Genomic DNA, 70,828 nt, shown 5'->3' on the forward strand with positions numbered 1-70,828 from the left:
CCTGCATCTCTTTAAGTTCTGGTTTTTCAGTTTTTATTAAAGACATTCTGTTGCCTGCTCCAGCCCGTTCCCTCCCTTGCTACTATACATGACAAAATCTGATTATAGCCAGGGACTTGTGGTGCAAAAACCATCCGTCGCCCAAACAAAGACGTGGCTTGGGGTTGATTGTCTGTCCAGGTTGTCATGAGTGGCTGCATCGCAAAAGTCAAAATTAGAGTCGTGTTAAATCCGGTTTTGCCCAAGCCTTACAACAACACTCGACATCACTTGAAAAAGACTGGACCAGTGTTGCCAGATTAGATCCAATTAGGAGGTTTTGGTTTGGTAAAAAAGTTTTGTAGTAGCTAGATGTCAGCAGTTGTGGTGGTTGGTTTTTTACCGTTTGTTGCTGGATGACTTCTGTGCTTAGACTACAATGGTTTTTATGACAGGCTGCACTAACATAAACAAACCGGGTGGTTAAGTGCTAAACAAAATATCGACCTAATGTTTCGGGCAGTTTTGTCTGCATTTTGGCGGTTTTAAACAGCTCTCGGACTGGAAACCATCAACTGAATTTGGCAACGTTTGGGCCGAACTGATGGTATAAACTTTCTTCTTGGGTGTTAAATCACATTTCTGCTGACATACCATGTCAACACCTTAGGGCCATAACACACACAGCCAATAGTCAGATGTCGGTCAGTGTGGAGCCGCCTGTGGCCTTAGTCTCAACAGAAAAGGAAGAGAAGAAAGCAAATGATGAAGTGAAGAGGGCATCATTTTTTTCTCATGCAGCTAAAGAACGTATGTGCTCATTGGCCTTTGGCTGTAGTCTCTGTGGTGTGTTCAAGTGCGACTTTCTGACCCTGATGGTCCATGTATGTTTTAGTCATTGGATTTTCGGTTCACAAAAGGATGAGTGGTTACTTGATTTTCATTTTAAAATTCAAAAAATTAAAATTGAACTTCAAGGCATTTTTCTTTCTCGGGGTCGAGAATGGACAAAACAAAACTTTAAAAACTGGTCAATTTTATTTTCATATTTTGCAACCGTTACGTATGAGGACGGTACCAGATAAAAGACTTCTGTCTGTGGTTTCCATGGCCTAGGTTAAAATGTCTTTGTAACCTTACTCTGATGTTATTTTTGACATGGCAAAACAAATTACTACCATCTGCAGAAATCTCTGCACGTACGTTAGCATACGTTAGCTAGTAGCTATTCCCTGATAATATGTAGTTATTTTTGGTTTTTACCTGAAATATGCAGCCTAGTTTTTCTGCACACATTCTTTTATTGTTTACAAAAAAACAATGTATTGATCCATGTCCACCAACTTCTGTTGCATAGCACCCTCCTCATACGTGCCCTTACTTTGAAAACGACAACTTGCGGTCGCACAATATGAAAAAACAGACGCTGTTTTTGATTCCGTCTTCTAAAGATTTTTTTTGTTTGTATTAGAAACTTAATTAAAAGCGAGCAGTTTTTAAAGTTTTGCTTATCCATTTTCAAGAAAAATGCCTTGAATTTAATTTTTAATATTTTAATTTTTAAAAAATTGTGTATTTTATAAATTGTTTTTTAATGAAAATTCAATAACCAAAACATGCACGGCCCCTGACGCTGGCAGTGCCACAGTCTGCCTTCATTGTCGCTGGTTCTCTGATGCCAGTTTGGTGCATCTGGGATGATGCGGCGGCTTGTTTCCAACTTCTCTTATGGCCTAATCTGTTCAACATTTCTTTAAAAATGCCACTATCGCACTTTATCACGCTGTTGCACCTGCGCGCTGTGTTGCTTCATGTAAATCTGTATGGGATGGTCATGACTTTCTTATGCACACGCACACCTGAAAAGGCTCTTAAGAAACCTGGTTGCACATATAAATGGGAACCAGGTGTGATTTAAATCTGCGTTACAAATGATGCCAGCAACGTACAGCAAAAAAAAAAAAAAAAAAGATTTATCTGAGTTCTTTTTTCGTTTGATTTGCCCAATTTACAATCTCAAAAAACAAAGACTTAAGGAGAGAGGGCTGCAGCATCTCTCCCTCTCTCTCTTTTTTTTTTTTTTTAAGTCGCTGGGAGATCAAAGTTGCCTCTGCGTCTCCTCTCATTGCTGATGGGTGTAAGAGATCAGAGGCCAGGCTGTGCAGTCACACTGTGGTGCTACACACATACGTGCGCGAGCCAAATCTCGGCATACTGTTATGCAGGCGACGCATACACATGGATGCCTGTACGTGCAGACAGACGCACACACACAGACGCAGACATGGGCGCTGGCTTTAAGATCAAACAAAGGCGGGTAACATCAATACGTCCTACCTGTCTGCAGAATCTCAGTGCGGCAGAGAGGATGCCAGCGAACGCCACAAAACTCCCCACCCACCTGATCTTCTTACTCCAGCACCACCGAGGAATACTCTTCTCAAAAATGGTTTGTGCTGTGCATTGTTCTATGGGACACAGTGTGTAAGTGTACCATTAAACTGTTAGTACCATCTTAATTTTTTAATAGGAGCAAGCCAAACTACAGGGTCACTCCTATACGCAGCACTTACATGCGTACATAGTACTTAGACTCTGCACCACCAAATGGACAATTTTCTCTCCAGCTATTCATCCCCAGCACAGCGAACCTACGGGGTCACATCCCACGCTGAATAATTAAAAATGTTTGGATTGGTTTCACACTTTTATTGAGCAAAATAGTCCCGGGTAGAATATCATTCTTGCTCGTGAAAGGAAAACACCGGCGTATTGAAGGGTTTGCCAATCCATTATTTCTCTGCTGCCTCGGGCTCAAGTATGGGGAAAAAAAAAAAAAAAAAAAGTTCTCATGAGATAAATAATTCAAATTTACATTACAGTTCCCAGTTTTTTTCCCATCAAAAGTCTAAACTGAATGTAATGCGTGGATCCAGAACACGTCCTTTAAATGCAGACTCTGCAGTGGGGTCTGATATCATTATTTTAATTGATCTTCAAGTTGCAACAGTCAGTTGATCAAATTCAAACTCTACCATTCGCCCGGTCTGATTCTCTTATCTCAGCCCCAAAATCACAAAACTAAAGGTTGTTGTGCCTTTGCTGCGTTGCCCGTAATTTTGCCTAATCAACGTCCTAATGCTGGGATTGTTGACTGACTGGACTGTTATATATTTAAAGACGGTTATGTAAACCAAGCTTTTCCTTAGCTCATATTGTACCTTGGTCATTGTGTTGGCCCGCTGATAGATTTGCTTGAGCTGTGGATTTGTGATGCATTTTATCACCTTGTTTTTTAACTGTCTTTTATGATTTCCGTGTACTTTCTTAGTTTTCTTTTCATTTTATGTAAAGCTCTTTGTAATTTCTTGTTTTATATAAATAATATGTAATAATAAATAAAGTAAATGGCGTTGGGAAATGTGAATGTTAACGGATGAACCCCGATATAATCATCACTAAACTTTCTCTCGGCTACAAAGAATTTTTGTGTCTTTCAGCTTTTTGTTTTGGTACAAAAACACAATTTTTGTTTCCTGCACAACGTTCCCTTGAAACCAATTTCCAGCTGCAGCAGTGTTCAGAGCTGTACACAGAACTAAAAAAAGAAGACATTCAAATTTAGCCAAGAAAACTAAAGCGAAATTGAAAAGTGGTGGAGACCAAAACAAAATTAAAAGAAGAGTGACTAGTACCTACTGTATGTTACGTTTGGACAAACTCTGGGACGTCACTCACAGAAGTCAAGAAGCTTACGCGAAAGGTAAATACGAAAGATTGTCTCCCCTTGAATTCTTCGTCTCTTCTATTTTCCCATGCTGTCTGTCCTCAATTTGCATACGTCACTGCTTTCATCCAGTTAACTTTTAACTTTTTTGCTTGCCATGTCCCAGCCAATCATTCTCTTATCCTGACGCTTTAAAATCATCATTGTCTGTTGAACAACCGTCCTCCTCCCCATCTCAACGGTCATCCGATGAGTGGTTTCTTTCAGCCACTTGAGAACTTTATTTCCTTCTCCACCACCAGACTTAATTGCCTTCATCACCTGAGATCCAGTTCTATGACGCCGTCACTCTAGAGCCCCATTGACCCGGCATTTCGATCCTGGATTCAGTGTGAACAGGCATCCCGTGTCAACCCGCCAATTGACACCATGACGCTGATGTACCTGCAAGAGCAAAGTTTTGGTCTATAACATGAGTCTTCCTGTTGGTCCCCCCGATCTTTGAAGGGCAGAAATTTATGTAAATTTTTTTAATGAAACAAAGTGCATAGGTGAAAATTGCACAGATCGGGGAATGCATGTGTGACTGTGTTTATATCCAGCTTGTATTGTGATATGGCACACTTTTTATTGAGCGATCATGGCGGGCAAGACGGGCAAGACCGTGAGGGACCCGGGAACTGTGCAGGACACAGTGATCTATTCAAATATCAGCAGCCTTTTGAAACTTCATTCTTCAGGTCATCAACGACCGTTTAAAAAAAAAAAAAAACAAACTTCTGATAAACGCATGTTCATGTTTCCTCAATAAATGCTCATTCTTCCTTTACTTTATCTCTCCTTATTTAACTGTAGGGCTATTAGTAAAAATTCACCTTGCTCTGTATAGTCGTCATGAATGTTGTAAATTAGCTATGGAGAATAAAACAGTTTAAACATGTTAACATGGAGGTCTACTGGGGCTGCCTTGCTTAATGACTTCTTCAGCATTTCACTTAATCCGGGATGTTATAGATTAACTGTAAGGGTCACTCACAGTGCATGCTGGTATCAGTCTGAATGAAGGATATAGCTTAGGATGCTCTGGGGCCATATGATGTTAAGCCTGAATCCAGATGTGTAACTTGTAGTCTTGGACGCTAACTGCAGAGCAAAACATAAACACCTCCTCTCTTATGAAATCCAGCATTTGGGGTCAGTTATTTTTCAGGGGTCACACAGACTGCAAGCCGGCGTGTTATGTCTCTTTCGCACACGGCACAAATTTCCAATTTCCCCTCCTTAACCCCGGGCAAGCATCTACCCCAGCTGCCCCTCTGTCTTCCATCTGATGCTTTCACTTCCCCGCCAAAGTCTGCAATTCATGAAGCATCCTGGAGCAGGAGAGCTGGTGTCACTTCTCCCACTGAGGCTTCCTGCGCCTCAATTGCAGTTCCCTGAAAAGAGTAGCTAACCAAATAACTTCTATATCTGAGTTTCAGTTGGATCTGCCCTGCCCCAGTTTCCAATTTGCCTGCTAATTGATGCAGTTTGAAAGTCCATCTTGGCAAAAGGAAGGCAAACCCAACCGCATCAGAGAGGGCAGCAAGTTTAGGGAGTGCCTGACATCAGAGGCGGTGCAGACCACTGACAGACAACAAAAGCACATGGTGCCACATCTGGCTTCCAGTTTAGCATGCAGCTTTCTTCAGTGTACCTCCGCACTGTGATTATCGCTGTCCCACTGCCTTACAATGGAACAATGAAGGTTGTTGTCTAAGGATAGCTTTGGGAAACAGTCGCTTTGAGATTTAACCACTGATGAATGAGGAGGAGGAGAATCTGAGCCACGGTTTGATGCCAGGGAACAGAGGAGCTAGAATAAAAAGCATTTCTTAATGGCAGAGATTAGGGCGCTATCAGCTTGCGACCTTTTCTTGCTCCGCGCGATACACTACACTTTCTCGGTAAACCCCTCAGTGTCCTCACGCTCACCCCAGCTATACAGCTGGACCATGTGCTTCACAGCTGAGGTTTACTGGCAGAAGAAAAACCATCACAAAGTCATGAGAACGGAGCGGGGTGCCCCTCCGACCGCGGTGCGTTCGTGCATGTGCCGACACACAAACACATGGCGATGCACGTTTTTGCGGAATCCGACCAGGGATTCACTACACTGCACGGAAAGGGAAGCTGCCTCCTGGAATAAACAATACTCTAATTTCACAGCAGGCAAGCCCAGTGGTTAGAGGAGCTGTCCTAGAAGGGTCACAAGTTCAAACTGCCGAAAATCAAACGCATTTTAGATGCAAAATATCTATTATATTTAATATTTTTATTTTGTAACTGTTGCAAACATAGGTTGCTCACAGTCAAATGCAAAATCTTTTATAATTCCACTTGGCAGATTAAAATATTATTTTATATGCATAATTTCAACTGCAGTAACATGCTGCTTTGATATAGACCCTTTCATAGCCTACATCCCTGTGACGTCACTGTTAACTGGAGGCAAAAGGGAGGGAAGCTTGAGGCGAACACTGTCACACAACCATGAAAATGTCGTCTTGCTGTATTTTTGGTGCCAAAACCAAAAAATAAAAAAACACTAACTTGAAGTTTTATCACACACCAGCCAGTGCCAGTCGTAGACAATTTTGGTTTGCTGTTTAAAGAAAGGACTGGAGTGAGACAATAAACAACGGGCACACTTCGTATCAGGTCAGATTAATATGTAATGCATCAGTTTCAGTTTCCTGGATATAATTAGGGGTTAGACTAAATAGTGATTGAAACTATGTTTAGTAAATCATTATGTAGGGGATACATTCTTGTTGTTAATGCTAATGATAATGCTAACCGCTAGGTAATGCATCCTTAGTTGTGTCATTCAGGGGTGTCCAAGCAGAAGTTGCATGCATACAAGCTATGGTGATAGAGATCTTTTGCTTCCAGTTAAGCTCCGCCCCTCAAAATACATCACATTGTTTACAAACCGTTAAGGGGTCTATACAGTTTGATCTGATTTGATCGATTGTGTACACAGTTGACAGTGACAAGAGTTGATCTGTATACACCAAATGGACATGAGATTAAGGAGTGGTGAGTCTCTCTTGTCATGTCCAAGTTTGGTGTTACTTGGATGTTATTTTCTTTCTTCTAATATTGATCTTAAATTAGTGTATTAGTGATATTAGTGATGGCTTTTGCTTTTTTTTGATCAAAAAACAAACGAAAAACAGTTGACTGCGTATCTCAAGTTTAAAGAGGCTATCTCTTGCAGTACACTACTAGCATTAATGTCTGTGGAAACACTCCTTGTGGAAAATCTGCTTGAACCAATCAGAGACCAGCCTCTGGTCACCTGCTTCCCCAAATGTTCAAGAAACCACATACACTGGCATCCCTCCCTCACCACGTCTACTGTTTATATATATATGTGTGTGTGTGTGTGTGTGTGTGTGTGTGTGTGTGTATGTTTAAATTTAAAACTACAGTTTAATATATTTCAGTAGATTTTCTTCGGTAGATAAGTTAAAGGCGGAAGTGTCCTTCAATAACCCTCGATGTTGGGTCAAGCTAGCTAGCTTTACAGATGCTATCACTGATGCAGAGTGTCATAAACCACAGCAAAGCACGTATAGTGCGTCAAGTAGCAGCAATTTCATGGATCTTTAGTTAAGAATATATATTATACAAGTCCTGCAGAAAGGGGCAAAATAAGTTTGTCAGCAAAGGCAACATTACGCTACCCATAAATTGGGTTGTATTTACGCACAGCCCCACAACCTTATTAGTGGATTTTTTTTAAATGTTGATAAATTGTGCCACATCTACTGACATTTTCAGCCTAAGTGACTTATTTCCAGACTAAGTTACACAGTTGTTAGCTTGGTGAACTGTTAGCCTCAGAGGCTACTAGATGCTAACAGTTACCTAGCAGGCGCTATTCTCACAATTTACTATTGAGCACATTTTGTGAAAATAACTTCCCATGCTATAACCATACTTGAAGGCAACGCTATCCCCTGATAGCTTTACATACATTGTTTAAAACTATTTTGTTGTTGCTAAAATACAAGATAAAAAAAATTAGCTTCCAGAATTGGATGCCGCAGACTGATGCCATTTAATTAGAACCATTTAATTATAAAGTTTATCTCAGAGTAAAGTAACAATAACAAATGTTCAACTGTTATTACTGATATCAACTTCACTTCCAAAAAATAAAATTCTCTTCGAGACTTGGTGGCTAAAGCAAAGTTGAAAACAGTCAGAAGTTTTCCTTTCTGTTTTGTTGCATCACTTCAATTTTGAGGGCCAAGAAATTCAAATATGCTCGACTCCAGCAGACCAAACAGCGAATGTGCATCTTAGATAATTGAAATGAAACCATCTTTTCCAGCCCCACTTTGTGTGTCGCGCAGATAAGACCGGCGCCGTAAATGAGCTTTCTCTAGACGGGAATCACAAAAATCTGCCGCTGCACTGCCTGGATGCGCTGCAGATAAAGAAAAGCTCTGTGAGTCACAAAAAGTCAGGTGAATCTATAGCAATTACTCATGGTACCCAGTGGCTCGGCATCAGCTTGCAGCAAACATGATCCCTGAACCTTTCTGCCTGAGCCGTTGAGCCAGTGAAGCTGTTGAAGTGGAAAGTATTTTGTTTCCAAGGGATGATGCATCAAAACAGTTATATATCATACACATCTAATACAGGCTAAATTTACTTAGATGGGTGTTGTAGCATCCATAGTAGGTACACTGACTCATGGATTAGTCAGTGTGCTGACTCATTCAGATGCTCTCTCTTGCATTCCCTGATTTGGGCCTAGGGAACAACATATTTTGCAATAAGCTACTGATGAAGAAAGAGATGAATTATATAATTATGATTCATAATACTATGGAGTTCCATATCGAACCTTACTTAAAAAAAATTAAAGACTACCCCTTTAAGATGTCTTCATTAGCACAATTATTGCAAAATAGCCTTTGCTGTGCTCCCCGATAAACCCTCCCCACCTAGTGGATTTATAACATCCGTGGGTGAAAAGTGTAAGGGTGGGTTTGTGTCTGTGTGTTTGTGTCGGTCCGTGATTGCATTTGCCTTACTGCCAGTTCAGACAGGTCTCAACTGGCTGTTCCCTCCATGTTAGTGGGCCTGTCGAATCAAAACAGCTGACATCATCCCACAGGAAGCCTTATTGCAAGGTGAGAGCTGGGTTAGAAAAATATGCTTTGATCCAAACAGGGCCAGAGGAAGGGCTTTCCAATCCTTAAACTGGTGCATCGTAAGGGAATTGTAAGAGAATATAGGAAGATATAGGCAAAAACCAGCCTGTGTGTGGACATAATCTAGAAGGTTGAATGTGAAACCATGAAGACAACCAAAATCTGGTTAGGATTCACACTACATGTGAGGGAGGGAGATGAGTAAAAAGCACCATCTATTCCTTTCCAGATCAATGCAGAGAACACTCACAGCTCAAGAGTGCTGCGTGTCCTTATTTCATGAGGCTGTAGTGTCACCCAGTGGTCATATATGATCACTGCAACTCACTCTCCACTTTATCGTTTGCTCAATAATAAAAAAAAATGACAAGAAAAAATATCCACATTTGAATGACATGGCTTTCTGTTAAATTCAACATAATCAACCTTTATTGAAACACTTTTCATTTTTAAAACCATACGACAAATAAAGACGACAAGTGGTGGGTTGGGCATACCAGAGAAAAGCAGCAACAATGACAACAGGTGTACTGAGGGCATAAAATGTCTCTGTTTATGTCCTTCCAGCCACGTTCCACCGGGGAAAAGCCAAGTGTCGGCAGCTTTTGTTGGTTCTAAGTGCATCTGGCATGTGAAGTGCATGTAGTCGAATATTTTAAAATGAAAGGGGGTTAAGGATGTGCAGAAAATTCGACTCCCGCCGGTCCCGGTTTTGACATCAAAGTTCGCTGTGTGGATTTGTCTCTGATTCTTTTGACTCCTCTGCTTCATCTGAGGACAAATAAAGCACTTGTTATTAACTAATATTAATAACATTTATTGGACGTTGCCAAACACAGTCTTTCTAAAAGTTTCCAAATTTTGACGCTAAGCAAAAAAAAAAAAAAAAAAAAAAAAAAAAAAATTACAATGTAAATGAAACCGGTTTTGAAACCTCACCTTGCTGTGGTGCTTGGACACACTCGCCATCTTGCTCCTCATAGCCACTGGCGCAGATACAGAAGTAGCTGCCTTGATTATTGATACACTCCTGGTGCTCCTTCGTGCACACTGGCTCTGACTGAATACACTCATCGATATCTGGAAAACAGAAAACACAACCCGGGTGAGCAAAGCAGGTCGAATTTGTATGCCTGGTGACACAGAGCCACATAATTGTCAGACATTGTATTTGTCTCCCCCTTCTGGCAGTGAGGGTAATTACACCGTGGACACATGCCTATTAGATAATCCTAAAATAAAGTAGGATCATCAACAAAATCTGACTGTGACATCACCAAAAAGTTGTTCTTGAACACATCACAAAGACCAATAAACCAATGGTTGCCTGGTTACTGTAATCTTATTTGTCATTCAAAAAGGGAGCCGGAGCCTTAATCCTAGAAAGAATATGTCTGCAGCATATTCAGTCTAGATGATATTTTTGTGTATTTGAATGTTCAGATGAGATGAAAAAAAAGAGCCTCCTGACGTGGTTGTGGTTTTCTTACTTGTGTCGAAGTGGCAAGCATGCGAGACACACCTCTTAAACCAAGACCACAGAAACTGACCGACTGCCTTACCTCAGCAAACATCTAAACCCTCAGCTTGGCGTGTCACCATCACAACAAACTACAGACCCTGATCCTTTCTCTTCTCACCGCACTCTCCAACAAGAGACCAGTGATGAACTTTTATTTGTGAGACCGTGTGATGGTTTCTGTTGTACCTGTGCAGGTGCCCTCTGTGTATTGGTATCCGTCAGCACACGCTTGGCACTTATCAGGGCCGGACCCAGTGCAGCCAGAGCAAACTTTGTCGCAGTCTTTGAAGAACAGACGCACAAAACAAACAATCATGACCCAAAGATTAGAGACTGAAAAGTAGTGCAAACTCTCCTGGGCGGCATTATTTGACCTCTCACCTTTGCAGGAGTAGGAGCCTTCTGAGTTAAGGCAGTATTGATCTTCTTTACACGTAGATGTTTCTTTGGCGCACTCATTCACATCTACAACATATCCAAATAATAATAATAAAAAAAAATCATCAGCTTCAAAACATTATTTTCTCATAGACTTTCTTTTATACTTAAATGTGCATGAAAAACACATTGAGCCTCTATTAATTTGCACTAGACTGTATTATATAAGAGTTGTGTTTAGATTTATAGATTTACATGAAATCCTCCATGTTTATTATGAAGTATTAGCTATTAAGTGATTGATTGGTCTCTGCTGTCCGAATACAGCTGCGTGCGACTGGGTATTCAGACAAGCAACCTGCAAATTAACATATCTTTCAACTGAATGGTCAACAAAATGTTCTGAAATTGTGTCTTCTTTGCACAATTTCGGAGCTGCTCTTTATTGCTGCTTGAAAAATTACATCCAAAATGACTTGGTTTTCACACACGAGAGTGATTCCTGTCCAAAACAACTGAACCAAGGTGCCAAACGCACAACAGGTCTATTTGTGTGAACTCAAACTGGCAGATTATCGAAATAGTTGATTTTCTGCTGATTAACGTAGTTGTTTCTCAGCTTTAAATGTATACAATATAAAATAAGAGGCTTTTTTTTTGTTTTTTTTTTGCCTTCAAACTACATGCAGTGATGAGCAGTCCTCTTACCAACACAGGCTTCTTGATCATCCTCCTCCCAGCCTTCCTTGCACTCATCACAGTCCTGATGTGTCGCCCCAGTGCAGGTCTTGCAAGAAGAGTGGCATTCTGTTGGAGGATGTGAAGCCCAACACAACAACAGATTTATTAAACGTCTCTCTGTAGCTACTAAATGAAGGTTGGTGACATGTTAGTGGTTCGGCTGGATTTTTTTACCTGTGCACAGAGAGAAGGTGTCGTTCCTCACTTCGTTGAAGTAGCCATCGATGCAGTCTAGGCAGAACTCCCCTTGATAACCGTGGTCACAGCTGCACTTCCCGTTTCCTCCGCGGGTTCCGTCGCCGTCGCACCTTCCATTTCCATGACAGGGCGTCTCAGAGCCTCCCACGCAGGCTTAACACAACGAACAGAGAAACATTTAAACAGCCTCCACATATTCCTGTTACTTTATTTGTGCAAACAAACACAGCGTAAACATGCCGCCTCCTGGTTTATCAAAGAATTTTCCTCACAGTTGCAGTCGGGTCCGAACGTCCCCTTTGGACAGCACACTTTGATGGTCTCGATGCAGAACCATTTATGCAGATCGGGGTGTTTTGTTTTCCTGCAGTGCAAGAGGAAACGAAACAGGAAGCAATGAGGTTTGCCACATTATACCAAGAGAAACAACAACAAAAAAAATCTTTCAAAAGCACAAATAGCTGAGTGGCATCTGACATCTGCCTTCTAGGCTGTGCACAGGTCGTGTTGCATCCTGAAAACCGAGCGCTGGGATTCAACCTGCCTCTGTTGCTGACGGCACGACCGTCTAAACGCGAGAATTAGAGTGGCAATCAAAAAGAGTTGCATTAAAATAAATTTAGTAGCATGAGATCGCCCCTCTAAGAAGAACTGAGATGTCTGCACACTTATATTACTCTGGAATAACTATTTTAAGTTATTGCTATGTGGTCTCTATAAGCAGATATCTGGATGTGAATGCAGGATGATACTCAACATCTTCTTCATCATAGCTGGTAGCTGATAGGTTCAGAGACTGGTGCTAATGTTTAACATTTCCTATTGCTGCAGCTTCACCTTAAAAGCACCGGATTGATTTTTATCATGAACCTGCAGTCACAAGAAGTGGGTTTTGTTCTGCAAATGAGCTCAGCACTCGTCAATACTGTTAATCAGAAATGAGTAATTTGAAACATGTCAGGGTCTGACAGACCCGGGAAGGAGCAGCCACAGTGAGCTGTTACATGAAGAGCTTCATTCCTCCACCTCCTTTAACTCCACCCCGCTGTTTACACCCCCGTGCTGTAAGCTGCATAAAACAGATCAGGGTTTCTCACAGAATTGGGGACGAAGTCCACTCTCCGTCTGTCAGTCTGACGTCTTTATTAAAACAACAATGACTTGTCTTGCTCCCCTTCCCTTAAACTCTTTTATTGCAACCATCCAGTGACTCCAGGTGTCTCTGAAACCTTCCACGCTGCCTCTCGTTAGAGCAACACCCACCTCTTGAACCACCAGGTCTCAAAATGTTCCTCGTGTTCTTCTACCATGCGGTTGCACTCGAAGCTGCTGCTCTCGCACAGCCCCTCCACGATCTCCATGAGACGGATCTCGCTGGAAAACAAGGAGACAAAGAATGGTCACCTCAGTGTCTGCGCGATGAAGACGCGCGCACAGAGACTGTTTTGAGAATGCACATGTGTGTGTGGAGAAAAACAAACAAACAAAAACATTAAAAGTCTCTGCTACTTTTAGGTGGATCCGCTTATCTCTAAAGTCGTACAGGTGTTTTGTGCCAAGTACAACAGTCTGCAGCTCTGGCGCAAAGCAAACAGGTCTCTGATGCTCAGGGTGACCTGCAGTTTGGACAGGGCAGGACTCACCTTGTCTCATATTTGGACAGTTTCCTCTCCTCCCAGGCGGTGTTGCCTCCTCCAAAGTTCTGATTTGCGGTCCTCTCAATGCCCTAAAACCCAAACCCAGAGTCATTTTTGGCACATGAAGAAATAGGTTAATGGCATTCAAGGTAGCAGGTTACACGCTTTAAGTAAGGCAACACCTTTTATGTCAATAAAAAGGGAAACGTCACAAAGGACAGGTTTAGAAATGTTCTCTGACCTTATTGAAGTTATCGATAATTTGCTCGCAGGTGGTGCAGGCGCTTTTTAAGTCCCTCTTGGCTTCGCCGACTTGGAAAAGTAAAACAAGAGTTAAACAAGACAATAGCCGCAGCAGCCGCAGCTCTGGACCGGTGGACAGCATCTCAGCCTCTCAATTCACACACTCTCTCGCACCAGGTGGCACGCTCCTCAAGCAAGCTTTCTACTGCTATTAAAGTGCTGCGCGGCTCGGACGCGTCTGAATGAGCCGTTTTTGACATTAAATCGACGATAGCGTTATCTATGCAAAGCTCAACAATGTAGTATTTACATGCCGGGAGTAGAAAAAAAACGATGCAGTTCTAGTTTTCCGCGTCAGCCTCCTGGTCGAATTGTGGCTTGTGGTGATTTGCTGAATGTGCCTGTCAAACAAATGAGAAACCAATCACACGCCGCCACGCGCGGGACAAAGAATTCTACCCCCACGTGGAAACTTCAAGAAACCTTGCAGTTTCATTTTAAATAATTTGTTTTTTGCTTTTAGATCGTGTATTTCAGCGTAATTCCACAAAAAAATCGTAACACTGAAGCTAGAAAAAGAGCAATAGTAATTTATCGATTAAAAAAAGCGATTGCGTAGTTCACTTCCGGTGTTGACCGGAAGTGAAATGAGCCTTCAGCTGTCATGGCTGAAAAGAGGAATGTTTTGGGGCTGCCACTGCTGTTTCTATTAATTTCTGTGGCTGTTTTGCATTTAATAATTTGTCCGTTTACGAAAGTGGAAGAGAGCTTTAATTTACAAGCGACACACGACATTCTGTATCTTAGAAATGACTTTGACAAGGTAAGCAGGTGTTGGATGCAGCTTTTGGATGTGCTGCTAAGCTAACTGCTCACTGAATGCAAATCACACACAACCCTGTGTTTCACAGTTTTCATAAATCTGTCATTTGTAGAGGAGGGGATTATTTGAGCATTAACATTTACTTATTTCTGGTAACAAATTACTAAATGTAGTGAGAAAGCATCACATTTATTAATTTGATACTAAATATAATACAATTATTGGCTTAAAATGTGTATTTAATACAGACTACAAAGCTGTAGTTTATTTGTTTAGGCCAACTCATAAGAACATAAGCTAGATTTGAACAACCATTAACATTTCTTTGTGTAAATTGTACTATATTCATGTATGCACTGTTACACATGGAATTCCAGGGAATTATTATGTGATATGATTGAATGTAACTAATTGAAAGACATGAGACTTTTTAATCAACTGTCGTTGTTGTCGAGGTTAAAACTGATCGTTGAAAATCAGGGGGAGAATAATTTTCTGTCTCTTTTCAGTATGACCATCATGAATTCCCCGGTGTGGTGCCTCGCTCTTTCCTCGGGCCCCTGTTTCTCTCCATCCTCTCCTCACCTTTAGTTTTTCTGTCCTCACTGCTGGATGCGCCAAAATTCTACACGCAGCTTATAGGTATAAGATTGTTAGTACACCGACATGTTAAAATCATCTTTGTTTTGATTCCTGAACTTTATTGTGTTGTGTGTTTTGTGCAGTGCGAGCTTCTCTGGGAGCGTGCGTGATCGGCGCGCTATGGCACATGCAGCGAGAGGTGAGGAGGCAGTTCGGCTCCACGGTTGCGAGCCTCTTCTGCCTGACCTGCGCCTCTCAGTTTCACCTCATGTTCTACAGCACGCGGACGCTCCCTAACGTATTCGCACTGCCATTAGGTAAGACGTGCTCGAAAACCCTCATCGCGACCCAGAGACTCTGGATAAAACTTTCTCTCTCTCTTTTTTGGGAGAGTTCATTTAAACGGCGACGTAATGTCAATCCTCTTCCCAGTTCTCGTAGCGTTCACGTCTTGGATGGCTCAGAAACACGGCCGCTTCATCGGCCTCTCTGCTCTGGTCATCATCGTGTTCCGGTCGGAGCTGTGCATCTTCATGGGCCTCATGCTGCTGATGTCACTGCTGAGCAGGAAGCTGGGGCTGCTGAAGACGCTTTACTACGCTGCTCCTGCTGGGATCTTGTCACTGGGTTAGTTAGACAGCATACGCTCTAATACAATGCTGGTCTGATATGACTGACTGATTTTTTTTTAATGCATATCCTTTGTCTGCTGCAGCTCTGACAGTGGCTGTTGATTCCTTCTTCTGGAGGAAGCCTCTGTGGCCTGAAGGCCAGGTTTTGTGGTACAACACTATTCTCAACAAAAGCTCCAACTGGGGAATATCCTTTTATTTGCTCAAGTCCCTCTCGTGTTTAGCTTTCAAAACTGAAATCACGACTGATCTACTCCTAAATGTCCCTTGACTCTTCTCCCCAGTAAACCTCTCCCTTTCTTTGGTACTTTTACTCCGCTGTTCCTCGCGCTCTGGGCTGCACGCTGCTTTTCGTCCCCCTCGGCCTCCTTGACCGGCGCATGAGGCTGCTGCTGCTGCCCACGGCAGGCTTCATCCTCGTCTACTCGCTGCTGCCCCACAAGGAGCTGCGTTTCATCATATACACCTTCCCCGTGCTCAGTTTGGTGGCCGCACGTGGCTGCTCATTCATGTGAGGAGGAAATCAGACCCCAGCGTCTGTTGTGACAACAGATTTTATAACTTTTAGAATAGAAAATAAGTAATTTTGCTCTCAGTGGCGTTAAGACAAGTGCAGTCGGTGATTAGAAAGACTGTAGCATGAGGAATGAGCTGGGTATTGCTGATGTTCCTCTTTTTTTTTGTTTTTTTCTTTCTTGTGTGCCTTAGTTTGTGCAACTACCAGAAATCCTGGATGTATAAACTGGGTTCGGCAGTTGTGGTTGGCCATCTGTTGAGCAACACACTTTACTCGAGTATTTGTCTCTACGTTTCTCATCACAACTACCCCGGAGGCAAAGGGATACAGGAACTACACAGGCTGTTGCCACCCACAGCAGGTTGGAATATGTTTGCATTCAAAAGAGAATATTTTTTTTAAAAGTTTTGAATTTTAAATAATGATCTTGCGCGATTTATCTTTTTACCCTAGATGTCTTTGTTCACATTGACACCTATGCTGCTGAAACGGGAGTATCCCGATTCCTAGAGCAAAACAGAAACTGGAGGTTGGTTTATTTATTTTTTTTATTTTGACGCATTATTTTATTGCTTTTAATTTTTTTTTAATGCTTCGATTCACTTTTTCTTTAACAGATATGACAAACGGGAAGACTTGAGCCCCACGAGTCCCGACATCAAAGTGTACTCGCACCTACTGATGGAGGCGAACGTCACCAACATACAGCTGCTCCAGGGCACCCACCAGTCTCTGGCCTTCATAGAAGGCTACAGCAACATCGCCTTCGATAGGTTTCACTTCCCTCCCATCACTGTGCGTTTAGAGAGAAGAACTGTGCTCATGGAAAGAAAGACTGACGCCACAAAGGGGTGATTTAACCGGGTGTTGGATTAAGTAATGGATTTATATGACCAAAAAAAATAAGACCAAACGTTACACTTTTCACTGTGTTTTCTTTTTTTGACGAGAGACTGTATGAGATACTCATCCATGTCTATTATAGAAGATAAGCAAGGAACTGATGGGGACAGAGCAGCAAAATGTGTTTTAGCTTTCTTTTTTTTTTTTTTTTTTATAGAACTGCTGCCTTGTTTACTTACTTTGATTGTGTTGCCCTCACTCAGCACTCTCTCCTAGTTGGAAAAGACTTCCATTTACTGTGGTGGCGCTCTGAATGCGGATCTCATATAATCCCACTTCAACAAAACGCAAGTAGCCCTGAATTTCTGTTTCTCTAGGTATCACATTCCACCACAAACCAGCTGCAGATATACATTAATACCTGCATGCATGTTTTATGATGTTTAAGTGGCGTTCTACTCATGTGTGGAAACATGCTTAGGAATCGTATACAGCTCTCCTGAATAGCAACGGTCTTTCTTCTGAATCTTTTCTTTTCCTCACAGTCTAATTAGTATATTTTGTAAAACATTTTTCTAGATGAATAAAGCTGCCTGTGGGCACTGGGAAAACATTTTAAAATGTGTGAAGTGTGAACAAAATTTGTTGTTATGTGCTGCTAGACTGTATATACCCGACATAAGTATCCGTCTGCAATATTGTATAAGGAAAACCTTTATTTACAAATGACCACAAAATTTGCATGTTTCCAGTCTCAATGCTAAAACATTTATCAAATTAGGTTGAGAAGTCATTTAATATAAAAATGTACAGTACATTGTTTTACTCAATAATAAACCCATAATTTAATCCCCTGGACATAAACTTAAAATTGTGCTTAAGAGACAAATTGTATATTCCAAACAAACCCCCTTATTCTGAAAATACAGCAATAGTATACATGATCTTATTAAAATTCAGCAAGTAAAAAAAAAAAAAACGAAAAAAGAAAAAAACATTTCTATTTCTAAATGACAGTACCATGAGCCACGAATTCACGATGAAAATTAAATAACATTAACTTAAAATATCTTTCAGTCACAGCATTTATTTTTGGGCCATGTCTTCATTCAGAAAACAACAGCATCTGTCTTTAATCCATAATAATCAAAAAAAAAAAAAAAAAAAAAAAACAACCTGACGTGATCTGAGCAATTTTAACAATATTTACAGCATTTTGACCTGAAGTAGTTTGGATAAGGCACAAGGAGAGAGTAGACGGAAAACAGAAAACGATTTACAAGCAAACACATAATCACCAACCCCTACAGCTAGAAAAACCCTCCCTCCCTGATACACTTCTGACTGAGACTTTTCATCACAACAGCTCCAAAGTGTTTTAACAGTAGTACACAGAATACAATAAAACCTCAATCTGGCATTTGCATTAAGAATCGATCAGTGTATAAATTGATATTTTACATTTTGCCCAAGAGAAACCCCCCCCCAACCCCCATTTCACAGCTATGCAACTTGGTCCTTAATAAAGGGTTTTCAAGTTAATGCTCAATAATAATAATAATAATAATAATAATCAGTACTGAAAATAAATCAAAGGGAGGTTGACCTTAAGGAACAGCAGACCCTCCATGTTGTCCAGCAAAGGCCTGGGCTGATTCAGGGCACAGTTGACACTAGCCGTGCTGAACAGTGTCTCTGCTGGGATGATGCTGGGAGGGCAGCCCACGTAACGGGCGGCTACTTTGGCAAGATCAGGCCACAGGAACTTTTTCAAGTTCCAATAGTCAAGGGGGTCACAGCTTTGATCGAGTATGTCTTCCTCAAAGTACTCCAGCACTGCCAGCTCTGAGGACTTTGGCTTCTCCTCGTTTTTTATTGTTTGTCTGACGTCAGCCATCAGGGACCAGAGGTTGTCCTTGTTTGACTGGGAGGGGTCGGATGAAACGGAGGCGTCACTGCAGCCGTTGGGGAGCGCGGGCTTGACTGCAGCTGAGGTAGAAGAGGACAAGTCCACCTCCCGGATCAGGTCTTGCTTAAACTGCTCGGCTTCTTCCTCTGTGAACAGCGAGGTCTTGTATCGGGGGTCCAGCATGGTCGCCCAGGTGTATCGTGGGTCATGCAGGGTTGCTGACATTTTGCTCACCATGGCTTCCTTCAGAGACTTGAGCATGTTGTCTATGCCCACGGTCTCGTCAAACAGCAGGTCGATTTTTCTATTGAGGATGTGGATGAGTGGTATGACTTGTCCCAGAGTGGCAGTGCGGTTACTCATCTCCCTGCAGGCGACCTCGAAAGGTTTCAGTGCATTGCAGACCGACAGCATCACCTCCCACTGGTCGCAGCTGATCATTTCCCTGAAATTGCACTCGATCGACAGCTCGTCGATGGCTGCCTTCTGCTCCACCAGGCGCTCCAGCATGAAAAAGGAGGTCCTCCACTTGGAAGGGACATCTTGGATCAGCTGGTTCTCCGGCAGCTGATGGACCTTCTGAAGCTCCGCCAGCTTCTCCTTGGCCTTCGCCGAGCGGTGCACGCGTTCACAGATCTTCCGCGCAATACTCAGAAGGTTCTGAACCATTCTCTGGCTCTTTATGGCTTCGCTTACGATGAGGTCTATAGTGTGTCCAAAACACTGCATGGTGACGTGGCCGTGGTCCTCCAAGGTGTTTCTGATGGTGTTGTTATCCGTTACAGTGAACCCTTTTTTCAGCCCTGCTGAGGTGATCCAAGAATCCCACAGGTACTCGAGCTGCTTTGGGATGTCATGCATATCGTGATCACAGTCTATTTGCGAGACACTTAGGAGAGCGGAACAGTGAAAATCTTGACCCTGGGGTCTGACACTTGACTCGTACGTGGCCCAGTGGGCAGTTAGGGTCAGGTATTCCCTCGTCTGGCTACTGACCCAAATACTTGTTGTGAAGTGGACGACTCCACCTTCGGCCTCTTTCAGGTGGGTCAGCACAACGTCCTTCACCTTTTCGTACATGTCTGGTATGGCAGTGCTGGTAAAGTAAGAAGACGGTGGTAGAGAATACTGAGGCTGGAGATACTCTAGAAGTCTGTTCAGTCCAGCATTCTCAACCAGAGCTGATGGCTGAAGATCCAGTGCGAGCATTTCTGCAATAAGTTTGGTGATTTTTTTGGCAACCGGGTGGTGTTCATCAAACCTCTCATGGTTCTGTTCTGGTTCACAGACAGACGTGTCCATGAGCTCTTGCTTAACTTGAATTTCAGCAGACGGCACATCACCTGAGATAGTATTGTTACTTTCAAGAAAATGTCCATGAAACCTCTGCATGTGCCTGAAGAGGCAGCTTGTGCCGAGATTCGTAGTCTTTTTGCCTCTGCTAATTGTGCGGCTACAGTGCAAACAAACCACCTTTGTAGGGTCAGCAGGCGAAATGGAGAAATGGTTCCACAGTTTTGACGTCTTTTTACTGAAAACGGGCAGGGTTTGGGGTTTTTTCTCAATGGCAGGGCTCTCAGTTTCTTTGGCTGAAACTGTATCCGTCGCGCTGAGATTAGTGTAGGGGTGCAGAGAGGGTTCCTTGTCGTCTGTGCTTTTTTGGTTTTTGAGGACGTCCGGGTGGCGTCTCATTAGATGCCTCATCAGGCAGCTTGTGCCAAAGTCTCCCCGTTTACCCCGACTGATCACACATGGACAGTAACGGCACAGTGCTTTTAACTGGTCGACAGGCGACACTATGAAATGGTGCCACACTTCCGACTTCACCCGTTTCATGATTTTCTTGTTTTGCTGGAAAACTGAATGATCCTGATTGAGGCTGGGGCCCTCAGAGAGGTCGCACGGCGAGGAAGTCAAAGGGGTATCCTCTCCCTGGGTTTTGAAGGAGAAGCTGAGAGAGGACTCCTGCCCTGAGAGACGCATCACATCATCAGATTCTGGTGTTATGTCCATGCTTTCCTCCATGCTATTCTGCAGTTCATCCAATATGGTTTCGGAGGGGGAGGATGGAAGAAGGGGTGATTCTTTTTTAATATCCAGTGGATCCATTAGTTGTGTGCGGGACAACAGCGAGGGCGAGTTGGTATAGGGTGGGGGAATGTGATTTCCCTGTCCATTTTCCTCAATCACAACCTCTTTGTGGGCCCTCCACATGTGACGGATCAGGCAGCTCGTCCCTAGATCCTTTCCGTTTTTCCCCCTGCTGAATTCATTCATGCAGTGGATACATACAGCTTTGGAATTATCAGCAGGAGACAGGTAGAAATGTTTCCACACAGCTGACCTGCGACGGGAACTGGAGCTTTTTGGGGTCCCTGGGGGGCGGTCTGGGCCGCCTTCCGCCGCGTCTTCGAGGTTGTTGTCAGTGGAATGTGAGGACGAGAGCACGCTGCAAGCGGTGTCCGCATTGGCATATGGTTCTAGTTTTGGTTCGACTTTGGGCAACACTTCTTTGGATGACACGTCTGAATTTTCAGCTGAGGAGGTGGACGGCGAAGTGTTCTTTGAGGCAGAAGCAGTGACGCTATTTGTCAAGTCTCCGTTTTTTGGTGAGCTTGGGGAGGGAGGTATCAAAGATGAGGCAAAACAGCTAGTCAGATTACTTGAGGATGTGTCTGCTCCGTCTTGCAAAAGCACAGTGGGGTGAGCCCTTCGTACGTGCCTCATTAAACAACTTGTACTGAGGTCTTTTTCGTTCTTACCCCGGCTGAACTCTTTCATGCAGTATAAACAGATTGCTTTGGTACTATCTCGTGGCGATATGCAGAAATGATTCCATGCGGGAGATTTTTTCCTTGGGTTGGTATGACTCCTCATAGAAGACAAAAGGCTCTGAGTGACTGCGTCCATGGCAACATCATAAAGGGTGCTTGTGTATCCACTTAGTAAATTACTATAGTCATCGCCATCTCTAGTTACAAAAGGGCCCACTGAGCTCCCGAACGCTAGCCTTTCATCATCCTGTACGTCCTCCTCCATCCCATTTGCATCCCCAGTCTCCTCATTTCTGCCGTTTTCATACTTTTCATCCTCTGCATTTCCCTCAGCGTCTGTGTGTAGACACTTGTCCGAAAGAGCTGGAGATGCTGGATCGGCCCTGCTCGCTTTGCCCGACTCCAACAGTTTGTCATCCTGAGAAGAAAAATGGGAAGAAGGGGAGGAGTCTTTATCCAGTGTAAAAGAGGAGCAAGAAGGAGAGCTCGGATCCGCAATGTCATGAGGGGTAATGCTGTAGGACTTGAACACGTAGCCGTCCTGTCCCTCAATTCTGAGGCAGGTCCCTTTAGCCTCTCGTTTTTTACTTTCTAGCGAGCCATTAGGCTCGCTGACCACATCCGTGCTAACATTAGAGACCTCTTCCTCCCCATCCATGGCAGCAGCAGCGAGGGTTTCTGTAGAATAGTAATCTTCTGCGTCGTCAAATGTGATCAATTTTTTTAGGTGTAGTCATCGATACAGCAGCTATGAAGCAGGTGTTGTGATGTGTGTGTTGCCGTCCGGGACACAGAGTGCCTGCTTGTCCTTCTCCATTTATGACTGAAATAATTCCACTTCTCTGCACATGGCCTAGAGAGAAAGAGAGAGAGAGAGATAGAGCAGATCAGATAAGTGAATGCTGAAAAATAAATAACAAGATTCCAAAAACAGGTAAAACAGGTGTTCTGTAAAAACACAATAGGCTCCGTTGATGTTACTTTCATTTTTATCTTCCACAACTTAACTCTATACAAAGTGTGGCAGCGATAATAACACGTTCAAAGTAAAAACCATGAAATCCAGTTGCATTAAGCTCACAGTTTACCACCAGTGCTACCACTCTTTTGCGGTAATAAACACGGACTGTGACGGGATTAGTGTTGGTCTTTGTGATGCTACGCCGTCTCGTTTACAGGTGCCAGTTCAGCCGGGATTTCCAGTATTCTGGGAGATTCACCTTCATGGGCTCTTAGCAGGATCCAGGCCTACCAGTTGCGTCATATCGTATCATATCGTACGCCGGCAGCCACCTGGGAAATGGTAATAACCGAATCTAAGCGGAACACGACTCAAAACCTCTTCCACAGAAGTATTGCTCAATTCAGTTTTCGCTTTCTGAATTTCCTGTACTACCATAAATAAAATAACACCTCTTAGTGAAAAACACTCTGTAGCGCGTTCCTATTTATTGGAATAATCAGGCTTACTAAAGAAATATTCACGCTATTTACAGTTTTGTTTTTAAATGCCTTTCAGAATTCTCTAAAAACTGACACAAAACATTAGTGGAGTCTTAATAGCAGACAAAGAGAATCCAACCAATCAAATGAGACAGAAATAATATACTAGTTAATTTATTCATTCAAGTAAAAGTATCATTTGTACAAGAATTACAAAATTATGTGGAACGTTTTCAATGTCTGGTGTTACCCCCTTCTGAAGAAACTAAATGTTTCCGGTAACTGCTGATCCATCACCTCAGAGGAATTTCTGCCAATTCCTCACTACTAAACCACATCAGCACTGAGACGCTGGTGGGTTTCCTCACAGAGACCTCTCGCTTCAGGTGCTTCCCCAACATTTCTGTTGCATTGAGGTCAGGACTTTCATATCGTTCTTCTTTAACCATTGTTTTGCACAACGACTTGTGTCAGATGTCCTGACCGTCAATAATGGCGAGCTGTCTTGACCCAGATGCAGCAAAACAGGCCCAAACAAGGACATCACTACTGCCATATTTCACAAAGGGATGAGGTTCTGATGCTGGAATGCAGTGTTGTTTCGTCTCCAAACACGAGTCTCTCATTTAAACCAAACAATTCTACTTTAGTCTCATCTATCCACAAAACATTTTTTTTTTCCCAATGTCTCCTAGCTTAGTTGTGTCTCACTATGTCAGTAACTTTCTGCACTTGAATATAAACAGTGTAATTGCCTCAATGTACAATGGATATACGTTCAGTGTGCAGTTTGATAAACATGAGGACAAGCCAGGAGACATTTTGGAAAAAAATTTTGTGGAGAGATGAGACCAATGTAAAATTGTTTGGTTTAAATGAGAGGCGTCATGTTTGCAGACGATAAAACAGTGCATTCCAGCATCAGAACCTCATCTTGTCTGTTAAACATGGGGGTGGTAATGTCCTTGTTTGGGCCTGTCTGTCTGGAGCTGGGGCGGGATGGCTTACCATCACCAACGAATGAATGAACGGACCAATAAAGTCTGAATTACACCGGTGAATTTTAAACAAACATCAGCAATCTGAATCTTAAGAGGAACTGGGTCATGCAGCAAGACAACCACCACAACCACACAAGTCATTTTGCAAAAGAATGGTTCAAGAAGAGCAAAATTATTGTTTTGGAATGGCCAAATCTAAGTCATGAACATAATCCAATAGAAATGCTGCGAAAGGACCTGGAAAAAAAAGCAGTTTCTGTGAGGAAACCAGCCAACATCTCAGAACTGAAGCGGTTCTGTACTGAGGAATGGTCTAAAATTCCCCCAAGCTGTTGTAGACGACTGATCAGCGGTTCACAGGGATGTTTAGTTGCCATTATTGCTGCATTTCTGCAAGGGGCTCACACCAGATACAGTTTACGTACTTTTGCAACTCACAGATATGGATCAATGATTTCCTTTCTTAAATTAAGAAATGCACATGTTTATCGTTTCTGTTTCATTTGCTTGACTGGGTTCTCTTGGTCTACTGCTGGGTTAATCTCTTGATGTTTTGATTTATTTTTATGCAGAAATGTATAAAAGATTCTGAAAGGCAAAAAAAATAAATAAAACAGCACTCCACATGTAAACACATTAGATAAATGCGATGAACATAGCAACTAAAAAGACAACAAAAATGCAAGAAGTCTTATTATCAATGATAACATGTTCATTTTTGCATTGATCTAAGTCATGCGTACATAACAATGGTAACTATGTGAATATGGTTCTTATTTTTATGATCTATCTGAAGTTAGATCAAAAAATGTATTTATTCTTCATTTGCATTATGTATTCAGTATTTTCTATGGCCATCAGGATCAAGCTTGTTGCGTTTACTGGACAAAATAAAGAATAGCTAATAATAATAATAATAATAATAATATTGTTATAATAAAAGAAAACTCCTTAACAACAAAAGTAATTAACAGCACGTGCTACCGTCGTATATGTAAATCCGTGACTCATTAGCCTAGACGCAACTATCACTAACATACAAACCGGTCTGCCAATCTCTAATAAATGTTAAAAATCAAATAAATAACAGTCGGGTCATTCATCCGATTCTAACAGTTTAAATGCGGATAATATAGTCAAATATATACGAGTATTAGGACGGGATCTTGTTACTTAAATGGTGGGGGAATAAGTCATTTTCTTGGTGAGCCAGTTTTCCGGGTTTGGCTTAAGTGCTAGTCAGGAAGATACGAGAGGACAGCAGAAAATAGCCAACGCTGACTAGCTTTCATCTTCACTTTACACCTTAACTTGTAAATGGGCATCTACACGTCGGCTTTCGACTTACTGACAATGAACGGAGGCTAACACCGCTCCTGAAATGTGTGGGACTCATGTACCAAAAAACTATTTAGCCTTATATTAAGACTTAACTGGCAGTTACGCTACATCATCAGTAAACACCACGGTGGTGGTTATCCTGGTGCTAACTGGGTTAGCCACAAGGCTAATAAACAGCCAAAAACAAAACGAAGGGGCGACACTTTTATCGCACACATATTCGCTCCAATGTAACTTCCACAACTATCCCATTACCGATACACCAGCACCGGAAAATGCCTCCGGTAAACGTATGTCCGCCACCACGGCAGCTAGCTGGTTAGCTGCCAGCTAGGCCACACACAGGACATAGTAGCTAACCTGGCGAGGCAGAACCCAGCCGTGGAAACACACGAACCACACGGGATCCGAATCAGACCAGAGCTCCCCACGACGTCCCCGCCGCGCGGAGCCCTCCGCAGACACGTACATCAGCGCGGCGCACTTACCGTGAACTATGACGGCTTGATCCCCGGGTTTCGGCTCCTAAACAGTTAAATATGACACATTTGATTGATCCGGAGGGGGGTTCACTTTGTTGCTTTTGTCTCCTGGTTTGCGAGCAGTTCGCGTTCGGCCGAAGCAGCTCCACACAGCGTCGGACGGAAGGAACATGTTTTAATGATGTCACCGGGCAGGCGCAGGGTCCTCGGTGAGGCGAAGGGGGCGATACGTTCAACGATTCAGTTACATAACTCCCTGATTTACTTTGATTGTTTGTTTTTTTTTACTCCGATCAAAGCGTTTAAAGTGTTATGAGTAATTATTAAAATGACGGATTCACTGCCCTATTAGGAATTTATGAGTAACAAGAGAGTTGTGTGTAAAGTGTAAAACTATCGACCCATTTCACTATATAATTTGACTATAACAATAATAATGATCAGATTAATAACAATTATTAATTGAAACAGGTGTTATTTAATTTAGAGTGAGTGGAGAGTACTTTATTGTTTTGCAATAAAATAAAAAACATACAATGAATAGAATACTACCGATGTGTGTTGCTTTCGCGGTCTTGGACAATTTGCAATATTATTAGCCTAATAGCATAATTTCCTAAATAATTTTTTGACTTATCGTCACATTCCTAAAATAATGGCCTACGTTATTTTTTGACAAATTGATTTTTATTAATAAATATCAGATAATAAATTTAGTATTTAGAGTTTTCTAATAATAATAATAATAATAATAAAATAAAATAAAAATTACTTGGGTCATTATTTTAAGAGGGTGTCGATATCAATAAAGATATCAATATGCTTATTAAAAAATTGCGTTTGTTCTTATTTTCCGAAAACGCTCAAATACGACTTGGGCAATTATGATATTTTAGGCCAACTATGTGTATTTGCATTTCTCTGAACCGGAGGGGTTTCTTGACCTTCCAGGTCCAGGATAATATCTGGGACGAACCGGACACAGGGTGGGGCATAGCAGCGGTTTGTTGTTGTTGTTGTGCCCGTGTCCCTGCTGTCCTCTGCGACCAGAGGAAGACTGCAAGTCACGCTTTTACCCCGGGTCATGCCCAACACACAGTTTGAAACGCACACCCGCTTCCTCGTGACTTTTACACCCCGTGTTCCCCAAAGTGTCACCACAGCAGCTCCGTCTCAGCCTCTTCCCTTTTCCACTGTCTTTGTCTGCAGCTTTGTCTGCGTGTTGCTAGTGAGTGACTTGACAAAAGAAAATGCGTTGATTGTGTGACAGATGGGCTTTTGTGTGAAAATCTACGACTCGCCACCGACATGACCTCCAGCGTCACACGTAGAGCAGTGCGTACGGGTGGGAGTTGTCTGGTGAAACGCATTGTTGTGTTGGGGGATGATCCGTCCGTAGTATCGCTGCTGTTTCTGCTGCTGCTGCTGTTTCTGCTGTTTGCTCCTGGTCGACTGTGGCTAACGAGAGGCTCCAGTTTATGAATGGGCCCGCAGAGCTAATAGTTGCCCTCTCTGTAGAACTTGCTATCGGAACCCGGCGGGCACCAGGCGGGCTTCTTCCTCTTTTGTTAACAGATGAAAAAGACCCCGCTCTCGCCCGTTGGATGAGAACATTGTGCACGGATTTGGAGCCGCCGAGCAGGCCGTGTCGCCATTGCTCTGTGAGGCTGCTGGCTAGCTGCCGTCTTCTTCAACTAGCAAAGCTGTTCGTGAATCCGAGGTACGTGCCCTGCTTTTTATTCGCCTTTTCCCGTGCTTTGCGTTTTGCCGTCGAGCGCACACGCAGTGCATCTGCAAAATGTGCATTTCACGTGCACGTTTAGTGCAAATTAACATTTCCTTTGAAATAGCTCTTGTTTTGTTTGACGCCATTTGCTCCGTTAAAGGGGGCGGTTAGCCTCTCGTGCTAGTTAGCTGGCTAGCTAATGTTATTGTTAGCAACTTGGCCATTTGAGGTGTAAGTTATTTGTGTGAAAGGGTTCTTTTTTTTTTGCATCTGTGCACCAAATGGGCGAGTGATAACTCTTTCGTGGTCGTGTTCGCAAAACCGTGTGTGGCCGCCTCCCACTGCATTTAAATGCCCCAGTTCATTGACAAAGCTGTAATGTGTGAGTGGCTACTATGTACACTGACAACATAGCTGCTGGCCCCTGTGTTTGTGGGCAGTCACGTCAATAAAAGTGCCACCTAAGCAGTTGGAGCGTAATGTTTTTATTACTATTATTAGTGTATTGTATTATACAGCCAGGTCACTCGATGTTTCTTTGTTTTAATCCAGTTTTAAATTGGGTCCTGTGCACACACCAGTCACTTCCTTAGGTTCACTAGTTAAAATATTTTTTTTTCTCTTAACTTTTAACAGTCCTCCAACTGTATGGTATTCAGCAGTGGTTTAAAGAGAGAGGCGTTTGTTTTCATTAAGAAGGCGGTGGCATGTAGTGCTGTTGAATTGTATTGCGTTGTATTGTGACATTTTTTTTCTATTATTTTGATAATGTCTTTTAAGCCACAGGGATAGTCTAGTGTTTGATTCAATCCACTTTAACAGCACCTTAAACTGCACCCCCCAGAATGATCATACAGTGGAACTGCCATCTTTCTGACACAGTCTCAACACACACCGAACATTTTAATGAAGAGACTGCTTGGTGCATGTTAGAATACGTCCATTTTCACTAGCGTCCCTAATTAAGTCACTCAATCAATCAAAATTTATTTATAGAGCACCCACCAAACAAACAAATCTGTGCCATTCATAGTGTTTTATATTTGATTGACAAATAAACGTATTGAAAGTGAACCAAGACCGGTGTTTATCGGTGCAAAGCTTGCCACATTATCGTAGCAATGAGTTATTTTATTAGTTGTGAGAATAGTCTTATGATCCTGTTGAGAAAAATGTTGCTTTTGGATTAAGTTTAAACCTCATCAGTTCAAGTGTGCACTCTGGTGGCGTTATTATAATGTGACGCAGACACGCCAGCACACAAGTCCTAAAGACTTGCAACCACGTAGGATGTGAAAAAGATGCTGCATAGATTTGACACAGAAAACTAAGCTTTAAACATAGCTGCCCTTGCAAAAAGCATTTGTTCCCTTGGGTTAACGTGGTTGACCCACATGTGCTATGTGTCTAACTTGTTCTTCCAACCGTTGTCTGTCTCCACAGCAACACGGAGTGTCAAGATGAAGAAGAAAGCTCGGCAGCACCGGGTCGCGGTGCCGCAGAGGCCGCCGTCTCCCATCAAGCCCTCTCCCAACAAGCAGATCTTGACTTACGCCCAGGCGCAGCGAATGGTCGAGTTCGACCTCGACGGCCGCATCCATCGGCTCAGCATATATGACAAGCTGGACGTGATCTCGGACGACGACCCCACGGTGCAGGAGATGATGGAGTGCACCAGCAATAAGGAGAACGCTGAGAAACCACAGCAGCAGGTTCTCTTGAGGTCGGTTAGACTGAAAAACAACCAGGAGAAGAGAAACGCTGCCCTGGGCATCACTGGCCACGGAGAGAGTGGTGGACATCATGCCGGCGTCGCTGCCGGTCCAAAGCTTCCAGAGCCTAAATTCCGCACTGTGGAATATAACCTTCCAGCAGTTCCTAAACGCCCAGCTGCCTTTTATAAATTCACGGAGAAGACGGAGGAAGAGTTAGACGAGGAAACGGAGTATGACATGGATGAAGAAGATTACGCCTGGCTGGAATTAGTCAATGAGAAAAGGCGAAGCGAGGGGGTCAGTCAGGTCTCTCACAACGTCTTCGAGTTCCTTATCGACCGATTCGAGAAGGAGCTGCACCTGGAGAGCCTGGATAAAGGGAGCGAAAAGCACGCCGCCATCGACGAGGACGCCGTCTGCTGCATCTGCATGGACGGAGAGTGCCACAACAGCAACGCCATCCTGTTCTGCGACATGTGCAACGTGGCCGTGCACCAAGAGTGTTACGGCGTGCCCTACATTCCAGAGGGGCAGTGGCACTGCAGACACTGCCTCCAGTCACCGACCCGGCCCGCCGGCTGCATCCTTTGTCCCAACAAGGGCGGGGCGCTGAAAAGGACGGACGACGACCGCTGGGGCCACGTGGTGTGCGCCCTCTGGGTCCCAGAGGTCGGCTTTTCCAACACCACCTTCATCGAGCCCATCGACGGGGTCAGCCACATTCCTCCAGCCCGCTGGAAGCTCACCTGCTACCTCTGCAAGGAGAAGGGCGTCGGGGCGTGCATCCAGTGCCACAAAGCCAACTGCTACACCGCCTTCCATGTCAGCTGCGCCCAGAAGGCCGGCCTCTTCATGAAGATGGAGCCCATCAAGGAGGTAACAGACACGGGGGAGCCCACCTTCTCCGTGAAAAAGACTGCCTACTGCGGAGCGCACATGCCCAACGGGTGTGTGAGGAAGCCTCTCACCATCTACGATGATGCCAAACCCAAAAACGGACTGTGTAATAACTCAGACAAGGGGAGAGGACAGTCGAGAGGAAAGCAGAAAAGGAAGTGTAAGAGCAAGAAGCCCGAGCCTGAGGTTGAAACCGAAGCTACGGTCTCTGTTACTGTGCCTACCTTTCCCGCTCACAGGTACACTCACTGGTTTTAGTATCATGAGAAGTGTAGTGTTGTTCAGTTACATGCACATTTCAGCTGCTTTGTGAGGAAGTGTTCGTACTTAGAGGATGTGTCTAACTTCTTAAAGGATATATTAAGGATTTAACATGCCACTGTTGCTAATATGAATATGTGGTGTTCATTAAAGTCTGTGGCTTTTGAAACGGAAATTACTCTTAAACCACCACCTCTGGTCCCATGGACTGTATCTGTAATTGCATCTTTTTTCTTTTCTTAAACACGTCCTCCCGTCTCCTCCAGGTTACAGACCATTCTGAACCAGGTGTCGGTGCAGAAGAAGAAGGCCTTCGTGGAGCTGGTCCTAAATTACTGGACGCTGAAAAGGCAGTCGAGGAACGGGCTGCCCCTCATCAGACGTCTTCAGACAAGCCTGCAGTCACAGAAGAATGCACAACCGGTTTGTTCATCTGTCAGTCAACCACAGAAGACTTTCAGTCTTCATTTTGCCTTTTATCAAAGTAGCTGAAGCTTTCAGTCCATTTTTTTTAAAAATGATTTGAACAGTGAAACATTTTGGCACTGTTATGTTTTTAAAAACCAGCTTTACATGCAAATGTAGAGCTAACCGTGGACCCGTGCGCCATAAAGTGATAGAAAGACGAGTTATGCAAGTTGATAGATTTATGTTCTGTTTAGTTGTTTTATTCATATTTGTTTACATGTATTTATCAGAGGCATAATGACGAGGAAAGCAGGGCATTAAAGGAACAGCTGAAGGAATGGCACCGCCTCCGACACGACCTAGAGAGAGCCCGACTGCTGCTGGAACTAATCCGCAAGAGAGAGAAACTCAAGAGGGAAGAGGTAGGGGAGGGTGAATCCATGCAGTAGCCAAAGAAATAAATGTGAAAAAATTATAATTTGCTTACAGTTTTTATTTGTTGTCTTTGTGGCGTGTTGTAGATTAAACTACAGGAGACCCTTCTCGAGATGCAGCTGACACCATTTAGCATTTTGCTCAGAACCCTATTGGATCAGCTGCAGGGAAAAGACCAGGCCAGGGTCTTTACCCAGCCCGTCGACATCAGTGAGGTGAGCCACAGCACACGTTCAAACATTTTCTCTCGTTTCTTTAATGCACTCGTGCTCACAGAATCTAGTGTTGCTTTCTTTTTTTTGATGTTGTAGGAGAATGCCATGCTCTATTGTATGTTAATGCCATCTGCGTTGCTTTGAATTCTTGTGTGCAGAAGATGAGAACCGTAAAACCGTTTGTGGTTAAACTTTGTTTGTGGTAAACAAAGTTGACTGAAAGCTGAATAGGGCATTGTGCGTGCCGGGAAGCCTCACACCTCATACGTTTTAAATAGGCAGGATATGAAAATAACTGTAACTGTGGGAACCAGAACTGACTGGTGTGAAAGAACGGTAAAATCTGACTTTGAAGGACCATTAAGACTTAAAAGGACTCAAACAGGGCTGACTGGTAAATTTTTTTCATATAGCCATTGTTCTTCTTTGAGGAAGAAAGCCTACTAACAGAAATGTATAAAAGTACAGTGTGTATTTTTATTTAATTGCAACTATTTTACGAGAGATTAATATTTAGGGGATCATCCAGTGTGCACTGGTTGGCTCTGAAACGCCGATGTCACACTTCCTCATCCTCTGTACCCGTGACAAACCAAACAGCCCTTGAAAGAGTCAGAAGTTGGATTGGAGCTTACTTGCTCCGCTTGCTCACTCGCAGCGACTTAGGTCAGAAACCACCCTCCCCCAAATACGCCCTGCTTTGAGCATGTGACTTCCTGGTAGTGGAATGCGTAACCTGAGGTCACATTTCATTCATCAGCTCAGTCGGTAGAGCATGAGACTCTTAATCTTAGGGTCGTGGGTTCGAGCCCCACGTTGGGTGTAGCTTTTAATCCCACGATAAGATATAGATAATACACTGTGTTGAGATAGACACCCCAACCAAAACGTTAGTAGATATGCATACAAGCTATATGGCTTTCCTTTTTTTTAGTATTACTTTTTTGACTTGCAGAAGGTGATTTTGCCATCTATGACTTGTTGAATCTGCCAGATATAAAACAAGAGAAGAAGAATCATTTTCTCAGTTTTATTAACACTGAATTTATTCAACAGAAAAAGGACAACGAGTCGGGTCAATAAGTTTTAAGCACTTCCGTCCACTTCAATTCCAACTTTGTTCATATCTTCAAACCAAGTTTCACTGCCACCTAGAAACTTTTCATGTTACCTGACGTTTATCCTGTGTGGGAAAATCCCTTCCGATGAGGCGAATAAGTGAAAACCTATGTGGCCGCCTGACACATTCATAAAATGCAAAATCTGCTATATTTAATCCTAGACAAGCATGTGAACTGTGTGCACAGTGATATATGTGTCACATTTGCTTCCTGCAGGTGCCTGACTACCTCGACCACATCAAGCACCCGATGGACTTCTCCACCATGCGACAGCGCATCGACGCCCAAAGCTATAACAACTTCGATCAGTTCGAGAACGACTTCAACCTCATTGTTGATAACTGTATGAAATATAACTCGAAGGACACTTATTTCTACCGAGCCGCCGTCCGACTCAGAGACCAGGGGGGCGCCTTGCTCAGAAAGGCCCGACGGGACGTGGAGAAAATCGGCTTCGACACGGAGAGCGGCATGCACTTGACAGAGGCTCCTGAAATCAAAGCACAGCCAGCGTTTTCTTGGGAAGATGGTGAGATGTTATAGTTGTTAAATTTGTTCACGACTCGCAATGTGTCAATCACCTCCAGCTGATTTCTTTATCGTTTTAATCCCGTCCCCAGTGGACCGTTTACTGGTGCCGGCCAACCGAGAGCATCTGTCTCTGGACAAGCAGCTGCAGCAGCTGCTGGACAAGTTCGACCTGACCTGCGCCATGAAGTCCAGCCCCTCTCGCAGCAAGCGCCTCAAGCTGCTCAAAAAGACCATCAACGACGTGCGCAGCGAAATGAGCCTGAAGAGAGTCCTGCCCTCCCACCACCACTGCTCCTCCTTCACATCCCCATCGACATCATCTCCGTCGACGTTATCCTCGTCGGCCCCCTCCCTCCCAGACCTGGCCAAAGAAGACGCTCTGAAGCCCAATGGGATTTTCACAGACGACGAGGGTATGTATGAATGGAGGGTCGTTTTCTGCGTATCGTAAGGAAAAAATGTCATCAGATGTCAGATATTGGCATTAGCACCAAAATGCGCCACAAAGCCAAAGTCACGTGAGGTCCCCTCTTCTCAGGATGAAACATACCTCTCACATTTTCACTTCTTCCAGCAATTCAAAGAGAAGGAAACAGCATTTGAGTCAAATTATCAGGCCTAATTATGATAAAATATTTTCTGTTAGAGGTGGAAAAATAGGGATTGAAACCAGACGATATTGAATGATAATATTTGCGACCATAGGCACTGCTAATCTCCAGGTCTCTTTCTTGTCAAAGTCACTGAACTGTAACTGCGGGTAGTATAAAAAAAAAAAAAAAAAAAAAACTCAATCAAACAAGTGAGTGTAGGAAAAGCAGTTGTGGTTTTTGGCTGATAAATAAAGCACAGTTTCGTTTGTATTCAGGAAAAGCTTCACAGGTGGACTATAAAAAGACAGCAGAGGCGTGAAAAAAAAATCTATATGCTGCAAAAAGTCGATCGTTCAAAAGGCTTACCGATACACAAAGTCTTTTGTTATGACTTCATTCCACATCGCTGCACCAGATGGTAACACCTGGTGGTTTAACTGGCACCGATGCTAGCGCTGCAGCACCGGGGAAAAGACGTTATCGGCGAATCCTAAAAAAAAAACATCCTTGAGCCGATCCCTGCACGAGTCCAAAGAACTAACTCGCAAATAAATAAGCTCCCAGAATCGCTGCTGGTGTTTGTAAACATGTCCACGACACAGTGTGACTGACCGTAGCGCCACACTGTGTCACTGCAGTGGCCTCCTCCAGCTTAAAGTCACCACCCTTTCTGTCCGCCGAATTCCGATTTTAAAATACTAGTGGGGGGAAAAAGTCATTTCTCGCTCATTTTTTATTTATAAAAGCGCCACGCGCATGCTAAACAGTGCTTTGTTTCACTTGGAAGACAAACACAAAAGCCGTATGACGTGCAGCGTCAGCGTTTCTGCAAATGCAAGGACGAAGCGAGGGCACTGCGGCACATTACCGTCAGTAACGGCTACTGGTTGTACTCTTTGGCGTCCCAGACACGAGCCTTATTATCAGGAATTAATAGACAATATTAATATAATCAATCACAGTTTCATGGTTTGAAATCACTAGGAAATCAATATATAGGATCTCATTTATAACATGTGATTGATGATGTCTACTATCAGCTGAAGCCTGAAGTAGTGAGTTGACTCACAGACGAATCAGTAAGTCCAGGAGGGTTCTGTAGCCAACCTGTTGTAGACGCCGTCCTGTCATGTTCAGAGGATGAGGCACTAAAAGATTAGACGTTAGCTAGTCAGTGGTAAATTGAAAACTGAGTCTTTGACTGTGTCTCCGTTGCTATGGTTACTCGTTTTAGACACAGGCTGAGCGAGTGCATCGATTTAGAAAAATGAACACAGTTTGACTGCTGGTCTGCTTAGTAGTAGATCATCATTAGGAAGTGACGGACAGCCAATCAAATACGCACTTTTACTGTCGTCGTTAAGTAGGGGTTTGCTAGCTGACGTTTTTTTTCTCTCTCTGGGAAACTAATAGTGCGGGTTGTTAGTTACAATTGTGTCATTTTTATCATGTAAATGGAGGGAGAAAAGCAGAGTCGGCTCCAGATATTGGCTCAGGATAATTGGCATCGTGTGTCGGCCATCGGCCAATCCTGATGTAAAAAAAAAAATCGGTATTGATCCTAAAAAATCCATACGAGTTGATCTTTACTATCTGGTTAAGTGCAGCTGTGTTGCTCAAAATAGGCTTGTCTTTAGATGTTGCATTTTCTCCACACATCTCATGGTAAAAACCTCCTAGACATCGTTCAAAAACCAAAGTAAACAATTGTCAAGTAAAAAAAATGACAGTTGTGCTTCTCTTTCTTCAACCTCCCAGGAGACAAGTCTCTTCCTCCCAAGCTGGAGCCCTCAGACGCCATGCCCCCCCTCATCCGCTCGGACGCCGACTCCGAGCCCCCCACCCTCAAGCCGATCGACGCCGCCCCAGACCGCGAAGACAAGACCCGCGGCAAGCGAGTCAAGCTGGACGGAGACATACCGGACCTCCTCTCCTCGGCGCCGCGCCTCAACGGCCACTCCCGCGGCGGCCTCCAGAGCGCCTTGCTGGACGGGGACGTGAGCGTGGTGGCCACGTCGACCCTCGCCGAGCCCACGGGGGGGGCCGTCGGCCGCCGGACCGACGTCCTCTTCCGCAAGTCGAAGGCCGCCGGCCAGCACAAGCCCCCCAGGAGCGGGGACGGGGTCGCGAACGCGACGGGCCGAAAAGAAGGCGGGGAGGAGCAGGAGGAGGAGGAGGAGGAGGAGGGGGAGGAGGAGGTGGAAGATGAAGACTCGCAGCTGGGCTCCAAGTCCTTCCTGTCGGTGGTTATACCCCGGCTGGAGACGCTGCTTCACGGCAAAAAGAGGAAGCGCAGCGGCAGCAGAGAGAGCGAGGGGGAGGGAGGAGACAGAGAGCCGGAGGAAGAGGGCGAGTCTCCTGTTAAAAGACTCGACACTGGTGAGAATTCGCAGAGAAATGATTTTCCGCATGGCTGAACATTTCTTTTGAATTCGAAAAGCAATTTTTCACGACTTTAATTAAATCACCGCAGCAGTATTTAAAGCAGCAAACAATGCAATTAGCCATTAACGCCGCTCACGAGCGTCACATTTTCCAAAGAGCACAGCAGTAAGCAACAGCAGAGCTGTTCTCTAAAATTAGATTAGGGATTGGCCCGGACAAGCTGTTGCTGCATGATCATTTGACATGAGTGGCTCGGATTCAGATCGGAGCACAGCATCGTATTTGTGTGTAACTGGCTGGTCTGGCTCCTCTCAGGCCTGTCAAGTGGTTTTCTGGAGGCGGAGGAGGAGAAGGAGCTCGAAAAAACCAGTAGAACCAGTAGACCCATGGAGTCGCGAAGACGCTGCGCCTCCGAGTCTTCCATCTCATCCTGTAGCAGCCTGCCGGGAAGCACCAGGTGGGAAATAGTGCCCGTTTTCTGAGAATCCGCAGCTAAAATATAAATGAAGACGCAGTGAATAACCACATGGTTTGTTTATCTTGTTTGGCTGTTTGTCACGCAAACATCTCACTGCGAGGTCTCACTTCCTCCAGCCGTCGTGATGCCATGCGCTTTAAATTCTCAACTTGACTTCCTCTCTTCTGTTCGGCTTTCAGCACCGTTCTCAGTCTTCCAAAATGTGGTAAGGGGAAACCCGCCTTGGTCCGGAGAAACACTGTGGACGATAAGAGCGAGTTAATCGCCTGCATCGAAACTGGGAATTTTGCGAAAGCTGCACGAATCGCTGCCGGTAACGTAATCACATAATACACGTAATAACACAGTCAACTTAACACACGTTTCTGACAGAGATACTGATAATTGATTTATCTGACATTTAGCAAAATGATTTAATATCATTTCAAATAGTTTCCCATGCATGTAAATGGAGAACCTGAAAGATCCATACTGAGGCAATTAAAAGCTGAACCTCATAGATGTATACGCTCATGGTCACCAGTGAAAACGAATGCATTCTAATGCAGCAGTCCTCCACTCATTTTCTCTTTGCGCATGTTATCGCATTTGTTTCAGAGCTGTTTATCCAAATGTGTTTTCATTTTGTGTTTTCACTATTGAACTATTGAACTGACGAAAAGTTCTATTAAATTCCCACCTGTCTGATGCTGATTCAACACAAACCTGACAACATTATACCAGTAATGAAGCTAAGATTTAGCACCGGACTGTTGTATTAGAATGCATTGATTTTTACCAGTGTACCTTATCAACTGACAAGCGGGTGCATATTAAAGTCTTATGATCTGCAATTTCCTTTTGCATAGAAATGCCAAAACATACACGAATTGCGTAGACCATCATCATTAGGTAACATTTACAAAATACACCCTGAAGTAAAGTGGTTGTGTGTTATCCCAGGTGTCTGCAGGACATTTTATTTCCAAGAATTAACGTTAAAATAAGATAAAATAAGTACAAATTAAAAACTGTATTCACACAGAACAATCACTGCACATATGTGCAGCATTAAATCTGTTGCACATGTTTTCTCAAGTTCAAACATCCTCGATACATAGAGCAGAATATCGAGGGCGGCATGTGAGATGAACGGCTGCCAGGCCTCATAATGTAGATCACAGTGGGTCTCATTTACTGTACTGTAGAGAGCATGGATGGATGGGGTTTTATCCTTCCATTTAAGAAGATTTAGTCAACTAGCAGCCAGAGATGTAGAAGCAGCGGCCTTTAATGTGCACCGTATAACGTTAGCACCCCCGGTATCGCTGTCAGCGGAGCCTGATTGACTGAGACGCATCTCAAACATCTTTCACGGCGTCTTCAGTACATCTCCTCAGTGTGTCGTGCAGCAAGTACAGAAGATAAATCTGAGCCTAATATCTCTTTATCTCAACTTTAAAGCTTAGGAGTAGATAGATGAGAGTATGGACTCAGAATTGAATCCCATGTATCATCATCCAGTTTCAATTTTAGGTCCTCTTCCCATTGGCCTTTAATTATAGATAAGAAGGGGCCCAGTCGAGATGAGAAATTATCTCATACATCTGAGCAGCCACACCCTCTCCGAGCAAACTCTCGCGGATTAATCGGATGAAAGCTGCTGAACTGTAAATACCTGAAAGCAACAGTGCTTTTCCTTGTACTTTTATCTTCGACAAACCGTAATATTTCGATGTCGAGTTTGATATATCTTGCAGACACCTGGTATACACACAAATACACACACACAAAAAAAAAAAAGCAGGGTTGGAAATTAACAGCAGCCATCAGCCAAGTTCTTGTGAGTTTTGGCAGTGTCTGCCGAGTCTTCGCGCTCTTCCTGCCACCGTGGCATGTAACCAGTCAGCATCTGGAGACTCTCCCCTTCATCTAAAGTTCACATTTGGCTAATTAAACACCAGGAGCGGCTGGTAGATTTTAATATCCGTCCTTCACCGCGGCTCTTAATTCCCCCCCCCCCGTCCTGATTTTCGGTGCGCTCCTTACAGCATGGCGTTTCCAAACGTGTTTCTTTCTGTGCCTGTGTATGTGTGCGTGTGTGTGTATGTCTTTGTGTGTTTAAACCCACACATAACTTGTTTGGTGTTGTTCCCGCTTCCATAGAGGTTGGCAACAGCAATATTTGGATGCCCGCTAGTGCTGCAACAGTTGCATTGGAACCCCTAAAGCTAGTTTGGGCCAAATGTAGTGGATACCCTTCCTACCCTGCCTTGGTGAGTGTTTGCGGGAGAGAATGACAATTGCTGACTAAAGTGTAAAGTTTTTTTTTTTGAGTTTGGGAAATTATGACGAGAGGATAAAGCAAAAAGTTTCACTTTAGGTGGCGACAGGATAGATGTTCAGCTTTTCCTCTAGGTGGCAGCATAACACTGTAAACCAAGTGATCTTTGCATGAATGGACAAATGAGGAGCCTTAGTGCCACAAGCTGGTAGTTTGCATGCATGTTGCCTGTGTGTGTATACGCAGTATAGACCTATGTTGCCGTGTGCCGCACTGATCCCGTGTGTGAATGTCTCGCCCGCTGCGCGTAGATCATCGACCCCCACATGCCGCGTGTGGGCTGCCAGCACAACGGGGTGTCCATCCCCATGCCCCCCATGGACGTGCTCCGCATCGGGGAGCAGATGCAGTACAAAGCCGAAGGGAAACTCTACCTCGTCCTCTTCTTCGACAACAAGCGCAGCTGGTGAGTGTCGCCACCCGCAGGAGTGATTTAAGCGCCGCTATCTGCGCGAGTGATCCGAGCAGACGCAGGTTTGTACGAGGGTAAACCTGTCAGGCTGTCTGTCAGCTGATCGTTATTCTCTCGCGGGCCGCGCGACACCGGTTGTCAAGAGGACGACAAACGGCTCGCGCCGCGAGAGGAGATCTCACCTGGACTCCCGTCAAAACGCACAGGGTGTCAGTCGTATATCAGCGCATCAATAAACAACGCGGGTAGTTGAATCATTAAAATGAGCGTGAGGAATAACTGTAAATCTTTACACTTTCTCTTCCCAAACATCTTTCATCAGTTTTCTTGGCACGGTTCTTCTTCTGTGTCCCTGCAGGAAGCCTGTGATATTTTTTTACCTCGTGTGTTCCTGTGTTCCATAGACGTAACCCCAGTGAATCACACAATCATTAAATGTGTTTATTAAAGCCGCTCACTTTTATAAAATTGCAAATTTTTTATTTTATTTTATGACTAATGTGTAGTCGTCACAGCCTTACAAACTCTTATTAACCCCAAATGTTATGTCACACCTTAAAACACTGCTATCGCTCTATTACTTATTAATCTCCAGGTTAGTTTTTACACTGAAATGTTGGTTGAGGAGGAAAAACAACACGGAGTTCAACATCCACGTGATATCAGTCTGTAAAAAGGAAAAGACAATGTGAAAAATATTTGTCTTTCCACACAGTTGTCCCTTGATTATAGAAGCGGAAAAGAAGAAAAACAGCACCTGTGCTACAGCTGCACTGGACCTTTCCACTACAAAATAAATGTGACAAAACGGCTCCCACAACTGCACCAAATCCAGAATAAAAATAGCTTTTATATGCATTACCTGAACATTAAGCTTGTCTGTACATGTCTGAGTGATGCGGATGTAGTTATTAGAAAAGGAGATAGATAAACTGTTTATTCAGCATGTTAAAGGAAAACGATGCGAGTGTATGTAGCAGTGGCCCTCTTTTCATAGACATCAGTTCTCTTCCTTGATGCTTTTGCAGCTTAAATTAAAAGTTGTGTACTGAACTTGGTCAGGTAGTAAACATACTGGGGCCGGGTATCACTGCCGACTTCCTGTTATATATTATTATTGTTACTGATTACAGAGATATGTCATATTTCCATAATATTTTCCCTTTAGTTGCCACTTCTTGCGTATCTCTTTTATTTTGTGTGGCTTTTCTCTGTTGTTAGTAGTTTTAAATCCAATCTGCTTTCAGTCCTGACGATGCTCCTGTAAAGTTTTGGATCTCCTTCATATGTGTCTTAGTTTTGTTCACACGAGATCTGATGTACAAGACAATCGCATGACAAAGTTGGATTTTAAAATAACGTATTTACTTGATAAATGTCCATCTATTCGTACTCAAATACAGTCTGAAAAATGTGTGGAGAGTCAGGAAAGTACATTTTTAGAAACATGTTTGCCACCACCTCATATTAATACCCTTCTTGTTTATCCTCTCTCAGGCAGTGGCTTCCTAGGTCCAAGATGGTTCCACTGGGGATGGACAAAACCATAGACAAGATCAAAATGATGGAGGGACGCACGTCCAGCGTGCGCAAGGCTGTCCAGATCGCCTTCAGCCGCGCCATGAACCACCTGAGCATAGTGCAGGACGAGCCAGTCAGCGACCTCAGTGACGGGGAGTGACGAAGACGCCCTCACACTAACCCGTACCTCTCCTGTAACCAAATAGCTTCCAGCGCCCCACACTCCCTCCTTTCCCCCCCTTTCCCCGCCATCCCGGCCGCCCTCCATCCCCCCTTCCGCCTCTGCAGGAGACTGGAAATGTTTACCGGGCACCTGCTGTAACAGGTGGTGTCTCTTCCTCATCCATTCCTGCTCGTACACACTCCTACCATGTGCCGATGGGATACGGCTGCTGCTCAAATGAATGTGTCTATCTGTCCTCTCCACCTCCAGGCTTGTAACTGTGCGCAGAGACTGCTCTGTTATTTTGTCACCCCCCCCCCCTTTCTCCATCATGACTGCCGTTCATTTTAAGGTTAAAAAAAAACAAAAAAAAGTGGTTGATTTGATACTTTTTGATAAACTGTTACCAGACGTTCAGAAGTAGCTGGCGAAACAGCTAAAGCGAACAAAAATAATACATTTCCCGCGTGCATCATGTCGAGGTCGCGTTTCCGTACAGCTCCATTTCCTTTGTATTTATACTGTAAATAATCTGTACAGCTGCCTGACACTAACTTATTTTGTAGTTTTGACATAAATGGGTACTGTACAGGTGTTTTCTTAGTATTTATACTTGACACATTCTCGGCACCACGGTGTGAGTGCCGCTTTGCTGTATGATCGAGAAGAATTTCAAACAAAGAATAAGTGCAAAAGCCTTAGTATTAAGAAGATTAGGGCTAAAATGTTTCTGAAAAGTGAATGAAAGTATTCCCGTTTTTTAAGTTATTGAAGTTTATACTGTAAGCTTCCATTTGGCATTAATCCTTTTTGTATTAAAAATAGTTTTAGTCTATTTTTGTTCATATATATTTATATGGTTTGAATATGCGGCATACAGTATGTAAGGAGCTCATTCAGACCGTCTGATGTTGTGGACACCGAACGTATACTGTTCTCAAGAAACCAAAAATGTTGCTACCCAGATATTTTCTTTTTTTCTTTTTCTGATGAATTTATTTCCTTTTCTTCTGTGTGATGTGTGAAACTCTTGCCAAAAAAAAGAAAAGGAAAAAAAGACGTATTTTTATGTGATACGTTTGACTGTTACTTGTTTTTTTTGTTGTTTTTTTTGCTGTAGTCTTAGGGAGACGTGCCTGCGTTAACTTATTGTAAAGTATTTGCATTACTTTATATATATATACATATATATATCGAAGGAGGTGCAAACTGATTGTGGTAAAGTGGCACATTTTGTGGTGGATACTTGCCTTCTTTTTAAGTAACCTTTTCTAACTTTTTTTTGTAGTTGTAGACTTCAAGACATTTCATTTTATACTGTTTTCTGGGTAGCATTGGGTAGTTTTGGTATATTTCATTTTGTACTTAACTGTAGTAGTTTTTTTAATCGGTTCATACAAAATATTGCTGGGACTGTTTTTTTGTAGCAAAGGAAAAATAAAAGATACAAATATGAACATTTGGGCTTATCTTCTTTAAGACACATTGCCAGCCTGGTGCCTTTTAATGATTTTTTTTTTCTGTGGGTAATATTCATATATTCCAAATTAGGCTGACTCAAAAATGAGTAAATCCACAAGGTCGAATTTTAGGAGTCGCATTAATTAAATCGTTACAGTTTCCCCCAGCTCCCAAGTTGCTTTTTTTAATGTAAGTATATATTGTACATGGTTGTAGCTATTAAAGGTCAGTGCCCCCTTACACCTATGCTGCTCTGCATAAGTAAAACTAAAGGAACAAGTCTTATATTCTGACCCCTGTGTTAATGATTATGAAATTCACTTAATGTGCTTCTGGTGCAAAACATGACCTGATGGATTATTACATTTTTTATCAGTGTAGAGAAAGAGGAAGCATGTTTTGATTTATCAGTAAATTGGTTCCCAAACTGGTGGTCCTGGAAAAATAGCAAAAGAGTATTATTAGTCTCGCAAATAAACTAAAATATGAAGTAAAAAAAAAATAGAAATAAATAAATCACTTTTTATCGAGCTAATACCGGATAGGAAAATAATTTTGTGAATGTGTTAGCATACTTCTGAAACAAGTAGCGCATACATGGCATTAAATTAATCACTGAAATACACAAATTGAGTAAACATAGATTATTTGGTGCTGGAATGTAGATACATTAATATATTAAGAAAAAAAAACTAAAAGTGAGTCAGACTCAATATTTCTCAAGCTAGCAGCTAACAGGAGAAAATGTGTCTCGTTTGGAAATGCTAACAGCTCATCTGAAACTAGCTTGGTAAAATCTTAAAGTACAACTTAAAAACTCACTAGCAAACTACATAAATTGAGTCAAGTAGAAGTAGATTTGTCTCAGAAATGTAATGAAATGGGAAAATCGAGTAAAATAAATGAGCAAAAATACTGTCAGGCTAATTCTTTTTTCAAGCTAATATCTGAGCACTTGGCAAGGTGAAATGTCACTCAAGTGGAAAAGCTCATAAGAAGATTGTGTTTTCAAAGTGTATTTAAACTGGAGTAATATATATATATATATATATATATATATATATATATATATATATATATATATAAACTACAGCTAGACTGGCTTTTTTTCCTCAAGATTATACCTCATAGCAAAAATGCGTTTTTGTATTGTCAGTAGAACAACTCATCTGAAACAGTTGACAGAGTTAGCTAACAAACATTAGCTAGCAAATTGGATATTGAGGATAGATAGATAACAAGTAGAACATATTAACAAGTATATATATATAAATATATATATATTATATAAAATATACAAAGATAATATACAAAGGACTAGCTTGTATTATCATCCCATATTAAAAATAGCAAAAAAATAGACAGGAATATAAATAAATTGAGTAACAGCAGAATATATGCCTCTAAAATACACTGAAATAAGAGTAAATGGTTAATAAAGTAAAAATACATCCAACCTGACTCTTTTTAAGTCCGTCCACAGGGAGGCGCTGTGTACACGCACAAAACCATCCCTCCATTTTGCTCCATTTTGCCAGGAAGCCGTTTCCAGCCCCAGCCTACCTGAGTGTCCACCACCTGCTCCTCTCAGCCCCAGTCAGTCCTCCTCCTCCTGCTCAGGTAGACATCAGCATACAAACAGTTTTTCATCATCGCGTTTAAATGGACGAAAGCACAGATTAGGGAGAATGTCAATTAATGCTAAATCAGCTTGAAGACGTGGCTGCCGCCTCTCTCTCCTCCAGCTTCAAGCCAGTGCCAATCACCTCACCATCTCCCTCTTCGCCGCCGTCCTGTCTATTTCCGCCGAGGGTGTTTTATTTGTTTGTATGCTAATGCCCACATAAAAAAAAAAAAAAAAAAGTTAGCTAACTAAGACGGAGGGGCGCCAGTGTAAGCCGTGCTGTGTGGGCAGGAGTCGAACCGTCACACTTGCGGAGTTCATTGATAAGTGCATCATAGGAGGCCAAAGCGAGGCGCGTCTCCGATGCAAATTCGACTGTTGAAACTGTTGAAATATGCATCCTACTTAGGGCCAATACAGCTTTTGTTATTCCAAGCTACCGACATTCAGAGTGGTAAAGCAGCTTTAAATGAGCCAGTAATGGGCCCGCGTTATAGACAGCCACCTTCAAGCCACCGCTGAAAGACATCTCCCATCTTTAGAAGCAATTGGAGCTAATGTAGTCGCGCGGCGGCAGGCTCCATCCCTCCCTCTCTCTCTCTCCTCCCCTCCTTCGTTGTCTGTCTGTCTTCACCAGATACTAATTGTGCGGGGAGGTAAACACGGCAGTCAAGTGGAGAGGACGCCGAGTCAAGCGTGAATATCAATCTCCCCACATCAGTGTCATCAGATGACTTTGACTGAGTTGAGGCGGGCTCATTAGAGTGGTTGAGAGGGGTGCTGCGGGCGGCAGTAGCATCCAGGTGGTGGGCTCTGAAGTTGTGGGAAGCCACTGGAGCTCCCCAGGTAACAGGTGAGTGTGTGTGTGACAGGACCGTGGACGTTTAATCCGATCCCCCTGCACTGAGGTGTCACCAGGGTTCAGGGAGGAAGTGTCACACGCGGATACACTCCTCTGCACAGGGCCCGAGGAGGCGCACGCGTAGCTGTAAACGCGCGCATTCCCACATTCATGCATCTGATTATCACGAGCCCGTTGCTTTTTTTGGGGGGCCTCTGTGTCAGCAGGTGACAGGAAAAACCACCCGGCGTCGCGCGCTGGTGTCAGACCTGGCAACTAATTCCTGATAACTTCCACTACCCTCTAAGATTTTGAGCAATAAGCATAAAAAAAAAATACAATCTGGCATTTTCAACTTGTCTCAAGACAGAATAAAGTTTTTTTTTTTGCATAAGAATGACTCTCAGGTTTATTAATACGGCGAAGGAAGGAAGGAAAGCAGAAACGGCTCATCAACAGAAAAAATCTAAATTCAGTGGGATTTTTTTTTGACTGAATAATCAAAATTATGAATGAAAACATGCCGCAGAGTCTCGCAATTCAGCTGCTAGACTACCTGCCACATCTCTCAGCAGTATCCAAAAATGGAACGTCCATACCACTCACTGGGGAAAGAAACCAGGATCTGAACTGTTTCCTGCAGGTAAGTATCTGGTTTAGTTTAGTTTAGTTTGATTTCATTCACTGATTAAAACAAAACTATTCAATATAAACACACACGTTCCCAAATCTGATTGAAAGGGAGCAGAAAGAAGAAGAATCTTATATAATCTGCCCCTTTAACCCCAAGAATCAATTAACAAAGAACTTAAATTAAAAAACAACAACACAATAAGCACCAAAAAGTGATAGTAGTAGAATAAAATGAAAATAAAATAGGGCAACACAGACAGTCACATTTTCATTTTAGTTCCAAAGATCCAATTCCAACATACAAACAAAACAAAAAACAATTGAAATCTCTGCAGACGTTTCATGACTGCACAGTCAAACTAACTTGTTTCATTATATTTCCTTATCATACTGTCTCTAATTGTTCTTTTAAATGTTAAATGTTGATTTGGACTCTTTGGTTAGATTGTTCTATAAAGTGATTCATTTCACAGAAACACAACGTTCTGTGAGTTTAGTCCTGAATCTTGTTTTCTTTTTCTTTTTTTTATATCTTTTTTAAGATATCATTTTCTTTTAAGTTAAACTTGCTGAGTGTTGATTGGCAAACTTTTTTTTTTCTTAATGAACTTTAAACACAATTTGCAGAATACCGTAATATACTAATTCTTAAAATTGCAACAGTTTTAACTGAAGTAATAATGGATTTGCTGGATCTCTATGTTGTTTTCTAGTGATTATTCTTATAGCTCCTTTTTTGCAAAATCAGAATTGACAGAGTATATTCACCAAACCTCAACACAGTAAGTCAGATATGGAACAATCTGGTCTTTAACAGATCGCTGTCATGTGAGTTTTGAATGGACAGCACACACAGTCTTTCAGAACTGAAGAAGCTACATGGATGAGAGGTGGAACTTCTTCAGGGAACTCTAATCCTAATTACTTACAAAATCACCAGTCGGCTATTTATGGACAATCATTGTGGTTGAATGTGCTAGAAATGTCTTCCTTTTACATTAACCTATTAGTTTTGAGTGTTAGCGGTATCATCTGCGGCTCTGGGAAGCTCTGATTATGAATATTTTATGATTTTTTTTCTCAAGACTGTCAAAATCCAGTTTTCCCTGTTGTCACTTGGAAAATTAATTTGTGTCCGTCACTTGGATATACATTAACATATATTCTGCTCTGGGGCTCTTTATTTAAACCCTTGAGTCCATATTTTAAAGTTCTAAAGTGGGTTTAAATGGATTGCATCCTGGCTTTTCACCTTGAATTTAAGACCTAAAAAAAAAAAGAAAAAAAAAGCAGTTTCCTACAAGCACAAAAACTCTTAAAAATACCGTTGGGACTTATGCGTGACTGAAAGTTCATAGGTGTGTGAGGTGACTCGTAACGGCAACACGCTCTGAACCATGCCCCGATCCTCTTGCATTAAACATCTCGCAAACCATCCACTTTCCATTTTGGAACACACACAAAAAAATATTATCCCGCCGCCTCTCCCCTTCCTTCCCCTCCTCCTATCTATCTTTTTCCTCTTTCGGTTTCTCACTCTCTCTCTCTTTTCCGTGGCGGGTCCCTGATAGGCCCAATCTCCAGTGGCTATGTTCAAAACACTGGGCCAGAATAGCACGGGCCCTAGGTAGATAAATATTTATGGGGCGCGTTTACTTCGTACCACAGAGGAGAAGTAGAAATAGTGTGTTTCCAAGGTGAGCAAAACAAACAACTTCAAAGGAATATAAATGCATTTGATGTAAATTTGCTCCTACAGTCGCGTGGTTCTTGCGGAAGATTATCGTGATAGTGTTAATGAAGACTCGGCGCCTGATGCCAGATGACCTGATTATTGTATGTTTGTAGAAACAGGAGCCCAGAGGCATCGGTGGATGAAGAGCTTAAAAGGCGTACGCACACATATACACAAGCGTGAGCTGTATTTTCCCCCGGTCAGGAGGCTATTAAGTCGTGACTTGTGGGCTGCAATCAAACCGGCGGCTACATTATTCATTGATCAGAGTGGACTGTGATCAGAAGCGGCGACGCTAATGGATGAGATGAAAGGGCCGCTCAGCGCAGATGATGCTAAAGGAGGATCTCCGGCGATCCCCCGGGGAGGACGTTTATTTGCCACTAATCTGTGAAACGCCACGCAACTATTTCGCCGAGGCTCCGGCTTAACACCTGAGATCTAACAGCTACTGTTGAACGCGGCCGCGCTATCTCTGCGGATCCTCGCTCGGTAGCTCAACTCGCAGACGGATGCTTGTCGCTCCCCCCCACCCCCAACCCCTCCATCAAACGCAGCCAGGCGATCCTCTAATTATCTGCTAATGTCATGATTCAGCTGGCTCCGGAAACGCGGGGAATGATGGTGTGCGTCGAGGGCCCGGCCGGTTGGCTGGTTGGGGGGTGGGGGGGGGACATCAGCAGGGCTCAGAGCGCGCCCCTTTGATGTGAAAGATAATTACTTGTGTAGTTAAGATAATTAGCACAAGTCCAGAATAAAAGTAAATAGGCTAGCTGTCGCTTCCACTGTAGAGCTGAATGAAGTCAAGCTGCGAGTGAGACCAAGCAGCGTGTGATGAATTTCCTCTCCTGTGCCGAAAGGGGAAATTAGATTTAGGATGTGCATTTGGGGCTGATGTAAACCGCGCATTAGTATGTTGGCGTCTTGGATGGATGTTTTGTTAAGAGATAACGTTGTGTGCTGTTTGACTCCCAATTGGTGTGTTAAAAGAGGTAGAGCTCAACAGCGCTGTTCAGTGTGTTCTTCATCTCTGCTTGAGGCTAGTGGCTTGAGGCCACATTAGCTTATTACACCCAACGGAAATGTTGGGAGGCTCATTAGACGGTGAGTAATGTACTGTACTAGCCGAGATATGAAAAGAGAGAGGAATGAATCTCTCTGTAAAAGCAAAGAATCTCTGTCTGGCTCCATGTCCATGTCTTTGTGAGGACCAGCTTGATTTTTAAGCCATCGGCATTAAGGGATTTTAGGGAAGTGAGGACACGCCGACCGGTTCTTCTGGCGAGCTAAGGCTTGGGTTTATGGAATAAGACGTGAATTAGGGTTTAAGGTGAGGGTTCAGCTTAGCCTCTTAGCCGTGATGGTGAAGGTAAGGGTCTAGGGCAGGACTCTTCAACGTTTTTCAGGCCAAGGACTAAGAAACAGAGATTAAGTAGCCACTGACAGACGAAATGAATAACATTGACCATTTTAGGACAATTCAGCGTTCTACTGGGAAACTTGTGGACCTGGCATTCATTCACGTGGATGCTACTTAGGCATGTACCACCCACCTAAACCAGACAACAACTCAAAAAACAGCACAAGGTGTTGACCTGGCCTCCTAATTCACTAGATCCCAAACTGATTCAATATCTGTGGGATGATCCACAGAGGCCCCTCCCATCAACCCAAAGGACCCAAAGACCCCCCCACTAAATACATTGTGTTGCCAGGCTCCACAGGACACCCCCAGAAGGCCCATGTCCATTCTCTGATGAGTCCCAACTGTTTTGGAGGCACAATATTAGGAAGGTGGTCATAATGTTATGCCTGATTGGTGTATCAGAGCATTTACTTTAGGAGAGGTGAGCAGTAAATACACGACAGTTGTATCCGGTGGATGTGTTAAACTATTCTAAGTTTCTACAAAGGCTTTGAGAAGGTTGTGGTACAGACGAAAATTAAGCAGCAATCAAGATTTATTATATATTTTTAAAGGTTACTATTCTCTTTATGATGCATCAAACGAGACCATTTGCTTCCCATTTAATTATATAATAGTCGTCAACATTTGCAAGATTTCTGAAACACTCGAGGTCATGAGCATTTTTCCACCTAATATTAATCAGAAGTGCTGTTTAATAACCTCACATTTTAACGGTTTAGCTCATTTCCCCCGCGCGCACCGCTTAAAGTCCGTCTCCGAATTGGGAACGGAGTATATTGAGTGTAACCGTACTCGATGTGCATCCCACTGTCACTCGTGTGTCTTTGTGTGCTCAGGCGCAGTCGAATATGTGGACTCCACAGGACGACGCGGGTTTCCGTACGTGTCCGCGCGCAGATTTAAGTGGGTTCATCCCGGCTCTCGTGGAAAAGAGACTCCCCTGCCGATCTCATCACCATTCTGCCGCATTCCAAGGACACTGTTGTGATTGACGGGGCTTAATGTGTATCTTGCCAGAATTGGATTTGATCCTGGGGGCTCTGCCACAGGGCCCCTATGTTAGATTTACGCCGCCCCTCCCGCCGCCCCCTACCAAACACACACACACACACACACACACACACACACACACACACACACACACACACACACACACACACTTCCATCTTCCCCTCCCTTTTTTTTTTTTTTTTGTCGAACAAACAGAAACAGAATTACCTCTCCTGTAGCAGCCCCTGCCTGCACGTCTGCTGCATTGTGGTGAGATCATGTGCGGATCTGTGTCACTGAGTGATTGTGCGGCTTGTGTTTTCCCAAGGATGGCGGGGAGGGGAGGATTTCGCGCTTGTGAACGACTAAAAAAAAAAAAAGAGCAAGTGCGACTGCGACGGAGCGCGTTTTGACGCACGCTTATGCATTTTATGTACAGGTGTGTGGCATATGTGCACTCCCCTGTCCACGTTTGCTAGCCTGTTTATGCCCGAGGACTGCGAGGGGGAGGTTGGTTGGGGGGGAGTGAGGTGAGGTGGGTAATTGTAGATGCACCTGCTGCCACTGAGCTGCAATTTCCCTTGCAGAATTTAGCTGAATAATCGCGCTTCCCCCGCTGGCACCTCACGCTTCAAAGCTCTGATGAGATGAAACACAACAATGATTTGTGGCGGGCTTGTCAGAAACGCCACACCCCGCCCTGTCTCGGGTGCGGCGGCGGGCCGACTTGCGGTTGCGTAACAGGCGAAACTTTTCCCCACCCCGTGCAACATCAAGGCCTAATCACTTCCGCAAATGGCAGCGTGGCGCCTGAAATAAAACTGGGCTCGCGTCTGAGCCGTCTCCGCGGTGACATTAGCTGTCAGCGTCTCCATAAAGAGGCTGCATATCACGGCAAAGTAGCATCAGTCCGGAAGACAGCTAGAATAAAGACACTGCCGAGCTTGTCGTTGCCGCGATAGCGTTCAGATCAGCTGTAGCATCAGTTCGCCAATCCCCGCGCCGCGAAGCTGTGGGCGTACCAGCCGGGGCCCCATTCTCCCCGGCTTTTTAGATAGCTGACTCTTGTCTCCCGCAGATCGGTGGCGGCAACGTCCTTATCGCCAGCAAAAAGCACTGCCATCCAGGTTTATCCATTTGGCTGAAGACTGACATTACGGCAATAGCATCCCCTCCCTTATCTCTATCTGTTTCTGAGGCTGAGGAAGCGAACGCCGACCAAGACAGATAACTATTTCAGCTGGGACGGAAACAATGGCTCTCTATCAGGCTTTCATGCGGAGGCACCGCTGAAGTGGCGTCCTTGATCCATTCATACGTTGTTGTTTTTTTTTCGCGAATGTGCACAAACAATCAATGTTTGGTGTGCTGCTTTTTTTTATTTTTTTAAATCTTTGTCTGTGTCTTGTAGCCTCTTTGTTACCTACCTGTATACTATACAAGGCCTTCAATAATTCACATTCCCTCTGGGAGCTTGTAGTTGCAGGATTTGCAAATTAATTCAACCAGTTGGGAAAGAGAGGTTTTATTTTTACAGAAGTGCTCTGAACAGACCTGACTGGAAACTGCATTTTTTTTATGCCTTTATTTTCTATACTATGAAACCATTAATGGCTTTTTGTATCTTTTTGCAACATATACCGATCAGGCACCTTCTGACCACCTTCTGAATATGACCTCCAAAACCTCCAAGACTCATCAGAGAATGGGCATGGTCCTTCTGAGGGTGTCTGACAACCAGACGTTGTAAATGGGGGCCTTTGGGTTGAGGGGAGGGGCCTCTGTGGATCAGGCTTTTCCCAGTGCATCCCACAGACACTTGGGATGAATTTCAAGGACAGTTTTTTTGAGTTCTTCCTAAATTGTTTTTGTGTGCGTGTCCGTGTCAGGCTGCATCCTGCTGGGGATGGCCGCTGTCTGGTCCGGTCTAGGTCGTTGGTGCACTGTCTTAGTATCATCCAAAAAAATGCCAGGTCCAAAAGTTTCCCAGCAGATCACTCAATTGTCATAAGGTGGTCAATGTTATTTACGTCTTCTGTCAGACAAATTACGTAGTAAGCACAAAAAGACCCACATTTCTTAATAAATTACATCATAAAATAATACAATCATAAAAAAATACAAATCTAAGGAGAATCGTTAAAGCGGCCCTCTAAGCAGACGTTCTGATCTCTCTGGCGGCACCTATAGCAGTGAGGTGTAATTGCGGCCCCAAACCCAGTGACCTGAGACTTTGGCAACATTTGAAAGAGCAGTATTTCACGAAGCGGAAATCCTTCACCCGAGTAGCGATTCAAACTTTGCTGTTTACATGGATGCTAAATGAAATTATCTTTTAAAATATATATATATACGAGTTCACATGCCCCATAACACTAATCGGAATAGAATCTTTTTGACATGAGCCAAAGTGATTCTGCCTGCTGTGGAGAATCTGACAGAAATATAACAAAAGATGAACTTTTTTTTTTTTTTTTAAGAAAAAAGGTGACCAAGGTGAACTCAAGTTTTGAACACAGCCCACATCTATTTCAGCTTCATTCATCTCGTCAAACACTTCTTCAAAGAACTCGTCATTTTGCTAGGAATGTGTCCACAGACATTTTAATCTTAATTCTCTCAATGTCAGTTCATTCACATGACTTCACCAGACCCAGTTTGCTACACCTTGCCCTATTTGACAACAGATCGCATCCTAACAGACATTTATTGAAATGAAAATATTGTCATTCTTACCGAAAGGCAGGGACCTGGGATGAAGCCTGGTCCTGTTGGATTCAGGTCACGTCAGTTCTCTCAGGTCTGCGCAACGTTTACAAGGTCAAATGAAAATGAAGCTTCAGTCTCCACAAACAACAAACCTTTCATTGAAAAACAACGGGGAGAATTTGGTTTCTCCCAGAACGTCTGCTCAGGCTCTGCTTGCCCCGAGGCTGTGTTCAGCTCCAAAAGAGTGTCCTGGATTTTTAAAGCAAACAAAGGCAAACCTTTACTGATCTAATAAAATGACCCGGAGGTGATACAGTCAGTTGATTACAACAAACTGAAGATTTAAATTTCACATAAATTAAGAAGAAAAAAATAGGATTTTCATTTTTTTTTTTTAATTATTAAATCAAAATATAAGAAAATATATAAATTAGATAAATGAGACAGACTCAGGGGAAAGACAAGTATAGAAACTATGCTTTTAGTACATGGTAAAAGCTACCAAAAATTATTTTATAATAAAAGCCATGGCAGATTCTGTCATTTGGACCAAAATAATCAGAAAATAACACCGAAAAGTCTGAAAATGACGCATTTAGAGAGGGCTACACAGTGAGGCCTTTATTTTGAGAAGGCGAGAAGTCCATCTGACTTCCACTGGTGGTCGACGCTGTGTGGGGTGCAGCTGCAGGTCAGGTCAAAGATTGTTAAAAACTAAAGGATACTCTGTCTAAAAGAAGAGGAACAGTGCTGCGCTTTCTGCCCTGCTCTTCTTCTTCTCTTCTCTTTTTTTTATTTTTTTATTACTGGATCTGGCACCACTCTCCTGTCAAATAAACCCGCTAAGTTATCCTCCTAGATGGCAACAATAAAGTCACTGCGGTTTCTTTCCCCGCAGATTGTCGGATTAAGTCAAAGTGATTCTTTCTCTCTTTCTAGTCGTCTTCAGCTCTTTTATTGCGCCCCCTACCCCCCACCTCCCCTCCTCCTCCTCCTCCTCCAACCAATCCATTTGTAGAGTGTAGTCGCTGTTCTTTCTTCTGTAGGGACCTGTTAATGCCACCAGATATTTCCCCTCATGCACCTGACTGTTTAAGAGTTTGTGTTCTGCTGAGTTCCTGCGCTCCCACCTGCCCACACTCATGCTGTTAAATGATTAACGCCGGATATAAGGACCCACCAACTTTATTTCTCTGTCTCTTGCCTTCTCTTCCTCCCTCCTCCTCTCTCTTCTCATTGCCTCCTTCGAGCTTATTGATTGTAGAACAAAGGGGAGGGACTCGAACTGACCCCAAGATTACAAGTGTGTGGAGTATAATTACCTGCAGAGCTCTCTCCCCACTCTCTCCTCGCATGCCTTCACAGACCCCCCCCTTCGCTCTCTGTTAAACAAAAACACAGCCGAGCCGATAAGGCAAAAGGGGGAAAAAAAACTCAAGCTAAATGAAACACGTCAGTTTTTTAATGGAGTTTATTTACTTTGGAGTGTTTACCTATTAACGTCGGCTATGATTTCATCTGCATACTGGCCCCGTGAATGCATGTGCGTAATTGTGTGCGTGCAGCCCGCCTCGCTGCAGGCTGGAGCCTTAACCTCGCTCTGTATAATGCATTAGGAGCTGAAATTGAGGCTCGCATCACTGAGGCCCACAGGAAACAGGTAGCGCTATCTGGCTCGGAAAGCTGTGTTTACGCATAAGATGGGCTTCACTGTCGATATACATCACTGCATTCTTTCTAAAAAACTAAGCCAAGGCTGTTGTGGAAGTGGTTAATGAAAAGCCTTTAGTGGAAATATTGATTTCTCGAGAAGAAAAAAGGTAGTAGTTTTGCATGTTACAGCTCATTAAGCAGAGTTACTTGCATAAAATTAATTAAGGTTGATTAAACTACTGCACAAATAAGGGGATAAAAGCTTGGCTTCCACGCGATTTTTCTTGTTTTATCTGTCTGCATGAAAGTTGTTTTGTTCTTTTCAGTCGGCACAGAGGAGGGTCCGGTCGGATTTTTACATCTAGCCGCTCACCAGTAGAGGGAAGCTGTCTTCTGGGGGTTAATATGTAAGTCGTGATCACAGCCTGCAATTTCCATTTGATTTAGCAAAGCGTCAAAATTGATTCTGTGCAGTTTCCCATATCTGCCGCCCGCGAGGATTTCCGTTTGATTTTTGAAATATATAGGCACTATAACGTGAAGATTTCTTCATGGAACACAGCTCAATTTGTCTGCTATGATATCTGCGTGAGATGCAGAAAAAGAGAATCATCTGATCCTGTAATAGGATGGTTCACGAGCAGCGGTACTTGAACTCCAGCGGTTTGCCTCTGTAGCTACCAGAGCGTACATGGAAGGATTGTGGTGTTGATTTAATTCAACAAGCAATCAAAAATAAATACACAAATTGGATTAGCAACAGTAATCTACCGTTTATGATATGATGGGTTAGCAACATACTTTCCACCAGTCTTACACCATTTTTAATTGATTTATGTTGCACCAGATTATAACATAAATCATCTCAGGGCATTTTACATAGTAAGGTCATGACTCCAGTTTTAGAGAGAACAATTCCTCCATGGCAACTGGGCAAAGTATTTATATGGACATTAATATATTAACAATAATAAGAATAGAGGCCCAATCAAATTAAAAATACCAAATGTAACCAACTTTTTTATTTGTGGAAGATCTGTCTCTCCATAATGGTTGTGTAGGGTAATTATGTCATTAAACATTCAAGTCTAAAAGGGGGCACCACTTACAGATGAATAGTACGCTGTATTAATTAGAATTAATCAATTAATATTAGATCAATATTAGTTATTAATCAGTGTCATCGTATCTGAGGTGTAAGCTCTCAGTACAATGATCAACTATTTCTAGCTCACAAGGACCTTTCTGACAACAAGAATATATTTATTTTCATAAATTATGAATAATTAACAATATGATGAATAATGTGAGTAATGATGTAACACAAGTGTTGCTACAATGGAAAATGATGAGGAGAGTAACGAAATGAATGTGTTTTGACAATAATGAGTAGTAACTGAATGAAAATAAGGATACAAATGAAACCTAATCTCCTAAATTAAAGATTAAGCGAGTAGAATGAAACTTTGTTCAGATTTATCACACACACATCAACTCTGGTCAAAGTATGAACATGATGAGTCTACTTACTCTACAGGACTCAGTTGATGCCGCTCCAAAGCACTCAGGGGGACCAAGGCTGTTGCTGAGAGCTCAGATTTCCACAGTGGTGCCGTCGCAGTACCAAGGTGTTGAGAGCAGTTTCGGTTTCAGATGTTTCAGGTTCAGACTTTGTTACAGCAGGAGCTGCACAGGCAGATTGCCAGTTTCGAAGTCACTGTTGAAAAGTTTGTTGATTTAAAAATACTTTCGATGACCGGTCTGCAAAAATATTAATGCGCCAATTGGTGGTCAACAAAAATGTTGAGTCAAAAGTAAAAAGTGTCATGAAGATGAGACAAAGACGAACTAGATAGAACGGAAACTTTCACATCGAGTGAAAAACCCGGGTCGCCGACCCGGCAATTTACCTGGGATTTTTATTGGTTTGGCTTGGATGTGAACAGGAATGCTGCGACGACCCGGGTTTTCCGCTCCGATGTTGATGTATCTGCCTGTTACATTCTGATTTTAGCACTCAATGGCCTGTCAGACTGTATCATTGTAGAAGCTTCAGCTCAAAAACAGAGTTTTGGTCTACTTCCATAAAGACAGGGCAGAGATTTTTGTTCACTTTTTTCAATCAAACAAGTCAAATGTGTTGTTACACGATCATTAATGGAAGCGCCTAGGTGAATCAGCCCAACTTCATGTTAGGGAAATTGTACCGATCAGGGAATGTATGTGCGACTGTGTTTATATACAATCTGTATCGGGATATCCTACGCTCTGCATCCGAGGAGAAGAGGAGATTTGGCAGCGGATATAGTGCTATGTGCAAGACACAGTGATTTTTTTTAAATAACAGCAGTCTTCTTCAGGTTATCAACAAACTGAAAGCGGTATTAGAGGAGACTGAGAAGAGACTAAAAACAACCAAGCAGCTCTTGGCCAGACGCTAGATTAACACCCCACTGCGCTCCAGTGTGTGTCCCTTTGTCGTGAAAGTGGTCTTCGCGCCTTTAGAATGATTTACGTAGGAGTGCTTTCATTTCACCCTCTAAGAGCATCACTATGGTCACCCAGAGTTCAGATGAGACAAATTAAATAGAACACTTTCAGTCAAACATCATGTCAGCATAAAAATAGTATGATATACTAACTTACAATACAAAGAAGAAGGAAAGGTAGATTATATTCGGGCTATGCTAACCAGTCTTGCTTTGTAGAATATAAAAGTATTAAAATGCAATAAAATTATTACTACTATTATTAAGGTATTTCCTTAACTAGCCTGTGGATGGCAGTATGGTTCGATAGTAGAAACTATGATTAAAAATTCAAACCTAACTTCTTTCGTTATAAGGCCTACAAAGATAAGCAAAACATGGTTTTGATACAAATCACGAGTTGAACATAGTTTAAACATTGTATTTGTTGTTATGAGTGTGAATTTCACAGTTTCTCATTCTAGTTGGAGGATGAGTACTGCATTTCTGATTTATTTACGATGTTTAACTTTGCAGATGGTCCAGCGGCGCCAGTAGGTCTGCTGTCCTTGTGGATTAGCACATCCATGGGAACAGTCCTAAATGCAAAATAACTCTTAGTGTCTTGTGACATCAGAATGTTCTTAAAAGCTTGTTTTATGACTGATAGTTGAAGACTATCCCAGACCTCCTATTTTGTTTTGAAAGTCTTGGAACCACAACCAAGCCTGTTGGCTAATTTTTGGCTAAAACAATTAATTCTTTGGTGAAATGGTTTAAATTTGTTCTAAAAAGGTTTAAATGTCCAGCTTCCACGACTCTTAGGGATTGGAAATTTGTCCAAAGCAACATCAAATGCATTAAAAAAAAATGCACTTTTTATAATAGTGTTGTCTCGTTATGCAACACATGGTGTTACTCAAGGATAAACCCCTTCTCCAGAGGTCCTGAAGGTGTTAATGGTGGAGGTCGTGAAGAAGTGTGAACTCGAGCTGTGATCTCCCAGGTGGATGATGTAACAGACACTTTTATTTTTAGCTCTTGCTTTTTGTCAGTTTTCTTTCACTTGATCCTCTATTCAGCGGTTCCTCGTGTGCACGTTCATTCTGCATCAAGACAGGCCAAACGATCGAAAGCTTAGATAGAGTCTGGTTTAACAAACAGTCGAGATAAGGTGTCAAGATAATTGTGGTGCAGAAGTGAGGTTGTGTTGCTGAGGCGACCGAGGCGAAGAAAGGGAGAGTGTACAGGGAGAACATACACAGAAGGAACACGAAACTCAAGCAAATTAATTAACGGCTTTGTGGGAACTGTGGGCACATTTGCAACTAATTTCTCATTGCATATAAGCAACAGATGGAGGGTGTGTCTGCTTCTGTTCTCACATCTGGTCATTTCTTTTTTGTGATGGACATAAATAAATTCTTTACAGAAGTGGTCTCTGTGTACTGGGACAGCCACAACTCAATGAGTGTTATCCTTTTTTTTTGTAGTTCTTCACAGTTATTTAAGCAACGACTTGTATTACGATTGGATGTACATTTGCGATTAATTTTTCTTTTCTTTTTGCAGAGTAAATATTTATTCTGTTTGAGTGAATTTGCATTCACTTTATCCTTTGATGTCTTAATTAATGGGAAAATCCACTTCATCAATGATACCTAATAACTCACCTTGAGATATGTGATAAGCAATAAGCTATGAAATCAGTCTGAACAGCTGTCCAACACCATCTGAAAAACAGTCAGATGGCGACAGATGAAGGCCTCCTCCCTGCAATCTCTAAATTAACAAACTGGTTGGTTTAACATATGCTATTAAATGATCAGGATCTCCACCTGTACATACTGCAGGTACAGATTTCTTAAACAAGGGCTCTGCAGGGTGGGGGGATCGCAAAATCTTTGGTTGATTAGACATTTTTATGTATATATTAACATGAATTCAGCGTATTTAAGTAAAGGGAAAAATGAGGGCAGAAGACGTTACCTTTCAGTCAGCACTTCACTCATTCAGCGATACAGGAGTATATTCAGATATATGGTAGTATATCAAGAAGATATATATGATATATGGATCACGCATATAATATAAATAAGTACTTAGATTGAAGGTGTATTGCATAAGTTGAGATATAAAAATGTAATATTTCTGTCAGTCTGTTTTATGAGGCTTTTTTAGTTTAACTGAACTATTCTGCAGACTATAAGTGGAACACTAGTGCTCACGTATCTACAGTCATTACTGTTTACATATTTGCTTAAGCTCTGTGTACATAATGCACCCACTCACTATCATTTTAACTTGTTTCTTCTTTACTGTAGAAATGCTGTCTCGCCTTTTAAAAGAAAGTGGCTTCCAGTGCCTCAGGAGTATTTTGCTTCAACATCACAACCTCTGAGGTGAAGGAGCAGAGCATCTGTGGAAACATCAGCCCAGTCAAAAGGTGAACCTTCACGGTCTTCGAGGCTAAAAGCATCAATACAGAGACTTCTCATTTCCGTCATGTGATGTCTGGTCTTTCTTGATTTTTAAAGAAAACTGTTGCAAACCTCAGCAGCTTCGACATCCAGTGTCACAAACCCAGTTGCAGCGTCACGCACTTTTAAAAATCAGCTTCCTGTCACACAGCGAGACGCGGAAAAACCTGCGAAACTCATCACAGCCAGAGACAGCTTCATTGTTTGGTTTGTTATATTGAAACTGCCACTTGTTAAAAAAAAAAAAAAAAAGAGATAAACCATTTAGCGGGGCTCTTCAAAACGATCACAACAGCAGAAATGATATTTCCCTCCTTTATCAGTGCTTCTCACCAACAACAGCATGGGATTTAGCGCAGTAGTTAGCACGATGCAGCACCACACATGTCACCGATGATGAAATATATTCAGAAGTACAATGAGAGCGCCGTGATATTAAGACCACATTCCTGTTATTGAGCTGCTGCATCCAATTTCAACAAATGATGTGTCAGTTTCTGAGCCTAAAAATAAAATCTGTTTTTCTCCCTTCTGCTTTGTGTTTTTTTTTTGCATAAAGACGTGAGGAAAACCTCTCCGTGTTTCTGTTATTAGTCAGTTTATTTTGTGGAGAGATCAGAAGTACCGGTTTCCACTCTGTTTAAATACCGTATTGATTTTTGCTCTGCATTTCTCAAGAAGATGTTAAGCCCTTCCTACACTGCGGCCCGAATTGCTCATTCTTGAATTCATTACTCGTGGCTTATTAATTAATGCGAGGCGCAAAGTATTCCCCAACACATTTTAAGCGATTTTAATCTAGTAGCGTTAGCGACTCAGTCCTTTTTGCCCCACTTAGCCTTGTTGTTGCTCCCAAGTAGGCCAAGCCAGGACAGTTCAGTTCTAGGCCACACTGGGCCATGTGTGCAGCCAATGGGTCCATCCATCTGCCGTTTGACAACACCTGGCCCGCTCCCAACCCTTTAGCACAGCCATTACAGCACCGACCACCAAAGCGGTGCCACGTGTTTGCCTCTTCAACATACTGGAGGAGGCGGGTGGGGGGGTGAACAAACTGCAGGCGGGTGTGTAGTTGTGCGTCTGTGTGTGGGGCGAGGGCCCAAGCCCAAGTGTAATAGGTTGATAAATCACCCACTAGCTGCAAATTAATGAACAGCAATATGGGAGCGAGTGCAAATATGCCACCAAACTGAAACAATTGCACCAGATTACTTTATCTTGCAAACAAAAATCAATTAAAGCCCCTCCGATATATATATATATATATCTCATGTCGCCGCGGCGCTCACATTGCAGAGGAAAACAGAACGCCGGGAAAGTGCATAGTCCGTGCTATTTGCATTAGAAAGCGAGAGGGAAGGAGAAAAAGGTCCGCCGAAGGTCAGCGTAAATGGAGAAACGCAAACAAAACAAAACAAATCTTTCCGACTCGCGTGTCTGAACAACAAGTTAAATCTGATAGAAATTGAATAAAACCTTCAGGGTTGCCCATTTCAAGAGCATGAATTCTATATTCATTATGCCTGGACGTCATCGTGACTCAGACCGGCCCCTGTTTAAAAAAAGAAAGGAAAAGAAGCCAGTGGTGGTGGTATTTCTCATTTTTCAACAGAGGACACCTTCAGTGTGACAGCGGCGTATTGCGGCGAGATGGGAACGGACAGGCGCAGGGAGGGGAAAAGGATAAAGTGAAAAGAGTTAGTTAGGTGGTCAAGTCGCCACCTGTGATCCGCAGTTACGCTAAACCCTCTCATTCCCCGTCCGCTCCTCCCTCCCTCATCCCTTTTGTTTTGCAAGGCCTCGGAGGATATTGCCGCCATATTCTTTCAGTGGTAAAATGTCCCCAGGCACAAAGCTATTTCAGATGCTTTACCGGCGGGCCCGTAGTGATAGAAAAGCCGTAATTTGTTTTGACTTTGCCTCTCACACAAACCAATCTCCCTGTGTTATTTAAGTCCCTGCTCTTCTCTCGCTCTCAGCAGCATGTGATGGCAAACAACAAGTCTCAGGTTGCCATGGATCTCGCTATTTATAGGCTGTTTGTGTGTCTTCGTGTGGGGTTTGTCGCTCGCGCACCTGCGTTTTCGTGTGTGTTTAATTGTCGGAACTTGCGCATACGTTTGCATATGAGCTTCTTTCCCCTCTTGTTTGCTTCCATCACGCAGTTGAAATACTGTCATAGCCGCACTATCGCAGTGCGGATTTAGTCTCAACCCATTCTTGCCAGAAAAAAAAAAAAAAGAAGAGCTTTTGTAACTTTGAATTAGACTTAAAGTATTCATGCTGTATTCCCAGTGCACTCATATCTGGGCTGGTGAGATCCGAGGATAAAGAGAAGAAGCAAGGTATAGCGGCAGGAAGACTGAAAAAAAAGAAAAAAAAAGACACCTGATAATCCCAAAATAGAGCTTCATTATGCAAGAGCAGGGGAGGATCCAGCCCCTGCCCGCTGATAATCAATTCCCTTTGGTGACTTCTGAACTGCACTCTTCAGCCATGATGCAGGAACAGAGAGGGTAGCTGAAAGAAGCTCCGTAAACCCCTGCAAATGAGCTGCGTTCACAGTTGGCTTTACACGAGCATGTCAGGCTGATAACCGGTTGTAGTTTCTTTTCCCCTCTTTCAACTGTACTCGACTGCTTGCGTGTTTGCTCGGCTCAGAAATTTCTTTTTTGTCAGGAAGTAATTTGGCACCCTGCCTAAAACAAATAGCGCAAGGGAGAGGAAATAAATTTGATTTGAAGCCACTTCCCACACAACTGTCTCCCTGTCACACAAACTCATTTCCCAGCCAACACAGACAACCTTCAACAGCTTCCGCTGCCTCGTGTAAAACGGTCTTTTCCAACATGTATTATGTGAAATACCACCTTATCGACCACCTCCACCATACTCCAAATGTGTTACGTACATAAATAGTAAAGTAAAAGTAGTGAGGACTCACGTTTCATGGCATTTTGGATGCCGCCATCTTGGTTTTTGAAGCCAGAAGTGACCATGGGGCAAGAGGATGGAGCTGCAGTGGAACATCATAAATAAGTTGTTATGGACATGCTAGCTAAGTGGTTTGGAAGCTGCTTCCGTAATTCACTTTATATGCTAACATGCTTTGGCTAGCAAAAAACATCAACAAAATATTCTTCCTAAGAGTTTCGTGATATACAACCGAAAGCTGAATAGGACATTTTACAAAATGCTGACTAGATTGTATTAAAGAAGATTTAACACAATGTCAAGAAAATGTTTTATATACAGTATGTGTAAGAAGAGTAGCCACAGTGAGGACTAACATTTTGAACTCTAGTGCTTAGCATCCCGGCCACCTCCATCTTTTTTGTTTTTGATTATTTTTTCTATCAACAGAACGATATTTGGACAAGAGCATTGCTAACTTGTTAGCTAATGCCAGCACTAGCTAGCTAACCAGCTTGGCTAGCAAGGTGTATCTGTAATTCACTGTTAAGCTGTATGCTAATTTTGTAACCTAAATTGAACATGCCATTTGAGGTAAACTATTTATTGACCAGCTTTAAGGCCTCTTACGTAATTTAATGCCACTGATTTATTGATTATCTGACTTCTCGTTAACCAATTTTCACTCACTCTGAATTGCACCACAACTTGTTTCCGCTGACTTCATTTCGACTTCCTGTTTGGGATTCACAGTTATTCTTTGTGGCTGCTGCTGCTGTTATTGCCCCGTCTCAATGTGCATTCTCGGAAGTGAGGTGCCTCCGAGAAAATGGGAGGTTGTGCCGTACATGAAACCCATCATATATCCGGAGCTCTAATTACTTCCACGCTCCTCCCCTGTGTCTTAGATGGATTCTCGGGAGCCAGAAGTGGAGGATCAGCATTTTCCATCCCTCCTACCTACTCTATGTTCTTTTCCTCCTTTGTCACAGCAGGGCTTGTGTTATTAACCTTCTGTCTGCTCATGCAAATAGGACGCTGTAGTCCCTTCTCTCTTGCTGGAAGCTCGTTTTAGACAGTTGAGCTGCCTTTTGTAAATTTACGCGTCTTATTTCCCCTTATAGAAATCCTGCGGCATTCAGATGAGATCCTGGGCAGGGAAAGGAACCCAGGAGGAAAGGAACAGAGAGAAGAGAAAAGAGGCATTTTTACTGGACAGTCCAAGTCGGTTATTGTCACATTACGCTTGATGATAAGGGAGAAATGTGTAGGAACTAAATTAAATGGCCCTCATGATAAAGTGCAAGTTTGACACGGAGTGTTTCTTTCTTTGCACGCATCCGTGTGTGTGCATGTTTGACTGAAAATGAACTTCTGCGGCACACAAAGGGATCAGGGGTGCACTTAGTTTTGATGGCTGGAGCCCTCCACTCCCACGGCTCGCTCCCTTTCCTCTTATTGCTGCACTCTCTCAGCCTCATCGTTTGAGCCGCTAAGCACCTCTCAAGGTGGTTATTGTGCTTCTCATCAGCACGCCGTGCCGATTGGGCAGCGGCTGCGGACGAAAGCCCGGCAGGAACAGCAATAATCATTAGGTGGGTGTCATGCGTGAACTGACATCTATACACGGGGCCCTCCCGGCTGATAAACAGACAGCTCCCCCTGCAACACCGGCGCTGATTCCAGCTCAAACCCCACCACTGCGATGACCAATGATGAGGGCTCGCGGTGTCGCACATAAAAACCGTATTCATGCTCAGCTCTGTAAGGGCTCATAAAAATGACAGCTGCACTTTAAAGTGTTACTGTGTAGCTTTTATCGGCAGTCACAATGAGATACACAGTTGTTAAAGGCCTCTAATCTGGCAATTATGGGAATAGAAATGCTGCATAAGTAGGCCGTAAATGTGTCCGCTCATCTGCTGACCAACTGGCATTGCCTTTTTCATCTGTTTGTCTGTCTGTCCGTCTTCACACCTATTTCAATTTCCTTTAAACTATTAGACAACCGGATCTGTTAGCAGTTTTAGTCATTGCATTGCCCTTTTTCCTATAATGTGTTGCACTGCTCGGCAGATTTTTTTGTGTTTCCGTGCATTTACTAGCAAAACTATATTCTTTACAGATTTGTTGTCTTTACAGCACATTCACCCTCCATCTGCCTGTCACTTCAATGGTTCAGCAGCTTCCAGCCCAACATCTCTTTCCTCCACTGATGTGAGTAAGAGCTTTTTTTTAAACATTTATTTGCTCCAGTACCAACATGAGCTGCACATTTTCAGTTGGCACTGATAAAGTGCTCAAAGTCAGTAGCAAAAACCTCACACCATCTACTCGCGGTTGCAAAAATTGCAAAGTGTCCCCAACACATGGTGCCCAAATATAACACAACTCAATGCCACAGCTCAATGCCTGCCTTTCATCGACATTGTGCCACATATATATTAATTTAGGAAAGTTAATATACTGGAAGACCATGGCTGAATGTGAGGTAGATTGTTAAGAACTTTCTGCTTTCCCACAATATGGACAGAAACCAAGACAACACTAGGAGTTAACAACGTTGTGCAGGTTTTTAAAAAGAGTGTTGTTCTATGGAGCATTAAATAAAAAAACAGAACCCCCTTATCAACTTCATAAAGTAATAAAGCAGTAATTCGTTACCTTCATACACACTTCCAACTAGTCTGTGTTTTTGCACGTTTTTCCATTGAATTTAGAGGCTACTTACACCAGAATGAGCTGCTTGCTCTGTTAAACATGCAGCCCCCCCTGTTGTGTCGGGGAAGGAGAATTCTGACTCATTTATTTCAATGTAAAATTGACTGATAAGACTAAAATGGTGCTTGCTTTAAATGGAAAACTGTCAAAATAGATGGAACTGAAAGCTCTAGCAGTGAATACACAAAAAACACCCAGCACTGCAAGAGCTGTGCCTGAAAGCAGTATGTTTTTGGGTTTGTATTGACAATCTCAACAACATATGCTAACAACATACGACTCATTCTTGTGAACATGATTATCTTAGGAATGTCTTGAGAAAGTTTCTTCAAATTTGGTTTCTCTTAGATTCAGGAATTAATTGATTTGACTGGGGTGGTCTAAGGTCAAGATCACTGTGATCTCATGAATCGTATATCTTAAGCTATGGCCAGCTGGCATATACCATAGACATAACATTTTCCAGGAAACCAGAAGAGTTATGATTTGCTAGGAGGCCGGAAAGCTAGGAATAACTACACACCTCGTACGGAGCTGGCCCTTACTAAATCCTAGTGATCATTCTAGATGATCAAGTAATTGTAGAAAGAAATGTTTATGTATTTGAAAGTTCAGATTAGATGAAGATGTGAAAGAAGAAAAGCCTTCTTTTGAAGCCCTTTGTCGTTTACTTAAACTTAGACTAAAAAATAGAAATAAAATCATCTAAAGTGGAGAAAAGATTAAATGTTGAAACTTGGCCTAATGTTTATTGAATGTCAGAGAATGTCATGTGACATCATTCCAATGTCACATGACATTCTCTGGCCTGTGGGGCCACACCCATATCACATGACACTGATGACATCACATGATGTTCTTTCATCCTTGACAGATCAAAGGCAAACAATCCCCCTCCAGAGTTTTATATAGGCAGATGAACTCTTGTTAACTAAACCCATAACACATCGAGAGATTATTGTTCAGTGAGAAAACCACTTTGCATTCATCTACATCGAGAAAAACCTCCTGTATCTGAAGATAACCCTCAAACCAACTTTCTTCATCCATACAAACATTTGAAAGTCTCCATGGACCAAAAAGAAACTTCCCCCGTATCTGAAGATACAACTGCAACCATCATGCTGGAGCAAGACAAAGACTCTGAGGTCTCCACAGGCCAACACACTGCTGAGCCTCCAGCCTCTACAACTGTTGAATCTATATCTGAGGCCCAAGATGAAAACCAACTGGTATTGTTTGTCACCATGCTGACGGTGAAAGTGTTGACTAAGAGTAACATTCTCCAGAACCTCAGCCGTGATGCTTGGGTGGCTCAAACCAAACGTCTGGTCAACCAGACGATGGAGAAACTTACCGCCTACAAAGACTTCTGCCCGGACATGAAGTCCAACAAAAAGGTCTGCAAGGCCGTTCTCAAAGACCTGAAAAAGAAGTTCAAGGACAAGCACCTTCTGGAGTCCATGATCTTACAGCAGGATCCATCTGTAGAAGAAGAAATCGTCCGGACATTTAAAGTGCACATCATAGATCTTGCTGCTAGGCAGAAGAGGAAACCTTCCTCCCGCTGGGACTGGATAGATGCTCTCCACGCTGTGGCTTTGGGAGCTGCCGTTGTGGCAACCGTGGTTCTAATGATTGTCTTCCCATGAGGCAACTTTCATCTTTTATTTATTCCATTTTAATTTTCTTTTTTACATCTTACTTGGATTGTAAACTACTTTTACAATACCTTCAATAAATTACATAAAACATAAATAATATAAAATAAAATGAATTCATTATTTTGGTCGTGCAATGTCCAGGTTAGACTACTAGGCTTGGTTAGTTTTGATTCTGCTTAGTGTATATTTTAAGTAAAATGTTGTATTAGCAGAAACTAACAAATGAGTTTCCCGCAAGATTTCACTTAGGGCTTAACCCCTAAGCTGATCACGTGACCGGTAGAGAGCAGATCATGTGACTCAATATAACTGTGCAGAGTTTTCAGTTGCTGACTGTTTTTGTAAAGACTTGTCGACTGGCTGTAGCTGCAGACAATTATACATTTCTTGCAGTTTAAAAAAAAAACAGTTTGATATTACATCAACATTTTATGAGTATGATTTATTTGTGAATAAATTTATGGACAATTTTCCAATTAACACAGTATCTTGCAGTTTTATCATGTCCTCTTGTCATAAAACTCAGATTCAGCCATGAAAGACATCAACACCTGGATCACTCTGGATTTTGGATTTATATCCTTTCAGAGTAATCAGTAGGAGATGCGTTGAGGTCAATTGTAAAGAAGAGGATTACCTTTTAATACAAGTATAGTTAAAAATGATATTGTAATAGGTTGTGCTGTCATGCCACCCAAACTAATTTGATGTTGTGTCTCTGAAGTGTTTAGGTCCTAAACACTTATAACTACAGACTTTGTTTTTGTGACAAGAAATACTAAGTTAGAAGTTATCCATGTCTTGTTGTAAAGACATGCTTAAAGTTTGACTGATTTGTTTCATTTGGATTCACAGATAAATATAGTGGAATGCCATCTGCATAGTAACAGACTTTTACAGATCTTCAGATCTGTATTCTGTGGAGTATTTGCGAGAAAAAACAAAACTCTAACTGTAAAAGTGATCCTCTAAACAGGTATTAAGAGTGCCGCTAAACCCACAATGATGGATTTCAACAAATGAGAGAAATCAACATTCTCAACACATTATGTTTTCATTTATTTTGACATGTTTCTTTATATTTAAACTGCTATGTCTGTAATGTCAATAGCAGCGTGACCGGCTACTGTAACAGTTGTAGCATTGAACAATTTTTTCTCATTCATGAAACTGATCAGGTTCCAGACCTTTATATGCTTTTATACCAGCACCATGTATGAGGACACTTTGCTTTTTTTTGACAGCGCGGTACAGATCGTGAGGAGTGAACTCCGGCAGACTAGACTATTAGTCAGGTTCGTGAACACGTCTGTTGGAATAAGGTACGGGTCGGTAGCTAACCCTGCCATTGCTATCTTCTCCAAAATATCGCTCTTTGTGCCTTCCTACAAGGTGACCGACTTCACACGGCAACTCCACAACATTATTCTGGGCACAAATGCACACTTGAGCTTGATCTGTTTAGAATTTCGTGTTCGAAGACGGAAGGCCAAGGTCCCGAAATATATTTACTGTGGCTTCTCTAAACACAGCCGTGTGAAAAGAATTAACCAGCAGACACTTTGCAGAGGTAGCATTGCTTTGGTTGTGTAACGAAAAGCGAGAAAGAACTGCTTGATCTCAGATCTACATGAGCCTGACTTTTCGTTTAACTGACAGGGACCTCAAGGGATGCAGTTCTTACGCTGTTGTTGTTCATCTCAGCTGTGGCACTTAATTATAGAAAAAAGTATGCTCACTTTAACTGGTTGGAGAGCTTTCTATCATAAGAGACGCTTTTTGATGAACTAAAACTGTGCTGCCTTTTGTGCTTGTATTACAAGTATTACACTGTTACAAATGGCATACATGAAAAACATACTTTGTATTGAATTAATGGAGCCATATTGTCCAGCCCTAGTTGCACCTTTAAAGACAGAAGTAGAGATCTCTTTTTTTTTGTTTTGTACCAGAGAAAATTGGAAAGCCCGAAGCTACCCAAATATGAAATGCAGAATCAAATCAAACCCCCTTGTACTTTTCCGGCAAGTCCTATAATCATACTCCTATTGTTTTCTAGTTTTTTGCTGGACGTGCACAAGGAGACGAGGCAACATTTTCATGCAGACAATAACCATGCTTTTGTTTCCCCTCCTTGCTAAAGCATCGTTGCTATGGTTTCAGCCCCAACTAAGATACACAGCAGTGAACATTTCAGTGGAGCCCTGTTCACAATTAGCCAACATTTCTTGTTTGTGACTGGAGTGGATGTTCTTTTTTTTTTTTTCTCAGTGTCTGGTACTTACTTTTCGAGACATGCGCTGGTTAAAGATGATCGGATTCAGGACGCTGCAGACACAGGGAGTACATATGTGCAGAGGCGAGCAGGCACGTGTGCACCAGAAATACACACACTGGGTGAGGACCAGCCCCTGGGGCTTTTAATATAAAGATGAATACCACAAATGGAGCAAAGCACACTGAGCTCTCCGTGTTGTCTCATCGTGGATCACAGTACAGTACAGTACAGTACAGAATCTCTCATAGTTCACATCACAATCCTTTCATTTAAACACCCTGAGGTGCTGTCAGGCTCGCTCCCAATGGGTGATTTGATGGGTTGTCATAGGAACATACGTTGTTGAATGTCACAGCACTATTGGATGCAGTGAGTCTGTGTGTGAGGCTGAGAGAAAGAGAAAATGTTAACCGCGCGATGGAGTAAGTAAGGATCGCCGTGGTTAAACACAACTTTTTATTTTTTCTCCTTCTCGCCCCTTAAACCGATCAATATCCCATTTGTGGGTTTTAGGGCCTGTGTGTTCCCCAGGCTTTGGGCTCCTCTGTCCCACACTGCATTTATAAATTACGTTTGGGTTTCTGCGTCCAATTGTTTTGCAACTATAACAGAGTTTTTTTTTATTATTATTGTGCACAAATGGTGTAGATGCGTACTTGATGACATCCCATTGTTATGATTTAGTGTAAGCATCCGTTTCTTGCAGGAGCTGTAATAGCTACGCACACCCATCAGCCACAACATTAAAACCAAAGACAAGAGAAGTAAATACCACTGACCATCTTGTGACAATTCAGTGTTCTGCTGGGAAAGTTTTGGACCTGGCATTCATGTACCACCCTCCTAGACCAGACCAGGCAGCCCCCACCCCCAATGACACTCCTTGATGGCAGCAACCATCCCCAGCAGGATGCAGCCTGACACAGACACACACAACGATTACGACTGGCCTCCAAATTAACTAGATCCCAAACTGATCAAGTATCTGTAGGATGATGCACAGAGGCCCCTCCCCTCAACCCATTGGACCCAAAGGCCCCCCACTAACAACATGCTGTTTCCAGACACCACAAGACACCCTCAGAAGACCCATGTCCGTTTTCTGAAAGACTCACAACTGTTCTGAAGGCACGAGGGAGACCTGGACAACATCAGAAAGGTGGTCATAATGTTATGCCTGATTGCACCCATGAGAGAGCTCATACGATGCATAAATACCTAACGCGCGACAAAATTCTGATCCGTTTTTACATCTTCGCTTGTAACTTTGGCAGCGGCTCAGTCTAAAGAAATGACTGAGTTAAATCACATGGCGTTGCAATTTCCAAGTTATGCCGGTGAATAGACCTGGTTTTATGTTCTCCCTGCAGACGCCGGCGCACACCTGTCCTCCGACAGATAAATAACTTCCCTCTCCGAAGCACATAAAAGCACATCTAAGCAGGTGGTAACTGCTGGTGGCGGGTGAACCACGGCAGCAGGATCGCGGCATAAGCGAGAGCGGATCGCGCAGCGGTCGACCGAGTGGGCAACAAAATAAATAGTGTGCCGCGTTCAGTGGGGAGCGCACGCGTGAGTGGTGGTTTTTGCGGCAATCGAGCCGCGGAGTGGGCTAATGGACTGCAGGCAGCCGGAGGTTCCTGCCTGAACTTTGAGGGCTGTGTGTGATCACCATGAGCAGTGGCATTAGAAGAGGTGTTGCTTTCCGGCTCCTACATGGTAACTCGGACATTATTATTCCTCTAATCACGGGCAACGAAGAACAAAAACGCATCAGGCGAGGCATCGGGCAAGCATCAGGTGATCAGTCCATTATGGCTTCTTTTCTCCTACAGGATACATTCAGTGCTGTCATTTCTGACCTGACACAGAACCACGTGTCGTAACTCCTACAGCCTCGGCATCCTTCCTGCCTCGCTCAATTTCATTGCCAGCGGTCAAGATGTATCAGATATCATTTGGATCAGGCGGCGTATCCATTTCCACCGCGACCATCTCGATCAACCAGCCTGCCTCCTCGACACCAAACGAACCAGCGGCCCTCCCTGCCAAACCTGGCC

General features: G+C 42.9%; 4 protein-coding genes and 1 non-coding gene across 10 annotated transcripts; 3 read left to right on the forward strand and 2 right to left on the reverse strand.

Moving 5' to 3' along the window:
- Nucleotides 1–9,325: 9,325 nt before the first annotated feature.
- On the reverse strand, nt 9,326–13,942 carry creld2 (cysteine-rich with EGF-like domains 2). The gene is made up of 10 exons (XM_047575418.1): nt 13,637–13,942; nt 13,402–13,484; nt 13,022–13,132; nt 12,031–12,122; nt 11,735–11,911; nt 11,528–11,626; nt 10,823–10,906; nt 10,628–10,723; nt 9,859–9,999; nt 9,326–9,690 (listed from the first exon to the last, which is right to left on the reverse strand). The coding sequence occupies exons 1-10, from the start codon at nt 13,778–13,780 to the stop codon at nt 9,638–9,640; spliced, it is 1,080 nt and encodes a 359-aa protein (XP_047431374.1). The 5' UTR covers nt 13,781–13,942; the 3' UTR covers nt 9,326–9,637.
- Nucleotides 13,943–14,292: 350 nt separating this feature from the next.
- On the forward strand, nt 14,293–18,014 carry alg12 (ALG12 alpha-1,6-mannosyltransferase). The gene is made up of 9 exons (XM_047575584.1): nt 14,293–14,461; nt 14,971–15,103; nt 15,187–15,360; nt 15,476–15,670; nt 15,759–15,862; nt 15,963–16,186; nt 16,384–16,553; nt 16,646–16,721; nt 16,810–18,014. The coding sequence occupies exons 1-9, from the start codon at nt 14,303–14,305 to the stop codon at nt 17,045–17,047; spliced, it is 1,473 nt and encodes a 490-aa protein (XP_047431540.1). The 5' UTR covers nt 14,293–14,302; the 3' UTR covers nt 17,048–18,014.
- Nucleotides 17,142–26,456, reverse strand: zbed4 (zinc finger, BED-type containing 4). Of its 3 annotated transcripts, none has more exons than XM_047575581.1 (2): nt 25,992–26,456; nt 17,142–22,571 (listed from the first exon to the last, which is right to left on the reverse strand). In XM_047575581.1, exon 2 carries the CDS (start codon nt 22,374–22,376, stop codon nt 18,609–18,611), a length of 3,768 nt encoding a protein of 1,255 aa, XP_047431537.1. In that variant the 5' UTR covers nt 22,377–22,571; nt 25,992–26,456; the 3' UTR covers nt 17,142–18,608. The 3 variants fall into 3 exon arrangements, with proteins under 3 accessions (XP_047431537.1, XP_047431538.1, XP_047431539.1); XM_047575582.1 differs by lacking the exon at nt 25,992–26,456 and adding an exon at nt 25,864–25,948; XM_047575583.1 differs by lacking the exon at nt 25,992–26,456 and adding an exon at nt 22,800–23,625.
- A 433-nt stretch (nt 26,457–26,889) lies between these two features.
- On the forward strand, nt 26,890–42,626 carry LOC125000190 (bromodomain-containing protein 1-like). Of its 4 annotated transcripts, none has more exons than XM_047575586.1 (13): nt 26,901–27,705; nt 29,155–30,562; nt 30,851–31,019; nt 31,283–31,414; nt 31,514–31,642; nt 32,980–33,292; nt 33,384–33,707; nt 35,646–36,266; nt 36,588–36,729; nt 36,930–37,063; nt 38,896–39,005; nt 39,325–39,479; nt 40,983–42,626. In XM_047575586.1, the coding sequence occupies exons 2-13, from the start codon at nt 29,172–29,174 to the stop codon at nt 41,164–41,166; spliced, it is 3,804 nt and encodes a 1,267-aa protein (XP_047431542.1). In that variant the 5' UTR covers nt 26,901–27,705; nt 29,155–29,171; the 3' UTR covers nt 41,167–42,626. The 4 variants fall into 4 exon arrangements, with proteins under 4 accessions (XP_047431545.1, XP_047431544.1, XP_047431542.1 ...); XM_047575587.1 differs by having other exon boundaries at nt 26,903–27,705; nt 30,851–31,007; XM_047575588.1 differs by lacking the exon at nt 38,896–39,005 and having other exon boundaries at nt 26,891–27,705; nt 40,983–41,157.
- Nucleotides 32,392–32,467, forward strand: trnak-cuu. Its single transcript has one exon. It is a non-coding gene; the product is annotated as a tRNA-Lys (tRNA).
- Nucleotides 42,627–70,828: the final 28,202 nt, after the last annotated feature.

The sequence above is a fragment of the Mugil cephalus genome, chromosome 22 (assembly GCF_022458985.1).
Source record: "Mugil cephalus isolate CIBA_MC_2020 chromosome 22, CIBA_Mcephalus_1.1, whole genome shotgun sequence".
NCBI lineage: Eukaryota > Metazoa > Chordata > Actinopteri > Mugiliformes > Mugilidae > Mugil > Mugil cephalus.

Coding starts and splice junctions, on each gene's coding strand:
- zbed4 (XM_047575581.1), bottom strand. CDS start 22,376: ATGGATGGGGAGGAAGAGGTCTCTAATGTTAGCACGGATGTGGTCAGC.
- alg12 (XM_047575584.1), top strand. CDS start 14,303: ATGGCTGAAAAGAGGAATGTTTTGGGGCTGCCACTGCTGTTTCTATTA. Junction 15,361..15,475: donor CGTATTCGCACTGCCATTAG/GTAAGACGTGCT, acceptor TCCTCTTCCCAG/TTCTCGTAGCGTTCACGTCT. Junction 16,187..16,383: donor GCACGTGGCTGCTCATTCAT/GTGAGGAGGAAA, acceptor TGTGTGCCTTAG/TTTGTGCAACTACCAGAAAT.
- creld2 (XM_047575418.1), bottom strand. CDS start 13,780: ATGCTGTCCACCGGTCCAGAGCTGCGGCTGCTGCGGCTATTGTCTTGT. Junction 11,912..12,030: donor GTTCGGACCCGACTGCAACT/GTGAGGAAAATT, acceptor CGTTGTGTTAAG/CCTGCGTGGGAGGCTCTGAG. Junction 11,627..11,734: donor CACCTTCTCTCTGTGCACAG/GTAAAAAAATCC, acceptor ATCCTCCAACAG/AATGCCACTCTTCTTGCAAG.
- LOC125000190 (XM_047575586.1), top strand. CDS start 29,172: ATGAAGAAGAAAGCTCGGCAGCACCGGGTCGCGGTGCCGCAGAGGCCG. Junction 30,563..30,850: donor CCTACCTTTCCCGCTCACAG/GTACACTCACTG, acceptor CGTCTCCTCCAG/GTTACAGACCATTCTGAACC. Junction 36,267..36,587: donor TGTTAAAAGACTCGACACTG/GTGAGAATTCGC, acceptor GGCTCCTCTCAG/GCCTGTCAAGTGGTTTTCTG.